At 38.8% G+C, this 72,089-nt stretch overlaps 1 protein-coding gene across 2 annotated transcripts; it reads right to left on the bottom strand.

Moving 5' to 3' along the window:
• Positions 1-27,558: 27,558 nt before the first annotated feature.
• LOC149829546 (embryogenesis-associated protein EMB8-like) lies at positions 27,559-48,332 on the bottom strand. Of its 2 annotated transcripts, XR_016433722.1 has the most exons (9): positions 47,918-48,332; positions 46,850-46,978; positions 45,780-45,911; positions 37,951-38,093; positions 37,768-37,865; positions 37,587-37,681; positions 37,442-37,495; positions 35,606-35,826; positions 27,939-28,074 (listed from the first exon to the last, which is right to left on the bottom strand). XR_016433722.1 is itself a non-coding variant. In XM_090016017.1 (8 exons), exons 1-8 carry the CDS (start codon positions 48,305-48,307, stop codon positions 27,877-27,879), a joined length of 1,239 nt encoding a protein of 412 aa, XP_089872143.1. In that variant the 5' UTR covers positions 48,308-48,332; the 3' UTR covers positions 27,559-27,876. The 2 variants fall into 2 exon arrangements, 1 of the variants encoding a protein (XP_089872143.1); XM_090016017.1 differs by lacking the exon at positions 35,606-35,826 and having other exon boundaries at positions 27,559-28,074.
• Positions 48,333-72,089: the final 23,757 nt, after the last annotated feature.

Genomic DNA, 72,089 nt, shown 5'->3' with positions numbered 1-72,089 from the left:
GTCCAGAGAGAGAGAGAGAGAGAGCAGAAAAGCGATCAACTTACTTAAAAGTGAAACTCAACAAAGCGTTGAGACCCACAAGCACAAACACAACAGCATAACATGAGAGCACCAATAACACAAAACAGAACACTCATAGAGAGAGAGAGAGAGAGATGAAAAAAAAGTTAGGGTACATGAGGATGAGAGAATGAGGATCGAGTTGGGAAAGGGGAGAGCAAGGCCCATCGCCCCCCTTTGGGTCTGTCCCTGCCCATATTCTCAGCAGGCTTCGTGTGAGGTTTTCGTGAAACAATGTGGACACTTGTCTACCCTCCTCTTAACGTGGTCCGTTACCGCTAGGAACAAACGTAACACTGCAAAATTTAGTAGCCACGCTCGACACCGTGGCCGGTGAGTTGGGCGCACGACCATAAGCAAGATGGTGGAAGGGTTGGTGTCTCTAAACAATACGTTCCATGCACAGCTGCACCGTTTGTCTGCCGAATGACACGGATACATTTCATTTCTTTCAATGGTGAAAGCTATGTTTCGTACGCGTAACAGGCGTTCGGTTTTTATTCTTTAAATTGTCCCACAGTTTCGATTGTGCTTCCCATAGAATGTCCGTTTTGTCTCCCGTTGTGTACTCACTGAAGTCATCAGATGAGCTGGCTGTCCCTCTTTTTTTATTTTTATTATTATTTTTCCTCTTTGTCCATTGTTCATCAGCATGAAGTTGGGCTTGTACAACATGTTTTACAGACTTATTGGTCCCTGGAGACCAAGTCCCAAACCCCTGTTAGGCTGTTACCTTTTAATTAAGAACCCCATTACTCAGCTCACTTTGGGGTCGGTTGTGATGGCCGGACCATTTGCAACCTGGGTCTATCCAGAGCCGGACCTGTCAAGAGGCCAATGAGACTTGGGCCTAGGGCCCATGGTCCAAAAAAAATTTAGGGACCCATTTTTAATAGGGATTTCATTTTTATTAAGGGCCCCACAAAAATTAGAGGTTCTGCCCTCGAACTCTTACTATTACTAAGAGGCTCAAAAAATTTCGAGGCGCTCCCCCGAACTCCTATTATTAATAAGGGAACTATTTTAATTAAGAAGCCCATTTATAATAGGAGCTCAAAAAATTTCGAAACCCTGCCCCTGAACTCCTACAATTAATAGGGGGCTTATTTTTTCCCTCCGCCTCAGGCCCCATAAAACACAGGTACGGCCCTGGGTCTATCTATATCAAAACAGAGGCGAGCAGGTTGTATGTTACTCCCAAACACGGGGCCGCATGTTCGGGTCTGGCACTCATTCGGCTGTTTTGGTGTGTACGAAGGAATATTGTGGATCCCAAGATCTTCCTCCGTACATAAACAGCCGAATGAGTGCCACATGGCACTCATTCAGACCCGCAAACACGCGGCCCAGTGTTCCACGGGGAACATACACCACCCTCTCAAAACAGAGGGAAGACGGGGAGAAAAGAATAATCAAAATTCTGGAAATGGTTTGCAACTTCACCGGTGGCGTGATGGTGATGGTGATGTCAGTCTAGTGTCTGCCCTCACATAAATTTGTTAGTTTGAACTTTGTAGATGAGAGAGAGAGAGAGAGGGACTAGGGCCACGGACTTTTAAATATGATTGGAGAACAGAACACTCAGCAAAAGGAACAAAGAACACCAAGCTGAAGGCCCAGGATCGAATCCCTCTGCCACATGCAGCGGCTGTTAATTCTGATAGGGGTCTGCCTAACCCCAGCTTGCCTTTCAAAAAAAACAAACACGCACCATGTCAACTGAAAAAGAGAGATGGGAGCCTCCTTCTCCCGGGAGAAGAACCCGTATCACCATTGTCATCGACGGCCAGGACAAATCACCCACCGTGCTGAACGGGCATCCCTGGCTATTTTACTGCACAAGAGGTCGTAGGGTGTACTCCCGAATATTTTCTTGTCTCCTTGCCTTCTGCTTTTATTTGTGTGAAAAGAGAGAGCAGAACAAGTGTCCAGGGTGTAACAAAGCAAATGGACGGTTAAGGTGATTTTGACAAATCACCTGATCTGCTCTCGTTTAAAGGAGATCTGCCAAATCACTTTTAGAATGACCACCGTTCACAATATAGACAAGGACCATGATGTCCTTGTCTGATGAAGCAATGGACGGTAAAGATGATCCGTCCAGATCAAGTGATCTATCACTTTTAAAAGTGATTTGACATCCTCACCGTCCACAATGTACACAAGGACCATGAGAAAAAGTGGCGAGAGACACATTTTTACCGAGTCCCGTACTCTCTACATGAGCTCGTAGGTGTGTGACCTTTTGGTTCGTCACGAAGGTGATTTACGTTTAGGCGCTTAACTTACGCCACACTTGTGATTAATTGCTTCGGACTTCACTTTTCAAGAATTGATCGGATGGCTGCCTGATTTACTTGTGTTACTCCCCTTTAAAATGACAGTTTTTACTTTTTTTCTTTGTTTCAAAATTATCCATGTACTTGGAGAGAGAGAGAGGTTTCAAACAGAAAAATTGTAATTACAATTATTTGAATTAGCAAGCTGGGGTTAAGTAGACTCCTCCTAGGGGCAAAGCAGAGCGGGACCTGTCAAGAGGCCAATGAGACTTGGGCTTCAGGGCCCTGGGCCAAAAAAAATTTTTGGGGCTCATTTTTAATAGGGATTCCATTTTTAATGAAGACCAAAAACAGCAAAAAAAAATTTATGGGCCCTAAAAAAATTGGAGGTGATGCCATTGAACTCCTACTATTAATATGGGGCTCAAAAAATTCTGAGGCGCTGCCCCCAAACTCTTACTATTAATAAGGGGCCTATTTTTAAGAAGCCCATTTTTAATAGGGGCTCAAAAAATTTCGAAGCCCTACCCTAAAACTCCTGCTATCAATAAGAAGCCCATTTTTTCCCTCCGCCTCAGGCCCCATAAAACACAAGTACGGCCCTGAGGCAAAGTAACCTAGGCGCCCATAGCCATATGAATAATTTCATAAAAATGTATCTCAAATATTTGAAACCTAGGGTAGCTAAGAGTAAACTCATCACCAGAAGCTAGAAGCTAGACACATGTTTATTAGAAATCACGTTTTGGATCCAACGAATTTGATATACAAACATAATATATATTTTTTTAATTTAGATGTTATGGTTTGTTGATTTTTAAAGAATCGTGCACATCATATACATAAGGCTTGATGAGCAAAAGTCTAGAAAATGTGAGAAAGAAGACAGTTACCACTACAATGTATAGTACGATTAAGTGTATGCAATGGAATAAAATGCTATTTTAGAAAAATTTCCTCCAAATAAACATTGATATTACCCTCTCAAATTCCACCATCTTTTCACAAATATGTTGGTGATTGTTATGTCAAGAAGACAGCAATTTTTTGTTGGTTGCTAAAAAGATGAGTTTATCGTTGCCCTTATCCATAATATCATACTATCTAATAGCCTTACTAATCTTTTTTATGGTTTCATTGAACGTTTTGCAAATTAGACTACGTAGATATGATCTTAACTATTATCATAATTATTTTTTAATGATATTCATGTATTGAGTCAATGGGTTTGGATGTTTGTATAAGTTTCTAAAAGAATATAATTAAAAAGCTATGATGCACAACACACCAAAACTTAATTAGTCTAAGCCTTGGTTTTAAAACCAAGGTTTCCAAGAACCCTGTGGTTGGGACATGACCCACCTAAGAGAGGTAGCAATAGTGGGGATAGTTCGAACCCTAAGGGGTTTGACAATGGGGCTAAAAGTTTCAAAGGAATCAATCTCTTTCTCTTGATCAGTATAACCCTTGGCGACCAACTGAGCCTTGTACCTTTTTATACTTTGCTCTCCTTTTGATTTTGTAGATCTATTTGGATCCAACAATGAGAAAGGTGGGACAAAACTCCATGTTCATTTCATAAGAGGGCATTAAATTCTTTCTCCATAAGCTTTCTCCAATGACTATTTTTCTATGCCTGAGTATAACAAGTAGGTTAAATGTGTTCATCAACTTCAATGAGTAGAGCCATAGGAATATGATAGTGGGTCATGAGGAAGATCTTGGGTTTAAGAGATCCAGTTTGGGATTTGAAAACCATAGGATGGGTTCGTTCTGCGGGTATGGATGGTGGAGATGGGGAAGGTTCAACATGGTCACTATTAGGACTAGGTTGAGTGGGAGAGGGAGTCAATCCCAAGGGGGACTTAGCAGCTATGTCAGGCTCATCAATTGGTTCAAGAGGGGAAGATGGGGTTGAGGGTTCTGCGGACGGGTCTGTTCCATCAGACATAATTGGAAGGGATATGGGTATGGTATTGTGAATAGACATCCTTTGGTTTTCCCTAAAAGTAAGGCATGATTTTGAAAGGAAAATCATTCTCATCAAAGATAACATTTCTACTCACAGTGATCTTTTTTATTTTCAGGGTTTAATTATAAATAACCTTTATGTTGCCAAATGTATCCAAACACTACTGAAAAAAGAGCTTTACTGGCTCAACTCTAGCACCAGAAGATGCACCAATAAAATCCCCGCCAGTAAAGCTTTCATTGGCGTAAACACACATTCGACGGTGAAACAGATTTCACTGATGCAAAGTTGCGCCAATGCTCTTTTCACTATCAAAGATTTGAGCCATTGATAGTTTTGATTAGCACAATTTCGTGCCAGTGAAAATGTATAAATGAAAATGTTGTCACTGGTGCCAGTGATACATTTTCACTGGCATTAAGCTGAGCTGGTGAAACTGGTTTCACTGGCAGTTTGCACCAGTGAAAAGTGCAATGGCACTAAGTTGCGCTAGTGAAACTGGTTTTACTTATGCAAATTTGCGTTAGTGAAAATAATTTTATTTCTGTCACAAATATATAGCAAAGACAAAATTAATATCTGACACTCCCAACAATTGGTTGATACAAAAATTGGTCGAACAACATGTGCAAGCTTGAATTACTTGGACAAAATGCACTCCTAACAAAATATAATGCACACAGACAAATTACCATCAACAAAATAATTTTATTCAGCCTTTTTCATATTCATAATTTACATACATAACATTAATAGAAATATATTTTATACATTTCCCAATTACACAAGCTTGAATTACTTGGTGTGGATCCTCGATTTTTAAAAGCTAAAAATAAAGGTTTTCCACTAAAACTTTTGTTTTGAAAATATATTCGAGATTCGAGCCCGAATTTGAGAAGATAATGAAAATCGTTCTTCAAGACCTCGCACTTTTCCTCCCCCACTAAGAAGAGATCAGTTAGATTAAAAACTTATGTGTGTCGTTGTTGGGAGGACTACATTGCAATGGTATGTACCTTTGGCACGATCCTACAAAAAAGATGAGTTTAGTGGCAAGAGCCACCAAAACTTAGGAAAAACACAAAGACATGCATAATATGCGAGCATTAGAATAGCTAAAACTTAGAAAAAATCACAAGAAAAATAAAATATGGATTTAGTTAACTGAATCTCACCTCCGGCTTAGTGAGTCTTTTCTACGTTTGAGCATGAATGACACTTCGGCTAGGTTTGAGCTCCAAATAACGTGAGATAAAGTGATCTGGACCCTAGGTTAGATTAGGTAGGTTAGGTTGATTAGGCTAGATAGGCTAGGTCAGGCCATGTAGAAATTTTGAGAGACTAAGGTTATTCAAACTCCATATGTTGAAATAAGAGGAGGTATAAACACCCCAAATTTTCCTCGTACATTTTCAGACACCTCCTTTCAGTAGATGTCAATCCCCTTAGGGGTCTTGCCCTAGGTCGGTCCCAGTTCAAGTACCATTTTAACCCTTTTTATCCAAAAATTTATCATTTTACCCCTAGGTCACCTTAGAATCATGTCAGTCAGAGTCAACCAAGCTCATTTTTAAGTTCAGAATAGTTAGAATGTCAATCATTTCTAGCTCATTTGAACTCACAATGAGCAAACCTTATTCATTTCTGACCATTTCGACTAAAATTGGTTCACTTCCTTATAAATGAGTTCAATTCTAGCTTGAATTGTAGCCAATTGTTCTTGAATCAGTTAATCTCAGTCGACCCTATTTTTCTGAGTCTAACCTGAACTTACCAAGCGTTCAAGTAGCCCAAATCTAGTTCAATTCTATTTTTCACAGTCTAGAAGTCCATTTTAGCCAATTTCAGCTGAAATTGAGTTGAGTCCAGTCAGTTGAGCTAGTGTTTGAGCTTTAGAATTAGTTCATCTTAGTATTACTGATCTTTATTTCAGCTCAAACTCAGTATGGTCTCATTACCCATTTCACCTCAGTGTGTATTTCTCATCATTTCTCTGAGAATTATACCATTTCTCAATTCTTCAATCGGGGAATTTGTTTGAGTCAGTGTCATTTTAGTTCACCTGAGTTCAGAAACCTTAGGATTCAGTGTAAACCAGTCGAGACCAGTTAAAACCTCATCCCTAGTGTCACTCTTTTCCCTGCAGGGGCAAAATCATTCTTCAAATCATTCTTGTACAGAACTTTATTTTATCATTCCTCCAGCTGGTACAACCACTAATCGAAGATCAGATCAGTTTCCTTCTTGAAAATTTTAGTTATATCTGAGACTCAATTCATATTTGGATCAGATCCAATGTCTGATCTGATATTCAATTATTAATTTTCATTCTCGAACAGGAGTGTTCAATTCTTTGTCTCTGTCAGGGGTTCGGGACTTCAAATCCCTCACCCAGGGTTCATATTTTGCATATCATTTCATATCATTTTATATTATTTCATGTCATTTCTTGTCATTTCTTGTCATTTCATGTCATTTTATCGCATCACACATCATTGCATGTCATTTTCAAGATCCATCACTCTGATTTTTCAAAATCTTTAAATCTAGATTCAATTTTGAAACTTTTCTTTCAAAATCAATTTGAAAAAACTGGGTTTTAGATCGATATTTGCCATTTATCAACCCCCAGGATCTTATATTCTTTTATTTCAAAATATTTTCTTTAGAAAGCAATCTGGATTCATTCTAAACTCAATTTTTTAAGAAATCTCAATTCTTGGATGGGACCCATTTAGGTAGTGTCGCATCTGGATCACTTCTTTCATTTCTCAAATTTTAGTTATTTCAGAGTTTTAGTCGGATTAGGACTCTGCCTTTTTACTTTTTAAACCTTTTTCAAAATATCATTTTGGTTTTAAATCAGAGGTAGCCTTACCACTTGCCCATTTCTTTTATTTTGGCCAAAATTTTAGAGTTTCAGTCAGACTAGGACTCTATCCCGAAGTTTCAGTCAGATTAGGACTCTATCTTTCATTTCTATTTTTACCTGTTTTCAAGAAAATCTTTCAAAAGAAATCAAAATTTTAGAGTTTTAGTCAGATCAAGACTCTATTCCAGAGTTTTAGTTGGATTAGGACTCTAACCTTGACTTTATTTTTTAGAAAATCTTTCAAAAACTTCTTCATTTATTTTTTAAAAAACCAAATTTCAAAGTTTTAGAACTTTATCCCAGAGTTTCAGTCGAATTAGGACTCTAGTCTGAAATTTCAGTTGATTCAGGACTCTGTTTAAACTTCTGATTTTCATCTGGTGATTTTAACCTTATTTCAAAAACCTTTTTTAAATCTTTATTTTAATCTTTTAAAACCCGAATGTGGAGCCCACAGTAGGTGGCACCACATTTGAGGGATTTTCAATTCATTTAGGACTATAGTTGATTTAAAACTTTGGTTTTTATCTTTTATTCAAAACCCCTTTTGAAAACCTTATTTTTAATCCCTTTATTTCCAAGTTTTAAAATCACTTTCTAAAAAACCCAAATGGGGCCCACTTAGGCTGCGCCACATTGGAGGATTTTTTAATCCATTTTGGTCTTTTAGTTATTCTAGGACTTCGATTTTTAATCTTTGATTTTATCCTTTATTTTGAACATTTTCAACCCTTGCCTTTAAAATCGTTTTTAAAACCAAATGGGGCCCATATGGGTGGTACCATATTTGAATGGTTCTATTAGAATTCTAGTTGGATTAGAGTTAATTAGGTTTAGTCAAAGCTTAGTTCAATTAGGGATCTCAAAGGACCCCCCCCCCCCCTTTTATTGCTTATCCTCTTTAATTAAAAGAGTTCTCACTTAGGTGAAACTCTAACCCTAATTAAGGATAATGAATGTCTATAAAAGTGGCTATAGGGGGTCGACCCCCTCATTAGCTCCTCTACTCCTTGCTTCCTCTCTCTCTTCCTTCAAGCTCTCCTCTTCCAGCAGCTCCTCCATTGTTGCAGCCTCCAAGGTAAGATTTCTTCTAACATTTTTCATTATTTTTATTAGTTTTTATTGCTTTGTTTAGTGTTTTATCCATTGTCGCCCCCTTAGTATTGGATTCAAGCCTTATTTTCATTCAAGAACCATTAGCATGATTCAAGAACATGATCTAATGTTGTATTAGAGTAATTTTCATGTTTTTAATCCATTGAAATAGCTTAGATTATTGCTTTTTATGTTTATGCCAAAGAAAAAATGTGATTCGATCCCCCTATGGATCAAATCCTTCTTTCAAAGTCTAAATAAAATTTCTAACTGTGCTTTCCTTATTTTTTTTCATATTCATGTTTATTTTATTCATTCAAGCATCAAATCATAATTTGTTATGTTATTTACAAGTTCTTTTTTTAGGATTTTGCATGCCTAGATTAGGGTTATTCATATGCTTTATCAGTCCTATGCATATATCGATTCTGGCCACGCAGGAACGATGTTATTTTATGTGTCTTTTTTCATTATTAAAATCTGATTTTTTTTATAGTTGAATCATATATGTGTCTATGACTTTCAGTAAATAAATCAGATTATTTTAGGTTCTGTAACCCAACTTAAAAATTCAAAAACCAAACTCTGATTCTTGCACTGTGAAAACGCTATATGGAATCAGGGACAGTTTGTTGAGGTCATATCTCCCTCATCAGATATCTGATCGATGATCTGTAAAAAGCAGTGTGTTTTTCTAGATGTCTAGCATATTTATAAAAAATTTAGATTTTTCTATGGTCATCTGATATTTTTACTTTGTTAAAAATCAGAATCAGTTTCTCAGAGACCGTTATACATTGTTTAAGCTCTGGGTCAACTTACGTGGATCGTATATCCCTAACCAAAGATAGTATCGATGATCCTTAAAAAAGAGTGTCTTTATAGGCATGTCTACTGTCCTTTGTAAAAATTGTATAAATTTTGCATATTGTTTACTATATTTTTCTGCACCCAAAACCGGATTTGTTTGTTTTACATCGTTATACATAAGCCGGAATCAAGTATGTATTGCCGAAATCATATCTCCCTAACCAGAGATGATTTTTTTGATTTGTAAAAAGAAATATTTTTGTTCATCTATTTAGTTTCTTCATGTGAAAGTTTACAGTTTTTTATTACTGTTTGACACCCGATTCGGGTCTCACACTGTGACAGGTACTTGCCCGTGGGCAAAATTGCATATTTTCCTTTCTTTATTTAATTTTCATATTTAAATAATACCAAAAATCATATTTTCTATTACATTTTAATTTTAGGGTTATTGGAAGTGTTCATATCATTTTTTTTGAATTTTATAATTCATTTGATGCATTATCTAGTTAAATTATAAAAACAGGATGCCCGCGGAGTCCTGATTCAACTGAAACACGGGCAAAATTTGATTTTTTTATAATATTTTGAATTTTTCATGAAAAGTTCTATATTTTTAGGGTTTGATCATGTTTATAATCATATTAGATTACCCTCCACCCGATTTTGCATTGTTTTGAATATGTTTGATCCCCAGATTGAGCTTTTTACAAAAATATTTTCTAAGAAACCCTCTTTTGCAATAAAGGTCAATTTTCAAGGGTATTTTGGCCATTTTTCTCAAAATTCTGAATTTCAAAGTTATTTATTTTTATTATTTATTCAATTTTAAATCATATTTTATTATGCTTATTTCAAGAAAGCATAGAAAAAGACTTATATCTGGATAAATCCCTCAATTTCAGATATTGTTGGATAAATCTTAAAAAGCTTGCATTTGTCCACTAATGAGTTTTATAATTTTGCAGAAAAGCTCAAGAGTTTTTTTTTTCTTTATTTTAATTCAATTATTGATGTAAATATTGGAATAAGAATTTTCTTTTCTGCTTAGAATAGGGTTGCATTGTATATAGTTTATTTTTCAAATAATGTTAATGTATGATGGATGATGATTCATGCATATTCAAATTCACCATGGTCTACATGAATGGCATGTGCACTCGCTTCTAAGGAGTTAATAAACTCGATTGAGTTTGTATTCGTGGTCATAGTCAGAATACGAACAATATTCAAATTTATCATCTTCTTTTAAGACACAAATGACCTACACTCTTAGGCTATCTTCAGAAATCATTGCATATTCTCAAAAGTTTCTAAGTATTTTTCCCTTTTAGAATCAAATAAACTATATTCAATACGTATTTGTGGCCATAGTCAGGGATATGTAACAGATTTATTTCATCTAAATTCTATAAGGCACCAAAAAAATCCTTTTATCAATGATTTTCTATAAACTCTTCAGACAATATTTTCTCAAAATTGCATTCATGCATCATCTAGGTCTAGATTGCATCATGAAAAGATTTCACAGGGCCACACGCCCATTCTTTTGATCAATTCAAAAATCTTATCTCAGAAAATATGATTTTCTCAGAGTCACTTGAGTTTTTCTCAAAACCCTTGGTTTTTCAAGAAATTTTCAATCTTTCTAAGTTCAACTCATGATTCTCTAAAGTTTCAATACTTCTTAATTTCAAAATTCAAGAAATCAATTTTCTCAGAGTTATTTGAATCTTCTTCAGAATTTGATTTTCTCAAAAACACCAAGATTTCTTTCTTAAAAAATTGATTTCCCTTTTCCTCAAAAGTATTTTCCAAATCCTGATTCACGATTTTCCAATCATCCTTTTTTCAAGTATTTCAAAATGTTTCAAGCAAACATCATGTTTTTAATCTGCATTTTCAAAAATTCATAGCACATGCTTGATTCTTTGTGCATTTAGAAAATAGAACATTGATTTAGATAAGTTGAGTAAAGCAAAGCACATGATTGATCCTTAGTTCGATTACCGCTGGTTATGGCGCCAGGAACGGTTAAACCTGTACCGACAGACGAGTCTCATTTTTCGATTTTTTTTCGCATTTTAAAACGAAGGTGAGTCATTTTTAAAATCTTTTTCAAAGGTCAGTTTGACTTGTAAAAGTAAAATTTTGCAATGATAACAGAAGGTAACCCCTATTTATAGTTTTTTAGGTGGATCTAGATATATTTCTTGCATATCTGGATCCAAAGAGGAATTTATGTTTGAAATCAAAAGAATTCAAACCATGGGCTTAAATTTAATCTTAGAGAGGTAATTTAAGGCTAAAATCTTGGTTTAATGAGATCATTAAGAGAATAGGTGCTCTTGGGTGGCTAAAGCACTCAAAAATAGGTATGACACTTTTTTCAAAATGCTGACATGAAAGATCATAAAAACATTTAAAGATAAATATTTTGAGATTTAACGAGAAATGGATGTGTCATTATATCTAATAATGACACATAATGATATGAGCAAAAATGGGATGTTTTGAAATGAGATATGAGGACACAAGTTTGATGACAAATCAAAAGTAATAAGGATAAAAGAATTTATTATTAGAACTCTAAAACTAGTTTTGGCCTTAACTTTTGATTTTGACATTGGTTTGACCTGATTTTTAGCTTGTTGAAAAGCTTAGAACCTCCTATTCAACTTTTCTTTTGGTAAAAAACCTTTAAGAGAGTTTTAAATGTCAAAAATTAATTTGAAGCAAACTTGGGTAGTAAAATAGAGTTTTTTTTATATAACAATATCTTGGTTTGAAATTGGGTGTCTATATAATGCCCCTCTTTATTGTCAAGTGAGCAAAGCTTGATCAATAACAAAGAAGTAGACACACTAGCTGGAAGAGAACGAAAAAGATTGACTCCACCAAAGTTTTTTCAAAAGAAATCTTAATAAAAGACAAACACACAAATGACTTGAATGTGCAAGAATGGTAGCTAAAAACATGTACGTAGCTTAACACAAGAGACTTCATATTATGCCTATCATATAGGTAGAGAGGTTTAGGCAAACGTGGTTGGATTGCAGACTAAGTTAGTACCTTGTTCCAGACACGGGTTTTTCCTTAAACTCTATGTTTTGAGCGAAAAGTCTTGTCTGAGCAAGATCAAACAAAGACGAAACAAGTTTCTTGTTGCTTGGAATCAGACAAAAGGCAACAAACAATTTTATCCAAGATAAAGACAACGATGAGTTTTTTGGGGCAAAAGCATAAACAAAGACTAAGATATTTTGGATCATTTTATAAAAACATGAAAGAGTTTTGCTTCAAAAGACACATCCTATAGGACAAAAGATTGTGTTTAGTTGTTTTTTTCTCTCATCAGGGGTTTTGAATTGTTCCATCAATCGATGGAACAACCTACATATCTAATGTCCATCTATCTACAGGATGATCATAAGATATGACATGGGTAGGTTTTTCTTAAGGGTTTCGATTGGATTCCTGTAAGAGACATGTTAGAAATATATGAAATGCATGAGATTATGCATAAGATGTATAGAATTATGCATGTGCATGTATAAAAATGCCTACATGTTACGAAAAAACATGAAAAATGTATGAAATGTATATGGAAATGCATGAATGATCTTTGAGAGAGAATTCTTAGGAAGGTAAATATAACAACACATGATTGTATCGTTAGATCTCTGCATAATGGCAATCTTGGAATGCTGATGATTAATTTTTTGACCCTGCAAGTGATGCGTTCTAGTGGGCCTAGGTTCAATGATTGAGATTGAAGTGGATTGGGTTAGGTCAAGGTCTTGGTCAAAGTCATAATTTGGGTAATAGGTGAGGTGGTGTTGGCCAGATTCAATAAACATTCAGTTCTCCAAATTTAGGAAGGGATTCTAGATAGGTTAGTATAGATTGGGTAAAAATTTTAGGATTTTATAAATTTTGGTTTTTGAGATAAAATTCTTAGAAAATTTGGGATTTTCTAAGAATAGGTTTTTGATTGGATTCTGACAGGTTCTGAAAGATTAGTTTATTCTTCTTAGAATGCCAATAAAAATATACAGGAAACTAGGAGTAGTCTTGGGATAGGTTATGATACAGGTTTGGGTATTAAAAATAGGATAATTTATGATACAGGTTTGGGTTAGGTCTATTTCAGGTCTGAGATTTGGTCAAAACAGGTTTTAGTGTTGGATTTAATTCTCTTCACTATAACGAGTTTGGATCCAATTTTTGGTGGGCAGGTTAAAGATAGATGGGGTAAACTAGAGTTAAATTTGCAGGTTTAGACTAGGTATAATTTTAGAGAAACATTATTTTTAACTTGGAATAATTTTAGCAAATCATAATAATAAAATATTCTTTTTAGATTTTGGATTTAATGGGTTTATGAGAGGCTAGGCTGGTAAGGGGATTTAGAAAAAGGGTTATGATGACTTACATGGTGTAAGGAGAGTGGCCTATAGTTAGAAAAGGGTCTGTTCCATCCGAGGCTGGCTCAGGTTTCATGTACACGACTGTATTGAGACACGTCCTCCGCTATATTGGTGCAGTTCACAAACTCTAAATACAAATGGTTATACTTAGCGCTTAGGCATTTTCAAACCTAGGAAGGGCTGGTACCACCTTACGTAACTATAGACATCCAATTTTTGACTGAGATGCTTTTTCCCATAGAAAACCCATGTCTTACCATTCTCAATCTGATTTTGTCCTTCCAAAATGGCCTCACTCAAATTTTTTTACCAACATTAAAGTTGTAGAGGACACTCTTATTTTTCTAATGCATCAAAAATTATTTTAATCTAACATTGGAGTGAAAGGTTATGACCAAAATACCATTCATTATCCTTAACGACAACCTGAGTTGTCGCCAACTCATCAAGAATTGTTTTCAGAGCTCAAGAATTATCGTCAACACTTGCTAGTTGTCACCATCGACTTTGAATTATCGTCAGAGGAGATTTCTCTTTTTGAAAGGTGATGTCATCCACCCCTAAAGACAACCTGAGTTGTTGTCAGCACCTGTTCAATTGTCACCATTGTCCACCCAAACTGTTAGCACCTATTGCTAACAACAACTTGAGTTGTTATCAGCGTTAAGTTGTCATTAACGTTAGTTGTCGTCAGTAGCTTATCGTCAGCCACCTTTTTTTTAGCATGCCTCTTGAGCAGGATTTGTCCTCTCAACCTTCCAAAACCGAAATAGAAGGTCACCCTCTCCTGTAGGACCCATAAATTTTCTGAAATTTTAATAAAAATAAAGAAGAATTTTAATGTGGAAAATCAAAGTTGTGAAAATATTGATTTAATGTTTATCTTAGCTAATTAAGGTTGTTTATATTTTATAATTTAAAAGTTTAGTATTAATTAACCAGCATAGTGTTATTGTAGACTTTGGACTTGTTGAGACTATGTTTGTTATAGGGAAAATTAAAACGTTCAACTATGTTTTTCACGATCTTAAGACTACCATATCCAAGTCTGTTGTGCTAATTATCAAGAGAAATTTTTTTTTAGCAACAATTTTTTTTTTATCAATACTAGAAAAATTCAAAGAGTAAAGACTATCTTTGGACTTCCCGCAAACTAACTTCTTTCCTGACTTGGCGTCCCTTATGCTGCAGTGAGTTAAGTAGAACTCGAATACTACCGGGTTATTTTTTATGAATCTTTGCATAGAAAGCAATTTCTTAATCATATTTGGCACATTTAAAATATCATTAATATAAAAATTTGAATTTTTGAAATGGAAGATTGAACTACCAATGTAAGAAATTTACAAACCTGCACCATTACTCACTCTGACAGTGTGGTCTTGATATTAAGAATGGGTCAATAAAGCATTAAGATCCTGAGAAACATGTTGCGAGGCACCCGAGTCAGGGTACCAAGAATCATCTCTGGAAACAGTCGGTGTAGTAAAGTATGCATCTAGAGGTGCTATCATCAAAGCCTCTGTGAAGATAAGCCTACAAATTTGGATGGTGTTACCAACTTTGTCACAAAACTGACGTACAACCTGCTGCCCGATGTCTACACCATGTCGACCAACTTGATTTGAATTGCGAGATCTACCATAAAATTGACCTCCTCTTCCATGACCTCTGAACCGACCAAACTATCCTCTTCTACCTCCTGTATAATTGACTCTATGGTAATAAGACTGAATATTCTGTTAAGCAAAATTAGCCTCATGAACACCATCATCTAACTTACTCCTATCGGTTTCTGACAAGTGAGCCTCATGGGATAATAATAGGTCATGAAGTTGAGTCATAGTGAGAAGATCACTACGGATGCTAAGAGATACCATAAGAGAATCATATTCTCTTGGAAGACAGAAGAACATGGAAGACCAAATCCTCTTGTTGCACCGGTTTATTGGTGACTGCAAGTTGATGGGCCACAAGCTTAATTTTCTAAACATACTCATGTATACTCCCTACTTCCTTTCTTAAAACTTTGTTATTCCTTGAGCTGCATCACTCTAGCCCTGGAATGAGGACTCTTTCAACGTCTTCCATACTTCATAAGACATGTCAAGGTCAACGACGAGTATGAATGACCTCTGTTAAGAAGGATATAATCCAGCTCAATAGGAGTGGGTCATGCCTGCTCTAGACAATAAAGTCTGGATTGGGGACTTGTTTTCAATTTTTGGTAATAAATTCCTCGGATTTAGGCTTAGACCCATTAATATAACCATGAAGATCATAGAATATGGTAAATCTAACTATACATATGTCTTTAGCATGGTGTATTTACTATATTTAAAAGTTTTATCATGTCTAATACGTCATAACATTATATTTTTTGAGACAATAAAAATCAACTGCTCATAATTCATGAAAATATGATTGAATTACAAGTGGTATAAAATATCATATTTGAGTCATCTTTAACACATGAAAATAACACAAGAGAGCATGTTAAACATGATTCAATGGTTAAATTTTGCTTTTGCAGAGCATGCTAAACATGATCCAATGGTTAGATTTTGCTTTTGGAAAACAGATCAATGTAAATCAAGCATGGTAAAATACCACCATAGGAGTGCACACACACACACACACACATATATATAGATGGTGGTTAATGTGGATTCTCAAAATTTTAAAAGAAAAAAATCGAGTAAATTAGAAAATGCATTTGGATTCAAAACATATCCAGATTTTGAAAACAAAGAGAGAGTTGTGGGGCTCCCTTTTCAAGATGCACACCTTTTCTCTTCCACTAAGTAGGAAATCAGTCACACCAGGGACTCAGAATCCTTGATAATTGGGTTGTTCCTTGCGAGGTGGCTTATACCTCATTTATAGATCCTAAAAAAAAGGGTGAGGTTGATGGTGGGGGAACCACCACCGCTCGAAAAAGCATGAAACAAAGACAGATATATGAAATTAGAAACAACACTCTAAATAGATAAAGTAAATTAAATTAATTAAAAATGATAAGAAAGTGAACTCACCACAGTCTTAGGTAGCCCTCCTAAGATGACTCTGATGATCGACGAATTCAACAACACCTTTGCAGGGCACATGCTGAGGGAGTTTTGGATCCAACTGAATGGATTATAGGATAGGTAATCTAGGCCTATATTTGTCTGGTAGGTCGACAGAGTGAGGACGATCATGTTGGGTTAGGCTCTCAATGTGATAGGGCTTCCTTACTCTAGTTCTAGATAGTTGGACTAGAGGAGTGGGTCCCTAATTATAAATTTTAAGACAGGTGTAGATCCTAATTCTAATAATTTGAGATCCAAAGATCTAGATCCAACTGTTGTACCACATCTTCAATTTGATTGGATGGGAATGTTGCTTGACATAATGTTATTAGTTGATGTCTATATAAGGCTAATTTCTATTAGCTTGAGTTACCATACTTAGAGACTAAGATTTTTTAGATCAGGATGAGTTTTTGACATTTTTGAATAAATAGATCCATTGAATGGTTTCTAGAGGCTTCATAGGATATGAATGGATTACCTCTAAAAGAGAAAGAGTGAAGCTTCTAAGTAAATTCTAGGGATTTTTTGTAAGATAATGATTCAAGGTCGTGGATAGGGTTTCTAGAGTCTTCCTATGAATTGAATATAGGAATTTCAGATCTCCACATTTCAAATCGGATTGTACTTTAGAACCATTTTGATAGGCTAAATTGTTTTGATTATACTTTCTATTAGAGTATCAGATTGAGACATGGTTTGATGTGTTGAAAAGATAACATCCTCTACTTTAATTCATATTTTAAGTGAAACCAAATTTCATTATTGTTGTAGTAAAAAATGCATTCAAAGTGGAGCCTACCTAAGAATTGAATTTTGGTCAGACAGGTCATCTCATATCTATCATAACTCTTTACTCTAATGTCAAATCAACTTGATTTTTATCACATTTGAAAGGTAAGACTCTCTAGTTTAATTGATTTTTTGGTCAAAACCCTTGAAGATACTTAATATTGACTTAAAAATAATCTGAAGCACTTTATTTTCAAAGAAAGATTTTTTCATAAAACTATTGGGTCAAAATTGGGGTGTCTACTGATGCCCCTCTTTGTTGTCGAGTGTGCAAAGCTCGATTGATAGCAAAAATGTAGACACACCAATTTTAAAATATAAAAGATTGACTCTGGTATTAGGTTTTTTAAAAAATTCATACGAAAGACAATAACATGATGACAAAATATATATTCCATAGCTTAAGTCATGTATGTAGCTTCATACGAGGGTCTCTCTATGATCTCTTTTTATATAGGTAGAGAGACATTGGTCGCACAAACCTAGGTTAAAGGCTAAGCTAATACTTTGTTTCACACGAGGGCTTTCCCTTGAACTTTGTGTGGTAAACGAGAAGTCTTTGTTGATCTATGTCAAATGAAAGATGAAACAAGTGCCTTGTCACGTAAGATTGCATAGTAGAAGGCTGACAAATTTTTTAAAAGATATAGACTTCTTGAAAAGACAAAGACATCATGATATGACAAAGACACTTTTGGCCCAGACATACTTGGAGATAAAGGTGGTTATGCGCTCATCAAATGGGTATTGAATTACTCTATCAATATGTGAAATAACCTATGAACCTAATGTCCATCTATCTACAAGATGATCCTAAGATAAGATTAGGTAGGTTTTTTAATGAGTCAACTCGGTTCGTACAAGTAAATAACATTGTCACATGTGAATGTAATATCAGAAAATTAATGAGAAACATGCAAACTTGGACCAATGATCTTTCAAGAACTCATCAGACCTTGAGTTGTTTTTTTTGAAATTTTTTTATGAAAAAATATGTGACTCATGTGTGCTCAAGTATGCCTCAATTATCTTGGGTTAATGCACTTATGTTCAAATTGACTTCAAAACTTGGTGATTTCAACATTTTACCTTCTTTCAAGATTATCCCAAGTTGGAAAAATTGGCTTGGCATTGACCATCACCCTCTTTATTAGATTCCAACAGTGATAAAAAGACTAGTCATAGGGACTCAAGGTTAAATATTCATACTGTGATATTGGTTCTTACAAATATTATAAATAACTCAATATGCCACCAAATAGGGAAAGTACCTTGAGGATTTTTTATGCCCTTGAGAAACAGAAAATATTGTAGATAAATTCAAGTTCACCCAAAGTCAATTCAACTTGTTATCATTTTTCCCAACTAATGACCTCCTCATTCTCTCACTTTCACATACTTTTTCTTTTCTTTTCATGCATGGCCCCTTTTGGCACTTTCTGACTTTTTTATGTGTGTGGTCGCTTTGATTCTTTTCACCTTTTGACCATCACCACATGAACTTATGATCAGGAGCAATTCTCAACAAAAAACAAGCCTAGGGGTATGACAAGGTTTTTTCTTACTTTTTTACACATTTTTCTCACATTTGGCTCTTTTCACCGCTCTTTTTGATTTGGCTATTGTTGGAGTCTACTTAAAGATAGTGATTAGGGAACCCCTGGGACCCACCAAAGGAAATTGAGAAGCAAGGCCTAACAGAAGATAACTTAAGCTCATAGAGTCAATTATCTAAGGAAATCCTATATTGTCTTACATCATTGACTCAGGATATCTATCTATAACTCTCCATTATTCACTTCTAGAAATTCCTAGTTCGGATATAATGATCTGGGCAACCCCGTTTGATCACCAGTTTTTCTTTCTTAGGATAACCTCCACATTAGGATTTTGATCTCCACGACTTCATTTTTTACTAATCTTACAAAAAGACACATTTTTAAAAGGCAATAGGGATTTTTTGCAAAAAAAACTAAAAAAAATCCAATTGAATAATAATTTTTTCTTTTCAGTGAATGGCATTTATTGGATTGGGTGATTTAATTCCATCAAAATTGTTTAGCTGATATGAATTCCTAGGTAAGACTCGCTTGACAATGTATGGTATTTCCTAATTAAGGCACCACTTTTCCAAAGGATGCAGAGCCACGTGGTGAATGAATCATAGGACCAGATCATCAACTTGAAAAAATCATTTGTTCACATGCCAAGCATAATATTGTTCAATAAAGCTATATGTCAACACTTAACTCTAGCTAAGAAGGAAGCTTTGACCTACTTAATGAATACTCAATAACTCCTAAGATATAGCAATGATTGTTGGATGCATGAGGATAGATGAGATCTATGATATTAAATTCTCACATGGAAAATGACATAATGCAATGAAGATGGGGGTGCATGAATGACATTACCATGAAAGCTTGATGATGTCCTCCCGTGACTCCTATAGCTCATGCCCCAAATTGCCTTCAAACTCATTTTAGAAAGACTCTTGAAAATAAAAAGCATTAGGTTTTTGAGTTTTTTTAAAATTTTATGATTTTGAATTTTTCTCATTTTTCTTTATTTTTGAACAAAGACAAAAGGCGCTGACAAAGAGAGGAGGATTGAAACAAATTCTTGAATTCATATCCTCAGACACAACAAAGTTCTAGAACGGGGGGAAGTTGTGGCATACCTAGACAGAAAAGTCAACATATTTTTTGGGTTTTTTAAAATTGTAAAGCTTTTTGGTTTTCTGAATGATAATGTACAAGGTCAATGTGAGAACTACTTAACTAGGGTTTTGGGTATCATTACCTAATTTTGGTTCTTGACCTAATTTTATGTTCTTGGTGCCACTCTTTGACAGATAACAGTTCTTCAACCATAAGGTTTCAAGATCTAATCCAAAGCAGAAAGACTCGTTTCACCAAGCTCAAGCATGGGGAGAAGACCCAAATGAATGGAATAAGGACTATCATAGTCATTCTCAAATACCAAAACTACAAAGAGGTAAAGAACATTATTATTCAAATCAAGATATTAAGATTGCCGCTTGTGCGAGATCCATTGATAGTGAAGGGGAAAGACCCAAGAAAGTAGTGCAAGTATCAGAGACTCTCATGTCATAACACTGAATAGTGTTTTGTTCTAAAGAACAATGTTCAAGATAACCTAGAGAAGAGTGAGATAGTTTTTAAAAGTTTAGATCAACCTTCAACCTCAAGCCAAGATCTAGGTATCTATCAAAATCCTTTTCCCAACCATCAGATTACCCAAGGTGGAAGAAGTTTATAACTGGCCTATATTTCTCAAAAGACCCTAAAGCCCTCCAAATTTTAGTCATCCAGTCTTCCACAGTAAGTTTTTCTGTAGGACCAGATGACTTTTCTCTTGAAATAATTCAAGTTGAATCTTCCCAAGAAAGTTTTCAGAATTTTCCTATAATTCCTATCTCTTCTAAAAGCATTGATAGCCCTTTCAAGGAAATTTCAACCCCAATCCAGGAAGAATGGGATTTTGATCAAGCAGTTATTCTCTCTAGAAACCCTCTTCTCATAAAACTATCAGGATTATTGTCTTGAGGATTACCTTTTAACAACACCATTATTCTCTCCACCAAAAACCCAAAGTTGGTGTGACTTAAGGGAGGTTGCTTCATCAAGATCGTCCAAAGTTGCCAACAACATTTTTTTATCATAGTAAGAGAGAAAAATAAGAGTTTGTTCGCAACAGAGAGAAAAGGGGCAGAAAGTTCCCAAGAAAAATAAGAGTTTGTTTATATGCAAGTGACTACAAAAGATTGTTGTGAATGCTAACTACGAATCAAACATTACAGACAAACTATCTTTATTTACTTATGGAAATCATTTTAGAGCTTCAATGACCTTAGCTATCTAAAGCCAGTTCACTTCTTGGTTTCTTGTTGGCTTTTTATGGAGGTTGTTGGCCTTTGGTGGCCTCAACTTGTGTCTTTAACTCTGCCTCATGACTTTTTTTTGTATGTCCTATGCATATTTTTTTCTTTTTATTAGAGAGACAGAGAGTTTTCCAATCACCATGCTTGTCGTTAAAATTGCTTGTCTAGACTATGACCATAGCGGTGGAGTTTTTGTTCTGATTTGTGCTTGGCTTCTTGGTGAAGCTCTTGTCATTAAGGCTAATATTTTCTTCAACTTTTTTATTGCTCCTCTCTTCATTATTAGCAGATCTGGTATTCTCAATATCGATATGGACAATGGAGATACCGATCCTCATGTTAGTTGTGAATGAGATCACATTACAGATCTACCTGTCCACATTTTCCATCAACAACTAGAGACTAATCGATCTCTCAAAGATATCGATAACCATATCTCAAAAGATTATTTAGGAGATTTTTATGATAATGTGGAGGAAGTTGGATAAGATAAGAAGTATATCTTATCTCATCAGCAAGCTCATCAATGTATATAACGTGTAAAACACGTTGAAAAATTCTAAGGAAGAAGACCATTTACCGTGGATGTAGGCACCATTGTCGAACCACGTATATCATGTGACTCTCTCTCTCTCTCTCTCTCTCTCTCTCTCTCTCTCTCTCTCTCTCTCTCTCTCTCTCTCTCTCTCTCTCTCTCTCTCATCGATTTTCATATTCATTTATGGTATCAAAACCGGAACCATGAGCTTATATGGTTTGATCATGGTTGTCGCTTCTTCCTCAACCAAGTTACCATATCCTGCAACCTTGAATGTTGCTAATTTTCTGCCATTAAAATTGACATACACCAACTATTTACTCTAGAAGATACAACTATTGGGGTTGATAGAAAGTCAAGACCTCCAGGGATTCAATGGCCATGAATCCCACATTCCAGAGCAATTTCTAGTTGATGACAGTGGTGTTTGTGCCAAAAATCTGAATTTCATCGCATGGAAAAAATTGGATCGACTTTTGCATGGGTGGATAACTGGCACTTTATCCGAGGATGTTCTTGGATTCATTATTGGGTTCGACACGGCTGCACAAGTTTGGTTGACCCTTGAAGAAGGTTTTTCTCTTGACTCTCAAGAGCGCGAATGCTATTTACTGTAAAAACTTTAGACATTCCGAAAAGGTGGCCTTTCTTTATCAGAATACATTATTTTTTTTTAAATACTTGTGATGAGCTTGCCGACATCGGCAAACCTGTCGATGATGGGAAAAAAGTTTTCTCTCTATTAGATGGTCTTGAACATGAGTACGAGGCATTTTTCATATTCATGATGAAGTCGTCGGTTCCTACATACAGAAAGTTAATTTCTTTACTCCAGTCTCATGAGACTTTTAAGACTCTCCAGATGCCTGATCAGGATTTCCGTCTTAATCAAAATATGGCTTTTGTAAGGCAACGACAAGATAAAAATCAAAATAATAAGAGAGAAGGTTTTCAAAACCGTTTTTTGTCCCATGGTCATGGTTTTTCTCAAATGGAAAATCAATCTCTGGGCCAAATAAATCAACAATTCTAGAACAATCAAAACCGTCAAAATAAGCAAGGAAATCGATAGATGGATAAGCATGTAGCGTGTCAAATTTGTTCAAAGCTGAATCACATTGTGTTGAAGTGTTATCACAGATTTAATCAAATGTACCAAGTGGGCGATATTTCCCAAGCTTTGGCGGTCATGACAGTTTCAGATAATCAAGGTCATGCTTGGTTCTCTCACACGGGTGCAAATTCTCATGTTACCGTTGATCCAGGTATGCTTCATAAGTTTAATCCTTACTTTGGTCATGAGAAAATTATGGTGGAAAATGGAGAGAAACTCTCGATTACCCATGTCGATTTAGTTGATCTTAAGTTTGGTCAGAAAAAACTTAGACTTGATAATGTTCTAGTTGTTTCTGACATGAAAAAAAAAAGATTTTTGTTAGTCAATTAACACATGATCAACCTTTGTTTTTTGAGTTCTATAATTATTGGTTTCTTATAAAGGACAAGGTGACCAAGAGAAAGATAGCTTCTGGACTTAGAAGCAACAACCTATACATTCTAGAACTGACCAAAAAAGAGGCATTTTTCTCGAATAGACAATGCTGCGTGAGCAAAGACAAATGGCATCATCGGTTGGGACACCCGAGTATGGAGATAGTTGATTTTTTGCAAAATAAAAGGTTGATTTCTTTTCTTGTATATAAAAATAAAGCAATTTGTGAGAGTTGCATTATGGCCAAGTCCAGTCGACTTCCATTTACCAAATCTAAAGAATCTTCTAATAAATCCTTTGAAAAGATACATTGTGATATTTGGTAGCCCGCACCCAAGGTTTCTCACAAAGGTTTCAAGTATTATGTCATTATAGTCGATGACTTCTCTAGATATGTTTGGATATATCCGTTGAAATTAAAATCTGATTTTATTCATAGATTCTATGAGTTTCATAAATTGGTTTCAAATAGATTTGATGCCATAGTTACAATTTTTCAATCTAATGGTGGCGGAGAATTCATGGGACATAAATTTCAACAATACTTAAGAGAAAATGGAATCCACCATAATGTTTCTTGTCCTCACACGCCCGAACAAAATGGATGAGCGAAAAGAAAACATTGTAGTATTGTTGAACTGAGCCTTGCCATGATGTTTCATGTTTCCTTGCCTACAAAGTTTTGGGTTGAAGTTTTTCTGGATCCCACTACCCCATAATTGTTGCCCATCATGTCTTCAAAACCCATTCCCATGGGAACCTCGGTCTCCCCCGCCTCTCATCTACCAACCTTTTCCCCTATTTCCTCTTCTTATATCGCCCCCTACTAATGCCCATCCCATGCTGACTTGCGCCAAAGCCGGTATTGTCAAGCCTAATCCCAAATATTTTTTAGCCACTCTTGACATTTCTCTTGAACCCAAAACAGTCAAAGCAACCCTCTCTCACCTCGGTTGGTGTTAGGTTATGCAGGATGAAATGACTGCTCTTTCCCATACAAAACTTGGGGACTTGTTCCTCCAACTTCGGACATGAACATTATCAGTTATAAATGGGTTTTTAAGACCAAACTTCATGGTGACGGTTCTCTAGATTGTCTCAAAGCTCGTTTGGTTGCCAAGGGGTTTACCCAACTTCTTGGTATTGATTTTCTTGAGACCTTTTCCCTAGTTATCAAACCCACCACCATTCGCATCATCCTCTCCATTGCTTTAACTTCCTCTTGGCCTATTCGTCAGCTTGATATAAAAAATGCCTTTCTTCATAGCTCTCTTGATGAACCCGTCTTCATGGACCATCTCCCGGGTTTTTGTGATCCCTCCAAACCCACCCATGTGTGTAAACTTTATCGTGCTTTATATGGGCTCTGACAATCCTCTCATACGTGGTTTGATCGTTTCAGTTCTTTTTTGCTGGGTATGGATTCCTTTTGCAGTGTGGCTGATTCCACCCTTTTTATATGTCGCCATGCCCACGGATGTATTTTCTTATTATTATATATTGATGATATCATTACCACTCGAAGCAATCCTGCCTTTCTGACTGATGTTATTAAGCGGTTGAGCACAGAATTTTCCATGACCAACCATGGCGATCTTCACTATTTTTTGGGAGTTCAGGTCCAACGGTTTAATGCTGGTCTTTTTCTTGATCGAACTCGTTATGCTTATGAGATTCTCGACAGAGCTTAAATGAAGGACTGCCACCCTATTTTCACTCCTATGGCCGACCGACCGTCCCCACCTGCTTCTTCTCCTCCATATACTGATGTTCGCTATTATCAGAGTTTAGTTGGGAGCCTCCAGTATCTCACTTTTACTCGACTGGGCATATCTTACAGTGTTAATTATGTTTATCAGTATATGCATGTCCCTATTGAGTTTTATTTTCAGCTGGTCTAGAGTATTCTTTGATACATCAAAGGCACTATCCATTATGGCATTTGCCTCCTTGCTCATAATCCTCTCGTTCTCTATGGGTTTTTGGATGCTAACTGGGCTGGATTTCCCACCACTCACCGCTCTACCTCGGGATATTGTGCCTATCTTTGTGGTAATTGCATCGCTTGGAGCGCAAAGAAGCAACCAACGGTCACCCGCTAGAGCACTGAAGCCGAATATCATACTTTAGCCTCTGCCACTGCAGAGCTCACTTGGATCACGTTTATACTTTGTGATCTTGGCATAATACATGCATGTGTTCATCTTCCAAGGGTGTCATAATAATTTTCTTTCTTTTCAAATTATGAGAAGCATTATCCACCAGCCCCACTTGAAGAGATATGGAGGTTGGATGGTGTAGCACAAAAGGACAAGCACATATGAAGCTAGCTGAAGCAAAAATTAGCATTGTTGAAGAGCTTATGAGGCTTCTGGTTAGGGACTCGGAATGATTATTTGAAATAAGCATTTCGTATTTCAGTTCTACCTTTTTTTATGTATTTTTTGTTTGTTTGCTAAAAATGATCCTTGTTAATAAAAATGGTTTTGTTAGAAATTGTTCTTGCTTTCTTAGATAATTTTATTTGTTGGCTACATATAGATCCTTGGGATGTGGTCATCTAGCACATCGAAGAAAATGGCGGAACATGCCAAGACCTGTGAGTTCAGTGGAAATATTGTGCATTTTACGATGAAAGCAGAGGTTTCATTATCATTCTCAACAATATCTAACAAAATCATTTTTATTAATATGGATCATTTTTAGCAAACAAACAGAAAATAAAATTAGGGTGTCATAATAATTTTCATTCTTTTCAGATTATGTGAATCATTATCCACCAGCCCCACATTATGAGATTTGAAGGTTGGATGGTGTAGCACAAAAAGGCCAAATAAATATGAAGTTAGCTGAAGCAAAAATTAGCACTGTTGAAGAGCTTATGAGGCTTCTGGATAGGGACTCAAAAGATTATTTGAAGTAGGCATTTCTTATTTCAGTTCTACCTTTTTCTTTTATTTTTATGTATTTTTTGTTTGTTTGCTAAAAATGATCCTTGTTAATAAAAACGGTTTTGTTAGAAATAGTTCTTGCTTCCTTAGATAATTTTATTTGTTGGCTACATATAGATTCTTGGGATGGGGTCTTCTAGCACATCAAAGAAGATGGTAGAGCATGCCAAGATCTGTGAGTTTAGTGGAAAGTATTACGCATTTTACGATGAAAGCGGAGGTTTCATTGTCATTCTCAACAATATCTATGAATGCTAGCAGCCTTGTAGATAATCAGTGCAACCATGCAAAGTTGCTTTCTCAACATCTAAAGGTTCAACCAGAACACCCTAATCCTTCCTTCGCCTAACACATGTACCAAACATAATTAAGAACTTGCTAACATTCAGTCTTGTAATGGGGATTCTGTTGCAAGCCGCTGGAAACCTTTCCAGAAAGGTGTGGAATAAGATATACTCAGGAATTTTATGCAAGGAAATCTTCCCTATGACTCAATGCAGCCTTTCTGGACTTAAATTTTCATCATTATGTATTTGGCATTATAATTGTAATGGGTTTCTTGATGTTGGACGCACAATACCTAGTGATCATTACGTGTTCTCCCATTTAAGCAAAAGGTAAGGGTGATCTACTTTCCAATAGCATGTAAATTCCCCACTTTCTAGTTTTAAGATAGAGTGAGAAGGTTTTTTTTTTTTTGAAAGGCAAGATGGGGTTAGGCAGACCCGTACCAGATCTCTTAAGCCCCATGCGGCAGAGGGATTCGAACCTGGGCCTTCAGCTTGGCACAGGACCCTGCTTACCACATGGGATACCACCTAGGTGGTGAAGATAGAGTGAGAAGTTACATGTCCAATAAACCAAAAAACATGATTAAAGATAAAATTGTAAAATATGTAGTACAGTGGCTTTTGAGAAAGTGAAGTTAGAGATTGAGGTTAAATTCAAAATTGATGTTATGTATATTGGGACCCAATTAAGTAGAGTGAAAAATTGTTTCTCCATAACATGGGTTATACGTGTGGAAAGTGAGATCCAAAAAAAGGTGTTAAATTCGAGGTAAAATCATAGATAGTGGCAAGTGGAATTCATGGCTGGACATGGGGCTTTTGAGAATGGAACCCCCTTAAAAAATGTCACATTAAGTCTACTAAGCAAAGTTACAAAAAATAAGTTTGAACACCGAAAAATAAGTGGCAAGTGTGTTTATGAACGACAAGGTTTTTTTTCGGCGATGGAACCAACTTGATTTGAAGTGAGAAAAACACCTAGTAAGAGCATTATCAAAGACATACCAATAAATGAAGGGTGTTCGTTATGTTGCAGTGTTCCTTTAACATTGAGTCTCATGTAGTTCTCCAATAAATAAATTACAAGAAAATGCTGTTGAATAATCTGTTTTTCATGTCACATAATGAAAATGATACAACACTGGAGACTTATGTGGGAAATCTGCTCACAAAGAAACTACAAAATATTTAGGGATTGAATGTAAGGCGCTCAATATAGGCCAACATGCATCACTAAAAAACAATCAGCCAGTACTGAAAGTTGGATGGTGCTCAGATGAATCAGCATTCAGTGTCAATGGTGTATGGAAAACAACCGACTCAAGCCATCAATTCTGAAGAAGCCTTTTGTTCTGATTTAGGAAGGGAGCTTGCCTCACTTTTATTCTTCTGAAGATGATCAAAGAACTCCATAACAACATGATCTGCCCAGGGACATCCAAAGGGAGCTTCATCTCCAGCAACCCAACCTAGATGCCCACCTTTTGGAGTAACTATCAATAAGCAGTGAGGGTTATCCTGGGATAAGTTTTAGCTTTCTAAATTAGCATTTGATATATCTCATTTGTACAAGTAAAAATCATAAAATAGAAAGAAAGATGAAAATCAATAGATTGTATCTAGATAAAGGAAAAGAAAATTAAAGGCAGTCAAAGAGCAAGAAACAGGGTTCAGTCCTGAAAACAAGAAACCAACCATCAAACCAAAGACCAGCATCGTACATCTAGTAAATCAACCAGTGAGATATCAAGCAATCATCTTCTTTAGTATTTTGTTTTTAAAAACGTTTCCAAATTGTAGATCAGAGTCTCAGACACAAGAATACTTCAGATTGCAGGTAAACTAAGCAGAGTTCCACCATCTTCAACTGAGGACTCCTGGGGTTTGAATCCAATTACTGTTATCCCTAGATTAGCTATCAAAAAAGACAAAAAAGAGCAAAAGCCTAGTTAACTTTCTCTTACCTCTCTGAATACAAGAGAGTGTTATAGGAATTGTTAACATGTCGTTCTCACGCAGCAAAATTCAAAGATAAAGTATTAAACAAAGAATATTGCCACTTATAAGTGAACAGTTTAAGAGTGTGCATTACAAATCTCCAAAACCAGTTAGCAGTTATCTTTTTGAGACTTTGGACATGCAGCAGAAAAGGTTGAAATAACATATTAGTAAACCACATAAAAATTATACAAAATGTGTTTTGCAACTCCAAGATCAATAGGAATAGTAGAGACATTAAAACAGAATAAATTGGACTATATCATTCTCATTGGGTACAGTGCCCATCGGAATGATATCTAAAGATATGGACAATTAACAGTATGGTTCTGATGGCAGTACTTTAGAACCGAAGAAAGTATAATATGTCATTCCCACTTAATTACAATTAATGGCTGCTGGAATACAATTATACAGTATTATCTTGTAGCTCCGAGTTACATGACTAAGATTCCATGCAGAGATAGTCAAATAAAGAGATAATGAGAGAAGTTCATGTTGCCAACAAGTTTACTAGATCATGCAAACTCCAGCTTATAGTAGCTAGAAGAATATTTGGAGCAGATTAAGGAGCATCAGATTATTAGTTGTTTTATGCATAGAACATGATCTAAAAAAGGGAGCCACTAAACCCCTGGTCTTAATGGACTACAAAATCGAAGAGGAACTTCACGTTTGATTGATTCCAGAACCCCAACCAAATGTTTTTCATTGTCAGCATAATAAAACATAAGATTAGCAGTACAGCCTCTAACAGGGAACCTTTTGCGTACACAAAATTTGTCCTCTACTGAGGTCATGGATTCCTAGTGTTCTTTTTTTCGTTTTTGGATAGGAAAGCAGGGGTTACGCAGGCCTCTATCAGTTCATTAACCAAAAAACAAAATTACACCATCTTCCTAGAAGGAAGCTAATCCAGAGAATACAAAGGACTATTCTCAAGAGATAACCACCAACCTGAGCATTGAATCATGCCCCGTAAAAGACATGGATCCATAACCCGAATAAAAAGAAAATTACCTTTTATATGGACAATTCCACTAGTGTGATCTTCCGTAGTGATAGCATTACATCCTATGGAATACTTAGAGGAAGGCCCATGGATACCAAAAATAGAGATGATGCTCAAATAAAGTTCCCATGATTGCCATAACATTATATTGCTGTGTCAATGCATTCATTATATTCTCCTATATGATAGTTATATTATCTTCGATCACACAATTTCAATCATCCCAAAAATATAATATAGAGAACTTCCAAGCAGCTATGCAATAATTTAAATTGTTCCTTTATCAAGGCTAAGTTATCAACCTATTGCTCCCTCTCATGAATTACTTAATGTTAGTAACTATGACAAGCTTCATCTGCTCATTATTAAATCCTCCCACCCAAAGGAAACTGTAAAAAGGCAGGCCAAGCAATAACACCAGAGCTTGGGGCCACATATTTCAAACAACACCATTGTTCCACTTGTCAGAAACCAAAATATCTGAGATAATCTTATCAGATTTTATATCTGGTACAGCATCTACAGGAAACAGGGCGAGAGAGAGAGAGAGAGAAAGAGAGAACAATGGCTGGGGCGGCTTACTATAGCTCGACCTCCAAGCCCTAACCATTTTATATATGAAGCAGCTATACAACTATCCTTGTAATATCAGAGATATTACAAGGATGCCATTAATGAGAGAAATACAGCATGTGTTTCATTAACATACCATGCGTATGGATCTGGATCCAGATCCATACGCAAGCTATATTTTAACACCCTCCCTCAAGTTGTACGTGATTTTGGATCATGTACAACTTGCTCTTCAATAGCCAAAATTGACGTCTCGTTAACCCCTTGGTAAACAAGTCTCTCACTTGATCTTCTGTTCGAACATGACGTAGTTCTATCTCCTTCATCTCGACTTTCTGCCGTATGAAATGTTGATCAATCTCAATGTGCTTCGTTCTACTATGTTGGATAGGATTACATGCAATGTTTATTGCGCTTTGATTGTCACATAGAAGAAAAGATCGAATAATTGTCTCCCCAAGATCACTCAATAAGTGTCTAATCCATGTGGCTTCTACCGTGCCTGCAACCATCGATCTGTATTCAGCCTCTGTACTCGATCGTGCCACTGCCTTTTGTTTTCTGCTGCTCCAGGACACTAAATTGTGTCCAATATATGCACAATATCCAGAGACAGATCGTCTCTCATCTGGATCCCCTGGCCAATCTGCGTATGTATAAGTGATGAGTTCATGTCCTCTATGCAAATTATCGTTCTTGCGATACACAAGTCTGTCTCCTATAGTTCCTTTTAAATAGCGTAGAATGCGCTTCACAGCTTCCATATGACCCTCCGTTGGAGCATGCATAAACTAGGATACCTGATTGACAGCATAAACTATATCAGGTCTGGTAAAGGTCAAGTACTGTAACATTCCCACGAGACTTCTATACATTGTAGGGTTGACACAAAGATGGTCATCTTCAGAGCTCAGCCTTTGATGTAATACACTAGGAGTACTGACTGGTTTGCAATTCGTCATCCCGGCTCTTTCTAGAAGGTCAAGAGTGTATTTTTGTTGCATGAGTGTCAATGTGTCTTGTTGTCTGTCAACTTCCACACCAAGAAAGTACCTCAACTCCCCTAAATCTTTCATTTTGAAAGTTTTCATTAAAAACTGTTTCACGTCTTGCACATGATTATCTGAACTCTCAGTGATCACAATGTCATCAACATATATAAGAAGAAGTATAACAATGTCTGCCTTTTGGAAAATAAACAGTGAGTGATCCAAAAAGCATCTTCTAAAACCATAACTTTGAATTTGCATAGAGAAACTTTCAAATCAGGAACGGGACGCCTGTTTCAACCCATACAGAGATTTCCTTAGTTTGCACACCCAGGCAGTAGGATCCTTCTCGGCATAACCAGGAGGTTGCTCCATATACACTTCTTCCTTTAAAGTTCCATGCAAAAATGCATTTTTAACATCCATCTGGCTAAGGCTCCAACCTCGATCGACTGCTAGGGATATGATGACACGAATAGTACCCATTTTGACTACCGGACTAAAAGTTTCATCGTAGTCTTCACCATATTGTTGTGTGAATCCTCAAGCAACAAGTCGTGCCTTATATCTGTCAATGCTTCCTTCAGGCTTATACTTTGTTTTATAAACCCATTTTTAGCCAACTACATTCTTTCCTTCTGGCCGAGGGACTATTTCTCAAGTCTGGCATTCATGTAGAGCTTCCATTTCTTCATTCATAGCTTCAGTTCAATGACGGGATTGAATAGCTTGATTAAAACAAGTGGGTTCAACCTGTTTTGTGAGCTGAGACATAAACAGCTGGAAATCAAGAGAGAAGGTCTCATAACTCACCCATCGTTGAATAGGATGCTTAATGCGTGACGGCCTTTGAGCCGGATCATTGGCGATGCTTTCCACATTTCTCGGCTCTGTATTTTTGTCTCGTCTAGTGTATATTTGCCCAGAGAAGCGTTCTACTGGGGGTGGCTCAACTGGAGACTCAACTGAAGATGATTCAACATGTATTTGTGAGTCATTCAACTCCATACTCAAGCCGAAGGAAGGACAATTTGTCTGACAAGTTTCTCCTGTATTAGCAAAAAGATTTGAGCTCATCCATGGATCATATACTTCTAATTCTCGAGATGGCAACGCTGTAGAGTCATTGACCTGAAAATTTTGTTCGTCAAAAACAACATTTTTGGAGGTCCTAATACGTTTTGTAGTAGGATCATAGCATCGATAACCTTTGTATTCATCTGCATACCCAACAAATCTGCACTTGACAGCCTTGTCCTGAAACTTATTTCGCAGATGAATCAACATGTACATAACATACACAACCAAAAACACGCAGCTCATCGTAAGAGGGATGATGCCCGAATAAAGTATAATAGGGAGATTTCCGATCCAAAAGTGCCATAGAAAGATGATTTATGATATGAACAGATGTGTGAAAAACTTCTGTTCAGAGACTAACAGGCACATTGCTATCATGTAACATGCTCATCGCGCTCTCAACAATATGCCTGTGTTTCCTCTTTGCAACCCCATTTTGTTAAGGAGTATGAGGGCAAAAAACCTGTCAACTTATTCCTTTATCCCGAAGAAAGGCAATAAACTCGTTCGATGAATACTCTCCTCCACCATCACATTGTAAATGCACAATATCACAAGCAAACTTTGTTTTGACAATCGAATGGAATTCTCGAAATATTTGAAAAACTTCATGCTTGTGTTTTAAGAAATATATCCAAGTATAACGGGAATAGGAATCAATAAGGATAACATAGTAACGACTGCCAGAAAGAGAAGGAATAGGTGCGGGTCCCCAAACATCAGAACAAATAATCTCAAATGGCTTTGAAGCTCTTTTATTTATAATATGAAAAGGAAGAACATGACTTTTGCAGAGTTCGCATGAAGAACATTTATTATTATTATCAGAAAATGAACATAAACTAGACTCTGGAAGGAGACCATCAGATACAAGATTTTCAACGAAACCTCGACTACAATGTCCCAAACGACTATGCCAAATATCTGGCTTATTACAATGAGATGAATTAAAAACTTCCAATAAAGGAAAAAACAAAGACTCTGAAGGCGAAGACACTGAAGAATGCTTGGACGACTTCAACTGGAGGACTGGGACTGAAGACGAAGACACTGAAGGAATCTCCTTGAAGACGTACATGTTTCCTTGTCGCTCCCCCTTAACGAACGTCTCCTTCGTTCGTAGATCCTTAACATAAACAGAAGAGGGAGTAAATTCGACGGAAGAATTCATATCATCAACAAGTTTAGCTACAGAAACAATGTTCTTTTTAATATTAGGAGCAAGAAGGACATTGGACAAGTGAAGTGAGGACTTTGACATAGGGATATGTGCATTGCCAGTATGACTAATGGAGTGATAAGTTCCATTTCCCGTAACTATACTACCTTTTTCAAAGTAAGGCAATAAGTGAGATAACTTACCTGCATTACTCGTAACATATGTGGCGGCACCTGAATCAACATACCATTCGCCTTGTTCATTTTGCTTGATCGTCATCTGTGACAATGCTGATAACAAAAGTTGTTGCACATCTGTGGATGGCCCTTTGTGTCCACAGCAGTAGCAGATTTATTTTCAATTTTGTTTATTTTTCCTCTATTCTGTAGATTAAACCAATAATCAGCTTTCACATGTCCTCTTTTGTTGCATAAGAAACAAGTGGGCACTCTCCTCTGATTCCCTGTATTAAAACCCCCTGAAATATTAGGTGTAGGCAAGATACCACGTCCTCCTTGCCCAAAACGTTCGCGGCCTCTGCCTCCTTGAGGCCCTCCATTCCATCGTCCAAAACCTACAGAAGTGTCCATGGCCAAAACTGAATGAGGACGAGCTGATTCATTTCCTTCTGCCCTTTGCTTCATAATCATCTCATGCTGGAGAAGTTTCGCTTGGAGGTCGTCAAAAGTGGGCAAGTGAGGAAGGCATGATAAAGCTGTGGTAAACATGTCAAAGTCAGGACCCAATCCATTGAGAAGTTGTTGAACTTTATCTTTATCTGCAATAGCACTTCCAACAACAGCCAATTGATCAGTAATACTCTTCAAGCGGCCTATGTATTCCATGACTGTCATGGAGCCTTTCTTCAAACTTTGAAATTCATTTTTCAAGAACATAACTCGGGATTCTGATATCTGAGAGTAAGTCTGTGACAGCTTACTCCACAGATCCGCCGCAGTGCAATCATCTAAAAGAGTAACCAACACTTCTTGAGAGAGTGTTGACGTAATATAAGCAACCAAAGACTGATCCCGCTTCCTCCAAACTGTATACTCTGGATTCTTAATGGAAATGGTAATTGTGTCACCTTTCTCATCCTTGGTTTCCTGCAAAATAAGCCGTGGTGGTATAGGAACTAAATCATCCAAATGTTCATCGAGATCCTGACTCCGTATAAAAGGAAGGATTTGCCTTTTCCAGGTCAAAAAATTAGAATGAGTAAGTTTTTCTGTAACAAGCTGACTCAAGAAATTGGCAGAGGGACTGGATGGTGAAGACGAAGAGTAATCCATATCAGTGGAATAATGAATAAGCAAACAAGATGAATGAAAAGAAATAAACAGATTTGAGATCACTTAATCAATCAGTAAAACTGTAATAAGGCATATACCTGTACGACCAAAAGTGCTGCACAAAGAACACTAAAACAGCAATGAAGGAAAGGAATGGAAACTTGTGGAATCAACACTGGTTTGAAATAAAAAGAGAAACAGCAGTCGGTGATGTTTTAAAAAAAATTGGAACCAACACAGACGATAGAGTAACAAAAAAGAGAGAACTTGGGATGAACACAGTCGATGAGCTGCTGTTCACGATCTGCGTTCTCGATGAACACAGTCGATGAGCACGCTGTTCACGCTGAAAGGAAAAGAAAAGTACCAACTTTCAGAAGGGGAGATTTCAGAGGATGAGATTTTAAAGGCTGTTGTTCTCGATTTATTGTTCCAGAGCTTCTTCACGCACAGGATGGCCTGTGCTCTGATACCATATCAGATTTTATATTTGGTACAGCATCTACAGGAAACAGGGCGCGCGCGCGCGCGAGAGAGAGAGAGAGAGAGAGAAAGAGAGAACAATGGCTGGGGCGGCTTACGATAGCTCGACCTCCAAGCCCTAACCATTTTATATATGAAGCAGCTATACAACTATCCTTGTAATATCAGAGATATTACAAGGATGCCATTAATGAGAGAAATACAGCATGTGTTTCATTAACATACCATGTGTATGGATCTGGATCCAGATCCATACGCAAGCTATATTTTAACAAATCTGACTTCAAATCCCTCAAAAAAGAAAATCTCCTCTGCTTTTACAGATCTACTAGCTGCAACAATCGTCTCACACCTTTAAGCAAGCTTCATCTGATGACTATTAAATCCTTCCACCCAAGAGGAACTAAAAAAGAGCCAGACCAAACAATAAAAACAAAGCTTGGTGCCACATCAGGCACCATACCTCTATTTCTCAAGCAACACCACTGTTCCACTTCTCAGAAACAAAAGTATATGAGATAATCCGACTTCAAGTCCATCCAAAAAGATACCATATTCTGCTTTTACAGATCTACCAGCTGCAACAATCATCCCACACCTTTAAGCAAGTATAATTCAAGCATGAAAAGGACTCCTATGATCCACTTGCAACTGTTTCCTTCTAAGAATACTGGAAATGTAATCCTGCAGCATAAAAAACCTTACAAGAGAACTTGATGTATAGTCTTAACTGCAAAAGTTTCATATTTAATCAACAAAATAAAATATGCATATGTGTGTCCATGCGTATATGTAGGATAAATAAATAATATTTTGTAGCAAAAAATATCTATTTCAATAAAGAAAAACACCTACCCAATCAGCAGGGCTGGTAGACGAGCATAATGAACCGAACAGAGGATGTTCAAGCTTGGCTCATTCTGGTGGCAAACCAAGCAAGCTTAAGCTCATGGCAAAGCCACATTAGATGAGCCGAGCTCAAGCTGGCTTGTCAACAAAATAATATTATTTTAAGTCTAAAACTAATAGAAAATTAGAAATTGAACTCTAAACTTACTAAGCCAAGCTCAAACTAGTTCATATACAACTAAATGCATTGTTTCAAAGCTGTAAGCAATAGAAATTGAACCCTAAACTTATTTCTTGCAAGCCAAACACTTCAACCAGATACACTTTATGACATAAAATATATGTAAAATAATATATTAACAGTTAAAGAGTCTATACAAGCCAAACATTTGTTGTTCATGTTCGACTTGCCGAGCCTAATTCACAAGTTCCAACAAGATCTTTAAGAGATGAGCCACAAGCAGCTCATCTCGTTTCCCAGCCCTACCGATCAGTACCCAGATGATCTATTTGAATTCATGAAGAGGGAAGAAAGACTGTAATAGGCTTGTTCTAAGTATCCACATACTCACATTGGTGTGCGAGTCTGAACACACACCAACACTGTGTGTGTCTGCATGTCTGTGCAAACATACCCATGTGTGCTTGTGCATATAGTGTCCCAAATCAATCTCACAATATTATCAACAATGGTTTTTTATTGGAAAATTCCATGTCTTTTTAAATAAAAATGATAATTTTATGTTTCGAAAAATGAATTTCTTAAAAAAAAATACAAGAATAACATTATTTTGTAATAATTCAATTTACTACAAAATTTTGATCATTTTGTTTTCGAAACAATCCTCCACAAATGTGATTAATGTAAAATAACACCAACATTTGTGACTAAACAATTGTGCACACAAAAGAGAGAGAGAGAGAGAAATAGAGAGTTGGGTACAAAATCTAGTATTAAACTATGGCCCAATAGCTCCATCTCCAATGAATTTTTCAACCAGAGCCAGGACCAGGTGGTGGATATTCTAAACAAACATCTGCCAAGTTTTGTCGTTCAAGCTGGCATCAGACATACTGCAAAGTGCATGTATTTCCAATGCCGCTAAAAACAATGTTAAGTTTACTTAGGTTCTGAGCACCTAAAGTGCAATGTCACAGGTTTCTGGCACAATTCAGACCAAAACTTGGTAGATTGTATGAAGCATTGCCTAGGAAATGCAGTCTCCTCGAGACCAAAAAATTGTTAGGAGATTAGTCTCTCTCTCTCTCTCTCTCTCTCTCTCTCTCTCTCTCTCTCTCTCTCTCTCTCTCTCTCTCTCTCTCTCTCTCTCTCTCCATATATGTGTCTGTGCGTAGTGCAAAGACAGTGATCACATCAGAGTTTATCCAAAAATTAGTCATTAATAAACCAATAGGTTTCAGGCTACATGACAAAAGGTAAATAGCATACTTGTATTTCCTCACGAGGTATGCCCCTAGAAGGTGCAATTGGATCATTAGCAGCCTGCATTCACAGATGAAAGGAAGCTAGTAACGATGTTGTGCATAAGAACTGTGATACAGTGCATCCAATCTTGATGAAACATAAGAACTACCTGGATGCACAACAAAGGTGTGCGGACATGTATTATGGAATGTGAGCTGCTTGCATCAAAATAATAATCATCCACAGACTTGTAACCAAAAGAAACTGCAAGTGACTGAAAGCACTCTCAGAATTCAGATAAAATATATTTTTGTAAAAGAAAAAGGAATTAGCTTAGAGATGAAACAAACCACGTGTTAATCCTTCATCAAACTCCCTAACAGACATAGCATTAGATGCTAATTGAATATTATACTCCCCTCCTATGCCTTCAAATAACAGGGCATGCCTGATAAGACAAAGCCCGTTAAAAAAAATTACTCATGATCTTTTTAGAATTCATATCAAGGTCAAAATCTTCTCATGAGAATTACTTCTTGAAATTTCTGCAGAGTGCTCTTGCAAGAGCTTTGTCATATATCACATTAAATCCCTTGTGAAAATCTTCATCAGCAATAACCAAGTCAAAAGGATTGCACAAAGATGCTGCTCCAGCAAGAGAACAGTTATGAGCTTCCTGCAACTCAGTCAGAGAAAGAGCTCAGAAAAGGACAGATAAAATAATAGCAAGCAGATAGGAATAAGCAATGATGCAGACTCCAGCAAATTCAATTACTAGTACAGCTGTGGAAGAAAACCCAAGTGCACATGGTGAAATTAAATCATGAGAGAGAGAGCACAATCACAAGGCCACTAATGGGCTGAGCACCAGCCACAATGGGAAAACACAAGAGCTCAATAGAGTGCACACGTACAAGCCTCTAAGGGCTGAACACAATATAAAAAATATAATTTTATTAACACAAAATACTTAAGAAAAGCATATCTTACATGAGGGGGAAGATCCCCTATATATACACAAAAAGAGGGAAAGAGGGAGCTCAACTAGCTGTTGGGCTAGTCCAATGGCAAGCAGCCCAATGGCTAGAAATAGAAGGACAAAAATGCCCTTGATGGCATTTTTATCTTAAAATACATAAAACATAAAATAAAAGAAAATAAGAAAGAAAAAAATACATATATGATCCTAAAATACATTCTAAAAGAGAAATATATATATATGAAAATGAAGAATAAATATATAACAACATATATTTAACACCTCCCCCCAACGCGGCGAAGGTAATGCTTTGGTAAAGAAGTCAACAAGTCAGAATTTTGATGTCACATATTAGAGCTCTATGGTTCCTTTAAGGAATTCCTCATGAATGTAGTGATAATCAATCTTTATATTCTTTGTGCGCTCGTGAAATGCGTGATTACTCGCAATCTATGTCACATGAGTGTGGGTACGGGTATGGGTGCGACATGGGTGCGGAGCAATTTCAAAAATTTTGGACACGGGGACATGGCTATATATATATATAATAAGATCTGACTCTGATACCGTCTTGGATCTGGGTCGGGTCCGGATCCGAACCCGACCCAAGTCCAAATTAATTTTAATAAATGGACAAAAATACATTCGGTCAAAGTTGACCGAGTCCAAAATGTGGACGGACTCAGCCCCGGTGCGTTGACCGAGTCCAACACTTACTTGACTGTGTCCTCCCCGTGTTCGAAGTCGCACCCGTGTCGGGGCGTGTCGACGCGGGTGCGTTGACCTTTTAGCCGAGTCCGTGTGATTTAGCTCGCAATATAAATCATATTTCTGTTGTCACAAAACATCTTTGATGGAGTAGTGATGTTGACATATATCCTTCAATAGGCTTCTTAGCCAAACAATCTCCGTGATAGTGGTTGTCATTGCTCGATACTTTGCTTCGGTGGAAGAAAGTCACACCTTTTATTGCTTCTTGTACCTCTAAGAGATGAACGAATCGCCAAGAAAAATACAATAACCTTTAGTAGAAATATGATCATTAGGATTGTCTCCCCAATTTGAATCAATATAAGCAATTAAATTTAAAGATGATGAAGAAGATAAGAAAAAACCTTTAGTTATGGTGCCCTTCAAATATCTGATGATTCTCATACCAGCAGCCATATGAACCGAGGTGGGGCATGTTGGAACTAGCTCGCATTATAGACTGCATATGCTATGTCAGGTCGAGTGATAGACAAATATGTAAGAAATCCAATTAGTTGCCTAAAAGACGTGAAATCCTTTAAGAGAGTTCCATCATTTGTCCTCATTTTATCATTGATGACTTCGAGAGTATCGACAACCTTTTCATCTGTCAACCTAATCTTAGCAACAATCGCGGATGCCAATTTCATTTGAGACAAAACATATCCACGAAGGGAGTACGCAATCCCAATATTTAAAAAATACCTTAAAAACCAAGATCAAACATATAAAAAAAATTTAAGAATATTTTTAATAAATTTACCTTATTTTTTATTACTACAAGTAATAATCATATCATCTACATATAAAAGTAGGATAACGATTCATGTTCCTGCATTCTTGACAAAGAGAGCAATGTTAGTATAACAAGATATAAAGCCAAGATCAATCATGACTTTGCTAAAACGGTCATACCAGGCCATAAGAGTTTGTTTAAGACCATGTCAAGCTTTACCTTCCTCAACATCAAGCCTGGGTGGAGGGAGGATTCATGTACACTTCTTCACTAAGATCTCCATTAAGAAAAACATTATTGGTATCTAATTGGTAAATCGACTATTTTTTAATAGAGGCTATGGCTACGAGAGTCCTAACACTTGTCATTCTAGTCAATGTTATAAGTATCGTAATGTATTATAAAACACGGTAAGATACATATCATAACTATGGGCAAATTGATACGTTACACACTTGTATTGTGATACGAGTATATCATAGCCGAATTGAGTGTATCATACGATACACTTTCTGTAAAACCCCAAAAAAAAAAAGAATTTGGTTTGGATCCGGATCCAGACCCGAAGACCCCCCCCCCCCCGGTGCCTTTATAAACACCCCCGCAGGGGGGGTTCTTTAAAGTGGAAACGCAGAGCCCCCTGTGCAAACCCGAGCGACACCGACCCCCGAACCTCGTCGGTGCACCGACATGCCTCACCGAAGCCCCTCCTCACGCCAACGGTAGCCTTCCCCTTCTCCCTGCATTGCTCTCCCCTATGCATAGCTCCCCTTGAGTCCTGACCCTCGCCTGAGTTGCATCGCCAACCCGAGCCCTCTTTACGCCGGCCACCCTCCCGCCTCCCTGCTCACCTTTGTCGGAGGTCCTGCTCGACACCACAACCCCTCCCACCGGGATACCTGTGCTCTCTCTCTCTTTTCGCAGCCCCCTGCAAAACCCTCTTTGACTCCTCTCCTTGAGCACCTCCGAACCCCGACCCTCTAGCCGGCAGGACCTGACCCGCCCCCGTCGCCAAAGGCCGTGCTCTGTGCTCTCCCCCTGCGCGACCTTTCGCCTTTCCCATGGGTTCCCCTCCGATCGTCGAGCTCCCCTTTTGCTGGAGTTGTCACCGAAGGTACTCCCTCCCTCAAGTACGCAGCTCCAACCCTCTCTCTCTCTCTCTTTATCTCTCTCTTTCGCTCGAGTCGGCCGGCAGGAGGCGTTGCCCCTCCTGCCATCGTCGGTCTTTTCGACCAACTGGCAGGGGGCGACGCCCCCTACCTTTCCCCATTCTCTCTGTTTGCTCGGGCAGGAGCATTGACGCTGCTGCCCTCCCCCTCATCTCTCAAGAGGCTTGTGCAGGAGCGCCAATGCTCCTGCCCTCCCCCTGGTCTCTCTAGTTTTGCCAGGAGGGAGGGTGCCGAGCACCCCCTTCTTTCCCTCTCTCAATCTGCTCTTTTCGACAGGGGAGGGGTGTCTCCCTGTTATAGTAGGGGAGGGCGGTGCCCTCCCTGCCCTCTCCTTTCGATAGGGGAGGGGTGTAGCCCTTCCCTACCTCCCTGTTGCGGCAGAGGAGGGCGATGGCCTCTCTTTTCGACAGGGGAGTTATCTCCCTGTTTCAGCAAGGGAGGGTGAGGCCCTCCCCGCTCTCTCTCTCTCTATTTGGGTGGGGCTGGGCTCGGCCGAGCCCAACCCACTATACTTCTCTCTCTCTGTTTGGGGGATGGGGTCGGGCTCGACCTGGTTGTCGAGCCCACCCCAGCCCCTTGTGCATACCGGGTGGGACCGGGCTCGGCCTGGTTGTCGAGCCCACCCCATCCCTTGTGTTTTCAGGTTGAGGTCGGGCTCGGCCTGGTGGCCGACCCCACCCCCGCCCCCTTTACGTTTCAAGGTTGGGGCCTAGCAAGCTCACTCGTCCGAGTGAGTTCAGTCCCCTCCTTCTCCCTGTTCAGCGCAGCCCTGCCCTATTCGGGGTCTCGACCCCCTGTTTGTTCCGAGCATGTGTATGTGGATTAAATTCTCACCTTTTACTTTCCGCAGCTAGCGCAATGGATCCCACTCACGCCCCAAGGCCTGAGTCCTTCGTCACACTCGGAGGCGTTCGAAACCCTGAGACTCCTCAAGGTAGGGGAAAGTTGAGCAAAAGGACAATGGACGAACTAAATTAAGCAATTAATACTAAAATGGAAAAATAACAAAAATATATGTATGTATGCTTTTAACTCAAGGATGTGGTTTCGCGATCCTTGTCCTTTCCTTTCTATCATTTACTACTTTCTGTCTTTACTTTGCCACCGCGCTTTAGTACACAGGCTCTTTGCTTTCGCATTTACTGTTTTTTGTCTTTATTTTGTCGTCGCACTTTAGTGCACAGGTTCTTTGATTTCGTATTTATTGCTTTTGTCTTTACTTTGCCGGCGTGTTTTAGTGCAAAGGCTTTTCGCATTTACTGCTTTTGTCTTTACTTTGCCGCCACGCTTTAGTGCACAGGCTTTTGATTTCCCGTTTACTGCTTTTGTCTTTACTTTGCCGCCACACTTTATTGCACAGGCTTTTACTTTCGCATTTATTGCTTCTGTCTTTACCTTGTCGCCCCACTAAGTGCACAGGCTTGCAATTTGATACATATGATTACATAAATGCAACCTCGCAGGGCGCGCAAGAGCGTATACCATTTTCGCTTTTCTTGAAAAGATGCGAATTTGCATAAGGACGCTACAATGTCGAGAAGAGGATTCCTTGCACGGATTTCAGCTTCTCGAGTACGCAATCTTGCAAAGCAAAGCTTGAAAGTAATATTTGCAACTAGATTTTCCCAAGTCGGTGCATTTGAGAGAAGTATTTCAAATCCATGGCTATCTTATATCATGCAAGTGTATTTCTGTTTCGAAAGACTAAACATGTCAAATGTAAACTAAAATGATTACATCATTTCTTTCACAACACATTAAAGTTAGGGTTTCTTTCCGAGAAACCTATACCCCTCTCATTGTAGCCGTACTTTTAGACAAGCACGGCATGTTAGCATTACGATGATTAGATGAGAGGTTTATGGTAACCTCGCAACGTGTAAAGGCACAATGATGAAATGGAAATCACATAAATGTTATGTTTCGCCTTCACAGGCAAAATGCTTAAGTAGGTTTGAAAGATCAAAGCATGCAGAATGGGTCTTTCGTTAAATAAAACCTGACGCACCCATTTGCCCCGTTGTTTTCTGTCAAGGGAGAGGATGGCATGGTACAAAAACTCTGATGGAAAGGTTGTTAACAACCACCCCTCGGTCAAATGACTTGGTGTCCCCCGTCATCGGAGTTAGGGGATGAGACTACCGAAAATTATCCTAGGTGGTAGATCCCATAGACTTCTGCAGAAGTTAGATGCATCCCTTGCTACATATGCCTTTGAAAAATTCCCTCTCGGTCACTGGTCGTCCCCTTAGAAGCGGACTCAGCGAACTACCCGGGATATCTAAAATACATGGCATAATAAACCCCCGGATTAGTCTCTGTTATTTCTACGATTCTCGTCTGTGCGTACCTGCAGGTCAGCAAATATCGAAACAAAGTTATCATGTTCACAATACTTGTTGATTCTGTATTTTGAGTTAATTAACTGTTTATCACGTGTGTTAATTTACTATTTATTACTGGTGTTAATCAACTACTCATACTAGATATAGCTTATTACTTGTGTAAATCAATTGATCATGCTAGATTTAACTTATTACTTGTTAAAACTGCCTGTCATGTAAGAATAAAATGCATATACTTAATTTTGATCTTTATTGTCTTACCTATGCACCAACCAGATTTTCATGAAACTGACCTATCTTATGGGTACAGGTGATGTTTAGGTCGATACAACAAGCGATGGCACAATGACGTGATGATATCAAGATAAGACATTTTCCCTAACGTTTCGCTCCCGAGGACATTTTTGTAATTTTGCATAAGGGTTTCCTTGAAAAACTCTCTTTTGTATTAACTCTAAATTATTAAAACTGCATTTCTCTTTAATCTATTTGATTTTGAATGTACGGAGTTTTCAAATCCGTTGTATACCGTAAAGGTTTCGCAAGTAATGCGCTCAAGGCCTGTTGACTTGTTATTTCAAAAATATCATTTTCCGTTGAATTACTATTTAAAACTCTGATAAAGGAATGATTACAAGGTTTTCAAAATTTTCCTAAAAGTTACAAGTTTGGGATTTTTGAGGCGTTACACTTTCGACACACTTTGAAATGGGCCGAATCATATTTTTATTTTTTTGGTTTGAAAGACCTCTTGAGGGACTTTCTCATTTGTGTAGAGGTTATTAAAGGAGTATTCAAGCATCCTAAGAGTCATGAGAGCTATTTGGAGACTGATTTGTGCGCAAGGAAGAGGATTTTTGCTATTTGCTCAAGTAAAAGTGCATTTCCACCATTTTTTCACTCACGGAAGTGGGTTAAGGTAAAAAAATCCATATTTTTTGCTTATTGGGTTTTTTTTTAAGATGGCATCAGATGATCTGGCATGGCAATAGAGCACTCAAGTAGTGAGTAAAAATTGATCAAAAATCGAGTGCAACTATTGCCATCATATTATTTCGGGTGGTATCTCTCGGTTTAAGCATCATTTAACTGAGACACATCGCAATGTTGCAGCCTGCTTATCAAGGGATTTGTTGAATGTCGTGAAATGATAATGCCAATAATTACTCATTGATCTGAGAGAAAAAAGACAAAAAAAAGAGATAGTCAAGCAAAAATGGAGTATGTGCATCCCTGGGAAGATGTTTATGACGAAGATGAGCTCTCTACTTTTGATCCTATAGCCCCTAACATAGCATCAAAAGTAGAAAGTTCTTTAGCGAAGGAAAAATGAGTGGTTGGTGCTAGTAGTAGTAGTGTCACAGGTAAAAAAAGAAGAGAATAAGAGAAATAAGAAGAGGTAGAGCTAGAGGCTCTATCAGAAGCTTTTTCCCTCCTAGGAATGCCCCTAGGGTGCAACCCAACATTCGTACTACTATAACTCTTCAACATTTAGTCAAACAGGCGAAAGTCACGATTGATAGATAGTTCTATGATGTATGCATTCCTTTCAATGCAAAAAATTTCTTTCATTTTCAGGCCACGATAGATGCCATAACTAATGTCGGATCATTCAACCTATAGATATGGAGAATAAATATATAACAACATATATTTAACACATTAAACATAAGCCTATAAATATGGAGAAAATATGCATCCAGACAAACACACGTACGCAAAACACATGTGCATGCATATACGGTCACATGCATGCACATGGATGTAAGCAGCGACTTCCATTTCTTTTTCTAGGAAGCTTTGTCGCATGGAAGTAGTATTGGTGCAGCTGGTACGACATGTTTTTCATAAATAGGGACTTTTGAGTACAACTGTGCATGTGTATAGAATTTCACAGAAGATGATGAGAAGAACATAGAAATATAAAACATATATGAAAGTACAAATATAATACAAGATATAAAAAAATCTGTAATGTACATACATGCAGTAATTTAGCATATGTATGTATATGTGACAGAATGGAGTACCCACACCCTGAAGTACTAGTGCTGACACTGGTATGCCAGGAATTTTGAATTACGAATATTACAAAGCAGGAAAGCTACAAAACAATTGGTCACTTCAATGCTTTAGCTTTATAGGCAAGATATATGATCATGCACGCCAAAACCAAGAATCATATATATCACAGCTACAAAATTTCTCAATCGATATCAATAAGAGAAAGTTAGAAAAAAATGGATAATCATAATAGTTGAACATCAAAAAGTTAAGATGCTGAAGTAAAGACTTTGCCAGAAAAAAGAAATCAGCTCGCATGATTTATTTATCAGGTTATCAAAAAGAAAAATAGCCTGAATCTGCCTTAAGGACATGGTACCTGGCCAAGATAACGAACAAGAATATTTGCTCCAAGAGACCAACCAATTGCATACAATTTTGAATATGGAAAACAACAGCCAACATGGTGCACCACTTGACGCAGATCTTCTGTAAATGAAGCTGAATATAACTACATACCAAAAAATAGAAGAAAATACAACTTCAGATAATAATCTGAGGTGCAACTACAACTAACAGCACATCCTCTTATACAGCAAATAGAGAGAAGAAAAGAGTGGCAATGCCAGAAGAAAGCAATTTTCAGATGCTTTATGACTTTAAAGAATATGATATAACAAAAGGGCAAATAATCAAAATACTGCAGTACACTTAAAGCAGTGTACTAGCCCACAATAGAATGACAAAGAAAACCAAATGATTATGACAATGGTTGGTGGTAAGTGAGTGGAAAGGAAAGCTAAGAATGATGGTGGTGGTCAAGGTTGAACCGTTGTGAACGGTGGTTGATGATAATGGTAGTAGTCATCATGAAGGCGATCGTCCGTAATCATGTTATTGTTGATGGTGAGTTGACTTCTTATATAGTGTTGATGAATGATGACAATGCTACAAAGAAGAAAGTATGTGATTCTATAATGATGATATGAGTGGAGCGGGTGATTATAAAGACAATGACGACTATGATTGTGATGATAATCATGAAGAAATTGATGATAATGATGACGGTAATGGTGTAATTGATGTTAATTGCCAATTAATGATGATGGTATGAGCAAAAAGGAGATTATTAATGCTCATGACCATGAAAACAATTGATCACTATGAAGATGGTGGTGTGGATGATAACAATAAGGATAACAAGAAAAGGTAGAAATGATGCTGATGACAAAAGAGTGGGAAAGATTGTTAACTAAAAAATTACAAAGCAATGTTTTAAAAGCAAATTGCATCCATATGCTATTTAATCAATTATATACACAAATAAGTTTCAGAAAATTGATTATGATAAAATTGATCAAAACTAATCTTATAAAACTTCATCCATGCAGAACCTATTTTAGAAAAGCAAGCTCCTTTTTCAATGAAATCTTTCGATCGTTACCACACCTGAGGTGTTGTGACAGGGCTATCCGCACACCCACGGCTATTAAACACCACAACTCGCCATCCATTCTTTCTTGCTCGTACAAGCATGTGCCTAACATACGTGTCTCCACTTCCTCCTGTCAGACCTGGCTGCAAATTTCAGCATTAGATACCACCATGTACATACAACATAAATCCCGAAAGTGGGATAACCAAGGGTAGGATAAGTTGGTTAACGTCATTTTAACCGAAAATACAATTTCCCAACTAATCAAGGTTTCTGTACAAGAGGGTACAGCTGACTCCCTTAAGTCTCAGTTTAGGAGCCGTTGTTGGGAGCGGTGATGACAGGGGTAATGAAATAGGCGGATTTGGCAACAACGTCCTCATGAGGACGTTGTTGTAATCCGCCCATTTATAAGGTCATCGCCCCTCCCAATGCCACTCCGATCTCGGTCTTCCCACCTAAAAACGTGATTCCAATCGATGGAGACAACTGGGATTCCATGAATGCCCAGTCTCCGCTCCCAATGACGGCTCCCAAACAGAGCCTAAATGGTTAGTTATGATGGATAAACACTGACAAAGCTAGAAATAACTAGATCAGATATAAAAGTTTGGCCGTGTTCTTCCAATTTCATTGAGAATCCATGCCGGATGAAGAAGAACACTCACAATTCCAGATTCTGTAGCGATGTTGAAAAATGGTAACATAACAAGTTTTTCCTGATTCTTAGTTTCTTGTCTCTCCGAGACCATGAGAACTTCACAAACACAAAGAAACCATACACCAATCAGACTTGTATAGCTACAACGCAAAGGAAACTACTTCAAATTGCAAGGGCAGAGCAGGGAATTCACTAATTAACAAATTATCCCAAAATCGAGAAGCGACCCAGACTTTCCCGGTTGTACCAAAAAACAGTCAGTTCATACTCCACTTACAAGAAGAAAAATCCATCTCAATTTGCAAAATTTACGTGAAACTGCACAAATGAAAAAACAAATGCAGGAAGCGAAACTACTTAAACAAGAAGAAAAAAGAAAAGGCAAAAGGAAGAGAAACGGAAAAGGATGAAAGCTAATCACCAGAAGAATGATGAGGGGAGCATCGTACGGAAGGCGTTGTTCGTCAGCACCACCCACCGGCCAATCGAGCGCCACGGCGCCGCCGTCGGCCATCCTGAGGCACTCTCTCCGGTACCTGACATTCGGAAGGGACCGGAAGAAGGAGGCGAAAATGGTCTCGACGTGCCGGTTGCTGGTGATCAAGGGGAAGGTCCGGTACGGTTGCCTGAGGGTCTGGAGCGACGGGAGCCGATCTCCGCCGATGATCTCCAGGGTCGGATGGGCCCCCGGCGACGAGGACTCCGAGGGGACGCTAGCCTCGACGCCGGCGGAGGCGTGGGGAAGTAGCCGCGAGAGGAGTTGCCCCGAAGAACGCCTGGGCGCCAGGGAGACACCCGATGGCGCTGACATCTCTCTCTCTCTCGCTCGCTGCGAGACACGCGTTCGACGCCATCTGGGTGTGGTTTTATTGGCGGGAAGGTGTGATTCGCGGCTTTTCCACTCAGCCCACCATTTTAGTTGACTTTACTATCCAATATCTGGGTGTGGTTTTAATAATTTTTAAATAAAAAAAATTTATCAACTCGGTTCGAATCTGAATCGGACGATTTTCTAAACCGATTTGAAAACCAATTTAAGTAAAGTCGATTCAGGTCCAAAACCGATATTGACAACATTGATCCACACCCACAACGAGTAGGTTTATCATTTTTTTCATGGCAATGAACCTGCCAAGGAACGAGGCCCTTAAACCCTTCCTCAAGAGTAAACATCGGGTGGCAGTATAGCCCAATGTTGTTATCCAAAAGCTATTAAGGCGAATCAGAAAAATTTGGATTTGAAGCTGTGTTTTCTTATCTTTTTTTATAGTAAAGCTAGGTTTAGGTAGATCCCTACCCGCTCATTGACAATAAGAGAAAACATTACAAGCCTTGCAATTAGGGATGGCAATTGGGTAGGGTTGGCGGGTTGTCGTGTCAGCATACCTCAACCCGAACCCGACCCGTTTAGTAAACGGGTCCGCTGTGGCAAACACAAACCTGGCCCGTTTAATAAACGGGTAACCCGATACGACCCAGGGTTGCTGGCGGGTCGGGTTGGCAGACGAGTTGGCGGGTTGGAGGGTCGGGTTGGCGGGTTGACCCACCCGCCTAACCCGTTTATTAAACAGGTGAGACGGGTTGGCATACCCCTAACACGAACCCGACCTGTTTAATAAACGGGTTAGGCGGGTCGACCCGTTTATTAAACGGGTTCATTTTTTCCAAACCCGAACCCGCCTAAGAGTCGGGTTGGTGGGTCGTGTCAGGTTTTGAGAGGTTTGTCTTTCCAACATGGATCATCTTCAAGAACAGTCATCCCCACATAAAAGTCTCGAAATACAGTTTTATTCTTTGGGGACACGCAATTTTGAAATATGTAGACCGATACAAAGAGTTGAGGAGTGTTTCATCCTAACCAAATTGCAGCTTAAGCTTTCAATTATAACTTGGTGACTATCATTCAGCTGATCTAAAATTCTGGGCCAAGGATTCCATTCTCTGTTCTCCAGAGGATGAGCATCCGAGTCCGGATCAGGTGCCATATATGGCAGGGGGGGGGGGGGGGGGGATTGCTTACAAAAAAGAGCACATTGACTACTAGGTATGGAAAATCCGAGTTGCTTTAATCGCTCATGTGTGCGTAGTCAATTCTCAACCGCAAGTCAAAGCACTGTGGCAGGACGAGGGGAAAAAAAATTGCACCATATAAACGGAGGCGCAGGAAAAATTTTGTCCTTTATTCTGATTGAAAAGGCGCTGGAAAAAGTCCTTAATCAGATTTTTGTGGTCCCAGGTGTTATGCTAAGTGATTTGTGTAACTGCAGAAGGCAAGCATGTGAACTGAAGAATTGAGGAGCTTGAGGCTTGCATAAGCTGCAGAACTAAGCCGTTCATATATATAAACATAGAGGTTGGTGAATTGCCCATGGGTCACACCAAAAGGTGGTAGACTTGCCATCACCAACTTCCCATTTAGCACCATTCATAATTAGTGGTGAGCAATGGGCTGGGCTCTTAAATTTGGCCTTGATTGGGCCTCTAGCCCGTGTGTATATATATATATATATATGAGAACTGAACATAATAGGCCTCATTTCTTGGCATGCTCGATTTAGTGGGAATCTACTCTTGGATCATGTTTTTTTGACAAAAAAAATATATTTTTATGAGTTGAGAAAAACTAGTACCTTCATAGCAATTGATTTTGGATCAATGAAAAAACATGTATACAAGTCAAATTTGGGGAATCCAAAAGTCGGTTTCTACTAAACAAAACCTATATATCACATTTACGGTATTAAACCTGAGAAAAAAAACTTAAAACTACAATTTTTGAAGGGACCTAACAAAAAAGGAGGCCTAAGGAATGCATCTCTCTCTCTCTCTCTCTCTCTCTCTCTCTCTCTCTCTCTCTCTCTCTCTCTCTCTCTCTATATATATATATATATATATATATATATATAGTAAAATCCGTCGAACAGGTTTTCCTTTGAACATGCTCAAACACACGGCATAATGCCATGCATTCTTCTTGTTTTTGAAAAGAAGATATTTCGGTGGTTTTGAACGGTTGCTAAATGTCATTTTTCTGCCAAAAAATTTAACAGCGGTCAAGACCACCACTAAATCTCTGGAACTTACAAAAAAATGATGAATTGTCATTGTTTGATTGCATGCGATCAACAGCGACTAATATATCTTCAAACACTTTATATATATAGAGAGAGACAGAGAGAGAAATGAGTAGGTGCCTGATCAATTCCAGCCTGACGAGAGCCTAACAAAGCTAGTTGTTGGATCTAGCGTAAAGGGATATTTAAAACCATGTTTACCTACCATGACCCCCTTTCACCATTTTTGTTAAGCTCTCTCCCAACCAAACCCCACTCTACCCCCGACTCTCTCTCACACAGGAAGTAGAGACGTCAGAGACGAACGAAGCTCCCCAAAACCCCAATAGGTTGACACATCTCTCTCTCTCTCTAAAATTCTAATAGGTCAACACATCTTACTGGCGACGTTCCTTCCATGCCCTTCGCTCTAGATCTCAGTTAAGCCTTGCCAGGCCAGGGGAATGGTGGTGTGTTGCTTGTTTCTCCCTGAATTTTCATAAGCGCCTTCACTGCCACAAGTGTGATTCATTTTTTTTATCTCGGTGTCACCCGATTTGGATGCACAGGTGTTTTGCCTTCTCTCCTCTGCTCTCGATGGGGCTGTCTCTTCCTTCCCAAGCCCCCGGGTCGGGGCATTTTCATGCTCGTTGGAGTCATCCTCGACCAATCAGACACCTATCTTTCTCGTCGTGGGTGCAAATCGATGATCTTCAGCGGCCAATGGATCCCTTCCTCGTGGTCAAGATTGGGTTTATCTAGGTCCCGATCCGACCGCCACCCATTGCTAAGGTTGCTCAGTCATCATCTTTGGCTACCCCTGTCTCTTCTTTGATGAAGGATACCCTCATTCTGGCTCGGCTTCTCGATACGTGTGTCTCTCAATCGTCGATTGTTTCATACAGGTTTGGCTTTTTTGACGCTCTTTTCCGAGTCTCTTTGGCGGCTCCTCCAGGTATGCTTGAATGTAGTGAGAAATCAGACCTTCATCATTCAGCGTCGTTGCTCGTGTTTCCTGGTATGGGCTCGCATGCCTATGCCTAGGCCTGCATTGATTTCTCTGATGTAGCTCATAGGGTCAATTTGTCTCCTTGGGACCTGGCACCTTTTTCATCCCTCTCCAGGATGTCGGTCGTTCTGCATGGGGAAGGCCCCATGCAGTCTGACCATTTCAATGATTTCTCTTTTCGAGAGCTGGCGCTTGTTTCTCCTCCTGTGCGGGGCCCTCAGCATGCTTATTCTTATGTGCCTTCATAAGTCTCGTTGGTGACGCCTTCAGGTTTGCTTGCTCGAGGTCAGTCGATCATTTCTTTGCATCCTTGGGAACTAGCATTTTCTTCGACCTTCTCCCTTTCCAGTTGCTGCTCGGTGGCGCAGGTGGACGGTCTTGCTCATGGTGGCCTTAGTTCAATATCTTCCTTCATTATCTTTCTATCCCAGAATTTTGCTTACCCTATTATCCATATTATGGCGATTCATGTTATCTCCAACTAGGCCAGCAACTGCATGGTGATTGACTTTTCGGTTCCTCATCCTCGCCCTTTTTTCCCTCGTGCTTCGGAGGTTATCTCATATTCCTCATGTTCAGTTTTTTCTATTATCATTGGCCCCGGTGGCGGTCTGCCAGGGGGTGTGTCAACTCACTTGCCTTCCTCTCAGATATATCTGCATCCCAGTTCGCACCCCCTGGGTATTGAGATCGGCGACGCTGCTCGACTACTGATATCTCTCTCTTTGCATCTCAGTTGCTAGCTCTATCGGCTGTCATGGATTTAACTATTTTTGCTCTCCATTCTGTTCCCATGGATATCCTTTGCTCGCCACCTTCTGTTTTGTTCGGTTCTTCGTAGGATGACTCTCCCATCGGGAATGTTCAGTGTTCCCTCATTGGCTATCGTAGACGAAGGAGGGTTATCTTTTCAGATTTGGTTTCTCCTGGTTGGTGTCCTCGTAGATCACCCAGGTTGCGGCAGCTATGAGTCTTTTCAGAATTTATGCCATGAAGCTTATTTGTTGGAATATTAGAGGCCTCAATTCTGCCTCCAAGCGCTTATTTTTGGCGAGTTGGATTAGACAGGCTAATCCTGACCTGTTTGTCATTTGTGAAACTAAAATGGATGACATTCCGCTTGCAGTCGCTTCTTCCATTTGGCGAGGTGCGAATTTTTTCTTTAAGCTAGCGGTCAACCATGCTAGTGGTATCCACCTCTTCGGTAAGAAGTCTTTAAATTTATCGCAGCTGGACATGGGTATCTACTCTTTGTCTGTTGCCTTCACCATACAGTTGATTGGTCGGAGAGCAGTGGTGTATGTGGTTTATGGACCCAACCTCGCTAACAGGAGGCCCACGTTTTGAGATAACCTTGATAGGGTGGTTACTTCTAATGATTTGTGTCACCTTATTATGGGTAATTTTAATTGTATGCTTTCTCCTAATGATTTCAATTTTATCGTCCTTCATAATCCCTCTATTCGAGGCTTCCAAGACTTTGTTCACCGACATCTCCTTTATCCTCTTCCTCTTATCGGCGAGCGCTTCTCTTGGTCAAATAGGTGATCGTGCCCATGTTGTCGGGTTCTGGATAGGGTATTTGTCACCCCCCACTTTGTTGGACCTCATCCCTGACATTAAATGTGTCTTGCTTGTGCCTTCTATATCTGACCATGGTCAGCTCATCACTATTTGGGGGGATGGATTCTCTTTCTCCAAGCATTTTTTTTTTTAGCAATAGTGGCTTTAGGAGCCAGATTTCAATTCGGTTATTTCGACATCTTGGTCTAAACCTTCTGTCGAGCACTGGGCTGCTCTTCGGCTTATCAGCAAGCTTTCACGTCTTGCTAAGGATATCACGGCCTAGATCCATAATTGTGATGTTGTGAAATTTCAACATTTAGATGCCTAGGAGCATGAGCTTTCTGAATTGTACCAGTCTATGTCTTCCCCTAACGCTTTTTCTGAACCTCAACTTTTGAGTCTCCAGGCTAGGTCCATTGAGCTATCTATGTTGTTGAATAATTGGATAGTCAGGGATGAAATCCGTTGGAAGCAGCGATCCTAGGTGAATTGGCTCAAAGTCGGTGATGGTAACACTAAATTTTTCACTCCTATGCATCTCACCGCCATCGGAGGAAGGTCATCCCTTCTATCTCCATTGAGGGCATCTCTTTCTCTGATTAGCTTGTCAACTAGGCCATCACGCATTATTTCAAGTCTATTTATGCCTCTTCAGTGGTTGCGGAGGGGAATATTGGGTTTGTCATGCTACGGGTGATCTCTCATGACCAAGCATGTGCTTTATAAAGAAGATTCTCAGATGTTGACATCCTTCGTGCTATCAAGGATCTGTCTGGTTGAAAAGCGCCCAACTTTGATGGGTTTCATGTTGACCTTTTCAAGATTTTCTGGGATTCTGTCAAACCGAACGTGGTTAGCCTCTTCGATGACTTTTATCGCAATTTCAGGCTGCCATACCCTTTTCTTTTAACCATTATTTCGCTTATTCTTAAAGACGTCGACGCTTCAGATATCTCTCGGTTCTGCCTGATCTCGATGACGAGTGCTCTTTACCGTATGATTGCCAAGGTTTTGGCAAACAGGCTGAAATCGGTAGCTCAGCAGATCTTCTCAGACTCTGAGTTTGCCTTCATCCATCATAAGAGAGTTCATCATTCTTTTCTAATGGCAACCGAGGTTGTACACTCTTTGCATCTTTGTGGTCAACCTTCTTTCATTCTTAAATTATATTTTCATAAGACCTTTGATTTTGTTCAATGGCCATTTTTATTTCAAATGTTATCAAACTTCAGGTTTGGTCGTCGATTCTCTGGTTGGGTTAGGGAACTAGTCTCGAATGCCCAGGCTATGTTGAATATCAACAACACTTTTGGGGAACGGTTCAAGCTGGAGCGGGGTCTGCATCAAGGTTGCCCTCTTTCGCCTTTATTGTTCAATGCGGTCGTCGAGGGTCTTGTTGTGCTGCTTAAGTGGGCCACTACCTGTAGTTTCATTGATCCCTTACCGGTCCAGGACTTTCATGCTCATGCGCTTATTTATGTTGATGATATGATCATTTTCGATCGTGCTAGTGTTCAGCAGATGCTTCAGTTCAAGCTCATTCTTCAATTTTTTCTCTCTCTTTCTGGCATTTCTCTCAATGAGCAAAGGTGTTCTCTTTCTATGTTCCATGTCTAGCCCTCTATGTTAGCTGCTGGGATGAAGATTTTTAATTGTGTTATATCTGAGTTGCCTATGTTGTACTTGGGTTTACCATTACAAGTTAAGCATCTTTCCTCTGTAGCCTGGGCTCCGACGCTTCTTAAAGTTAAGCGCAAATTACTCTTGTGGCAAGCTTCTTGTCTCTCGTATGTTGGCCGCCTAACTTTAGTGAAGCATGTTCCCTCGACCATTTCAGAATTCTTCATTTCCATGTTTCTGATGCCTGTGGGTGTGGAGGAGGAGCTGACGCATCTGCTGGCAAGATTCCTTTGGTCTGAGTGTCATCTCAAGGGTAAGCACCACCTGGTTGGCTGGCGTTCGGTGGTCTTGCCGCGTTCTATGGCCAGTTTAGGTGTTCCTGCACCCAGACTCGGGAGTATTGCCCTGGTCTCTAAGCAATGTTGGCTTGCTCACCAACCGAATAATCCTTGTGTTGCCTTTCTTCTCTCTAAGTATGGGCCTCTTTCTCTCCTTCTAGTTTTCCTACGCTCGCGGCGTGGAGCGTTTTCCCATCTGCGTAAGTCTTGGTTGTCAGCTTTAGTGTTCTTCAACGACAATTTTGAGGATCCCACCGATATTGGTAATTGGGTGCATTGGGCTATTGCTCCTACCGGAAAGTTTTTGTCCAGCAAAGGCTATAGATCGTTGCTTCCCCTGGGGCGGCCTGGTTGCCTGAATCTGCGCTCTGGGCGAAGGGCCCTTCACCCCGTTCTCGAGTCCTGGCTTGGTTAATCTTGCACGATAAGGTCCAAACTCACTCCATCTTAAAGAGGTGGGGCTTCCAGCTTCTGAGCTGGTGTGTGCTTTGTCATGTTGCTGAAGAATCCTCGTTCCACCTCTTCTGGTCTTGCCCTACCTTTATGGAGATCTTTTGTAGGACTTGGAAGCACCTGGAGGTCCTGGTTATGGAGGAGTCCTTTGTGCTAGACCTCATCTTGGGTCTGGTCTACCTTCGACGTAGTAAGCGGTGGCGATTAATCTGGAGGTCATGGTTGTTTATCACTTGGTGGTTTGTTTGGATGGCGTGCAACGATGCCCTTTTTCAAAAATCTTCGATCGACATTAATCATCTTGCTCAGAAAATCCTAGTGGACGTTTACGCGATTCTGCATATTCATCTTCCAAATCTAACGTTTCCTCCTGTTGTCACTTCGCTACCTCTCGATTTTATTGGTTTTGTGGTTCCTGCGTGAGCAATTTTTTTGGCTCGTTTGGCTCCTGCTAGTTTCTGTTTTGTTTTTGTTTTTCTGCTTTTGTTTTCTTTGGGTTCAACACTGTTGACCCTTTCTCTGGATATGTTGAAATCCTCTCTCTCTCTCTCTCTCTCTGGGTTCCCTAGTCATCAAAGCCTAACTCTCTCACCGGGGTTCCCTAGTCATCAAAACCTACTCACAAAACCCTCATTCTCACCAGACCTTGTCTCCCACAATGGCACTGCCCACCGGATCTGGCCTCTCTCTCTTCATAGAACCCTAATTTTTTTTTTCTGGTTTTGTGTTGTGTAGCTCTTACTGCCCAGGATCGGGTGGGACTTGTGAGGGCTCTCAAGATTGCAACACCTTGTTGGACAACATTTGGACTTGGTTGAGTAGCAGGAGATTTAGGCTTGCATAGCCTTGATGTCCCGCCCCAAGTATTTACCAAGCTTTCTTTTTTTTAAACCTTGGTACTTTTTAGCTTTATAAAGGTTTTTTAAAACCATATTAATCAAACTATGATCACTAATGTAAATGGGTTCTGGACAAGGGTTATCATATTTCATTTATTTACAAAAATAAGAAAGTTTTTACATCACACTTCTCAAAATTTAAATCATAACCCAAAATCTCAAAAGGTTCCCCAAAAAGGAAGTCTCATAATTTGTTTATTAAGGTCCACAAGCCAATTTGTCTTAGTAGAGTTTCACCACTCACACAATCACTGGGTAAGTATGATCCAAAATAAAAGTTCATTTTCCAAAATTTGAATGTTCTCAAATACGAATAGTCGACCCTTCCCATTTAACTCACTCTTAAGAGAATAACTCAAAGGGAGTTGATTCATCCCACACCGGGGTCGACTTGCAGACCAAAAGAACACATAAAAAAAGAATTCAAGAGGAGTCGACACTGCTAAACCAAAGGTCGACCCTAAACTGAAGCCAATACATTTTGATCAGCAAGGAGAAATCGACCCTACAATCCCAAGAGTCGACCCTCAAAACATATCATACATACCACATAAGAAGAGTAGACCCTTCCAACATAGGGATCGACCCTCAACCCAACAGACCTACTAATGAAACACAGAAGAGTCGAGTTACCCATCTCAGGGGTCAACTCTTAACTAATACAAACAAGGAGTCGATCCACCCAACTCAGGGGTCGACCCTCAGTCCTATTGAACCCCTAACTAAAACAAGGAAGGTTCAACTCACCAACTTAGGGGTCGACCCTCAGCGCAACTGAATCATAAATTGAAACAAACAAGGGTCCACCCTCAGTGCAACTGAACTAAAAATTGAAACAAACAAGGGTCGACCCTTAGTCTAACTGAACCACAAACTGAAACAACAAGAGTCGACTCTCTCCACGCAGGGGGTCGATCCTTAGTGCCCAAGGCACCTACTTATCGACTCATGTCATGACTACTTTCAATCCTGCTTATCCAAAGGGGCACTACTCCACTGGCCCACTTGGGCAACCTATGCCCCACCCAGGAGGTTTATTCATCAATTTTATTGTATATTTTAACTCTGGAGGATATCGCGGTACTTGCACTGACAGGAGCATGCCACTCCACTCCCACGAGACAGTGTAGTGCACTACAAAAGGCATACTGCATCAACTCCACCTCTCCCTCGAGTGTCCATGATAGGAGACAAATACCTTAGATCCAAATTACAAAAGCTCGCTCAACTGTCCCAAAAATTCTCCCACGAAGTTGGTGCTCATGCTCATCCACCTTTGACAAGCTTACCCCAGTTACACACTTTGGCGAGCTCAAACCAATCTTTTAGTGTAGCTTGTTCTTAATTAATAATCAACTCACCCAAAGGAGTGGACTATCAATGATTCTTTTAGCTCAAACCCTAATTAATAACCAATCTTTTAGTGTAGCTTGTACCAAAGACATTCTCAATGAAGCATGAAGAAATAACAATTGCATTCACGCAGGCAATGGAAGGAGAGCTTACAGAACAACAGAGTATAAACGCAAGATTAAGCACATGTCAAACTGATGGTTAAGGTTTTCGATCTATAGCGGACATCCACAAAAATTCCCCAAAGCCAACAGCCTGAGAACGAGGACGTGCGGACTGCAACTAGGACCCTTCCCAAACTCATATCCCAAAGATACCAAACTTGAGCTTGAGATGGATGCATATTCTGCTACAAGCACACTGTTTGCCATAAGGAACTAGCATGTCTGTTTCATGAACAATTCCTGTTAGATACCATAAAGATTTATTTCAAGTAGGGGAAGTAGAAAGGATATGGTAGGCCTGCACCATCAGTCCATCAATCTTTTCTTAAAAGAGAACCATATGCAAATCTTCTCATTGAAGTAGTAACTACAGGCAAAAGAAGAGCACACCGAAGAGTAAATCTCCTCATTAAAGCAGTAACCACTTAGTTTGAAATATCCAACATAAACATGATGCCTACTACCAAAAGAAGAAGATAGAAAAAAAAGGAAGAACAACCACACCCATGATTTTGCTTCAAATATGTTGTTTATATACATTGAATACCCAAGAAAGGAAAGCAACATTCCATATTCAACCACTACCAATTTCCTCTATCAAGTCTATATACAAAACCTGTTACAGCAAAACTATTTAAAGCAAAAGAAAATTATACTTTATAAGATGGGGCAAAGAAAAATAGGTACAACAGCAAGATAGTTCTCCATCCACTAACCATGCCTGTTTGAGAATAGGCTGCAGGAATAGGGATTTCCTGTGTTAAGAAAGGAGAGGTATTAGATAGTTATGGGGTTGAAAGGGAAGTGCCTCGTTTGCTGGAATTGGTGCTAGCCCACTTACTGTCCATGGCTGAGATAGTGTAGGTGGCATTCCGTCCTTTTGTCTGGAACTAAAATTAAATGGTTATTAACCAAAGCCTAACATTAAGTACAACAAAAAGTGGCCAACATTGCAGCTTCATTAATTTCTATTATCAACATGACTTCAAATAAGACTTTCACATCTTATATTAGCCCTGGATTTTGACTAAAATAAAACTAAGTTTTCCTATCATCATATCGATGGGTTTTACCAAAAGTAAGGTTCAAAAGAACTGCTTTTGGCAATATCCACTAGGCTCTGCCATGGGGTTAAGATAGTACAACCCAAAGAAAATGTTCCCAGAGTTTTTGACATGTAGGTAGGATTTTGCAAGGATCTAAAAAACAATGTTTTTAAAATTTCTGAAATATTCTACATTATAAAATCCTACTAGCTACACGTCAAAAACTAAGTACATAGAGGCAAACAGAGGCAAACAAATACCTTCTCAGTGTGAATCCCAAAATCATTGTAGGCTTCAGAATCTTTATCAAAGTGCATCTGCCACAACAAGGTGTTTCAACATCTTGATCAAGCTGCTGTTTCCAATCCATAAGAAGAGTTCCGTCCTACAAAATATTTAATGATTCTTTGAGATATTCACAACACATCTATGCAGGAAGGTTGAGAAGAAAGACAATACAAAATTAAGCACCTGTTGGTGATTTTGTTGTGGAAAAGCTTTGACAACAGCTTCATTAATGACAACTGTATGGTGATTTAAAACCATAAAGCTACACATCTAAAACTTTTCTAATAACTGTTATATATCTATCATAGAAGCCTGCCAATAACCACCAGCAAAACACACATTGATGAAAGATCCAACCCAATGATTGAACAGTTCTCAGCCTAATATTTGACAGTTTGACTACAAAATCTAAAACAACAGAAAAATCAACAGCAAGAAAAGAGCCACATAGATCAAAGTTGAGCATGAACACATGAATGCGAATATGAGCTTGATTGGATATTTACTATTAAACTTAGATAGCAATAACCAAAAGAGCAGAATAACTTTTTTTGTATACTGATGTGGTCATATCAGAATAGTTGGCTACCCTAAATATCCTTAAATCCTCAAGGAAAGTGTTTAAGTGTTGAAAATAAGGATGGACAAGAAAAGACGAAAAACTATCCCTATGATATGTCCTGTAGTAATCCTAGGGTCAGGAGCAAATCAGGAAACTGAGGACGAATGGACCAAGGAGGTCAACTGACTGAGAATAGCAAAGCCTAGTCACACTTTTCTTAAGGCATTTCTTAGTCCTTTGTCACCCAATGTCTTGTTCTCTTTACATCCATCTTCTTCTCTTATTGATTTTATATAAAAATAAAATTCCTTTAGAAAAAAAGACATTATACAAGCCATGAGATGAAATCTGAAAAATGGAGCAAAAAATAAAATCTAAAACGTTATTTACTCTTGTAAGTCTGCTCAAGAGCATGACATATTCAATGAAAGTACGACATGGCATATAAGCTCCCAGTTTGATTTTTTCATTTGGTTTTCATTGTGTCATTGATTAAAAAAAGTGTTTTAAATGTAGTTTTGCCAATCATGGTCAGGCTGCACAAACCGAACCCATCATATAGGAGAAAGATTCAAAAAATGGGCTATATTACCTTGCCTACAATTGTCGGTGCATCTTTTACAACAAGATTTTGTGCTTGTACAAGGGTTACTGTTAAAGGAGATGCTTCCAACCCAAGCACTCTCGTTAAAGGAGGTGCTACCACCCTAGGGTCTTTCTTTCTTAATATGCTACTGACATCACCAAGGGACACCAAAACATTGCAATATAGATTCTAAAGAAGAACAAAACAACTGATCCAATGAGAATTCTAGCGCAATCACAGAATAAAGTAGAGAATGGATAAATAATCACTGAATAAAGCCTCAAAATTCAGGTTTAGTACAAGAAAGTAGCAATATAAGATAGGAAAAAAATGAAGATTAATCTGAAAATGAAGAATTATGAACTTCACTGATCTCACACTGTGCCTAAAATCATAATAGTTCCCACCTTTCTCCATTTGCTTGTATTCCTACAGCAATAAAAAGCAACCCACCAAAACGTATTACAACAATTTCATTTCACCAACAACCCCATCAAATAATGCACTCAAGAAGAATATGAAGAGCGGAACACTAAAAAAGGAAGAAAAATACCAACCTTCTCCTTGACATCGCCAGATTCCGGGACGTTCTCATAGTTCCTGTATTGTGCAAGTCTTGGTCCGTCTATAACCCTCCCTCGATATGTTCAACCTCACCCATGGAATCCCTTGGATATCCTTCCCCTTCCTTGCTTGAGCCGCAGACGAATCCGTCACTCTAATGAGCTACTCAAGGTTCAATTTTTTCCCACAAATTAGAGGCTCGCAGCAATCCAACATGGACTCGAGGAACCACCTCCAAGGCCCTGAATCCTCACCAAAAGCACTACCGTTGTAGCACTCACATCCATTGTTAATGACAAAAACCCTCAAAAATGTGAAAACAAAAATGAAAAAAGAAGAGAGAACAAAGAAAACCCAAAGTGAGGCACAAATCCTGAGGCTCACCTTTCCATTTTCTGTCGGGATCGATCCCGAGGGCATTCAGGACGACCACAAGGGTTGCGAGACCGCAGCGGGCTCAGACTGCGTCTGGAAGTAAGAAATCAGTTTGAAAAACCCCTCCATCGTTCCATCGGCCGAGGGCGTCACCGGTTCCTCTCCGGATTCTGGCGTCTGTGTCTCACAGAAGACACTAAGAACGAGAGAGAGAGACCACCGACAAGAATAACAGGGGAAAACCCTCGCTGGGTTGGGTTGAGGGAAAAACAAAAATAAATGAAACACGGCGGGAGGAATCCTTTTTGGGCTTTACTGGCGCAGGTACACATGCGCCCACGAAACTCGGTTTTCGCTGGCTCTCTAATTTCCATGCGCCGCCTTAGTTATACACTGCCGAACAAAGGAGGAGGGCTACAGTAGGCCTGTGACTGCCCGCATAAAAACTTAATCATACCTTATAAATATGAACCAATATGAGAATTTCGTTGGGGGCGTTCCCTATTGAGCGACACGTTGTACTCTATAGGTTCGGAGACAGTGATAAATGGGCAAGGGTTGCTAGGTCGTCGCCCGAAAGCGACGCGTCACACCGACGCCCGGGTGTGGTGTCAAATAGGCAAGGGTTCTCAAACTTTGTTGGACGGGTGGGGGTAAAGAAGTTAGTCCGAGACCATAAAATTAGGTTAGCCACTTGGAACATAGGGTCTTTAACTGGTAAGTTGGTAGAGTTAGTAGATGTTATGCGTAGGAGAAAGATTGATATTTTATGTCTACAAGAGACCAAATGAGTAAGTGAGAAAGCAAAAGTGATAGAATCTTGGGGATGTAAGATTTGATATACAAGAATAAATAGGAATAAGAATGGAGTAGGGATTGTTATGAGTCGTGAGTTTATAGATAATGTAGTTGAGGTTCGTAGGAAGGGTGATAGGATTTTACTTATTAAATTAGTATTAGGTACGGATATTATTAATATTATTAGTGTTTATGCACCTCAAGTAGGTTTCGATGATTCCATTAAGCGTCAATTTTAGGAAGATTTAGATGGAGTAGTACAAGGGATATCTTATGGAGAAAGGCTTTTCATCTGCGGTGACCTTAATGGGCATGTAGGCATTAGTAGGGATGGATTTGAGAGTATTCATGGAGGCTATAGTATAGGAGAAAGAAATGAAAGTGGAGAAAGGATTTTAGATTTTGGTTTGTCCTATGATATGATCTTAGCAAACACTTGGTTTAGGAAGAGGGAGTATCACCTAGTAACATTTAAAAGTGGGGTTAATACGAGTCAGATAGATTTTTTCCTACTTAGAAAGAGAAATAGGGGTTGTTGCATCGATTGTAAGGTTATACCGGGAAAAAGTGTAGCTACACAGCATAGAGTCTTAATTTTAGATCTTAAAATTAGACAATGCTGCAAAAGGGATAGACATAGGATAGATCCTAGAATTAAGTGGTGGGCACTGAAAGGAGCTAAACAAGGAATGTTTGTAGAGCAGGTAGTTAAGGAAGTTGATTGGTGTCTCGAGGAGGATTCAGAATCAATGTGGAATAAGATAGCGGGTGACATGAGAAAGGTGGCTAAGGAGGTATTGGGTGAGTCTAAAGGCGGTGCACCGCTAGGTAAGGATACATCATGGTGGAACGAGGATGTCAAATTAGCTATTAAGGTTAAAAGATAGTGTTATTGAAATCTAAATAAGAGTCGTGATAATGAGAATTTGGAGAAGTATATGATAGCAAAGAAGGAAGCTAAAAAAGTAGTTCGGAACGCGAGGGATAAGGTATATAAGGAGATTTATGACAAGTTGGATACCAAAGAGGGCGAGAAGGATATTTATAGGCTTGCAAAGATGAGAGATAGGAAATCGATGGATCTAGGTATGGTTAGATGTATCAAAGATGAAATGCAAAGGGTTTTAGTCAAAGATGAGGAGATTAAGGAGAGATGGAAAGATTATTTTGATAAGCTATTTAATGAAAGTCATGCTCAGGATCTTGGAGACTTCTTCATTCCTTTTCATGAGATGAATCGTGACTTCATGCGCAAGATTCAAAAGAAAGAAATTGCAGAGGCTTTAAAGAAAATGAAATCAAGAAGGGCAGTTGGCCCAGATGGTATACCTATCGAGGCTTGGAAGTGCTTGGGAGAGAAAGGTTTAGAATGATTGACAAATCTTTTTAACAAAATTTGGCGGACAAATAAGATGCCTAATGAGTGGAGGAAGAGTACTTTGGTGCCTCTATATAAGAATAAGGGTGATATACAAGATTGCACAAACTATCGTGGTATAAAACTCATGAGTCATACTCTGAAACTTTGGGAGAGGGTGATTGAGTCTAGGTTGAGGAAGATTGTCATGATATCGGAGAATCAATTTGGTTTTATGCCTGAAAGATCAACTATGGAAGCTATGCATCTTCTTAGACAACTTATTGAGAGAAATAGAGAGAGGAACAAATATTTGCATATGGTTTTTATTGATTTGGAGAAGGCATACGATAGAGTACCTAGGGACATTCTTTGGTGGACAATGATGAAGAAAGGTGTTTCTCTCAAGTACATTAGTATAATTAAAGATATGTATGAAGGAGTAGTAACCAATGTCCGCACTTGTGAAGGGGTGACAACCAATTTTCCTATAACGGTTGGGTTACATCAAGGATCTGCTTTAAGCCCTTTCTTATTTGCTATAGTGATGGATGAGCTTACAAGATCAATTCAAGAAAATGTGCCATGGTATATGTTGTTTGCTGATGATATTGTTTTGATTGATGAGTCTAGAGCTGGGGTTAATGCTAAGTTAGAATTATGGAGACATACATTGGATGCAAGTGGTTTTAAGTTGAGTAAGAGCAAGACAGAATATATGGAATGTCGGTTTAGTAAGCAACGAAGTAGTGATGGGAGTGTAGTGAAGCTTGGTGAGCAAGAAATACCGGTGCATGATTGTTTCAAATATTTGGGATCTATCATTCAAAAGTATGGAGAAATTGATGGAGATGTAAATTATAGGATAAAGGTTGGGTGGATGAAATGGAAAAGTGCAACTGGAGTGTTGTGCGATCGTAGAATGCCATTGCGGTTGAAGGGAAAGTTTTATAGGATGACTATTAGGCCCGCTTTACTATATGGTACAAAATGTTGGGCTGCCAAGAGACATCATATTCAAAAAATGAGTGTAGCTGAGATGCGTATGCTGAGATGGATGTGTGAAAATACAATAAAAGATAAGATTCAGAACGAGGAGATACGAAAGAAGGTAGGCGTTGCACCCATTGAAAATAAGATGAGAGAGAATCGTTTACGGTGGTTTGGACATATTCGGCGAAGGCCTAATGATGCTCCAGTTAGAAGGATGGAGAAATGGGAAAATATATTAGTTAAAAGAGGTTGGGGTAGGCCTAGGAAGACATGGATGGAGGTGATAGGAAAGGATATGAATGCTTTGAACCTCACCGAGGACATGGCATTGGATAGAAATGATTGGAGGATAAGGATTCATGTGGGAGACCCAGATTGATTTTCTTTTTTGGTTCATATCGCCGACCCCAATTGTTTTGGGATGAAGGCGTAGTTGTTTTGTTGTTGTTGTTGAAAACTTTTTATATTGTGCGCTTCATTCTTGGGCCAGTAAAAGCTGTTTTAGAGTGACGCTACCGTTGGGGTTTGAACTAATTCACATTAACATACCATGCAGATTACCACAACAATAATAAGTATACATCTAATACATTGGTAATCAAGATCGTGACACAGCATAACTTATGTATACTAACATATGCATGAAATCGAAACATGCATGAAATGCATAAACACCTATGCTAACATTAACATTGAAACATTTATGCATTTGCGAACTTCATTTAATGCATTATGACATTGTTAGAATATAACTTCAATTCAACAATGACACAAGGTGTTTATTATGTTATATATTTTAATTTTCTTATAGATTTGAAGAGTCTACAAACACATACTATTGTGGTATATGATGAAAAGAACTTATAGTAGTCTGGTACGAAATCGATTTTTACTCCGTAGAAATTCTTAACTTGTCTACTTAAGCCTCTTTGGTTGTTCGGTCCCCTTATGACCAACAACAAGAGACTAAAGAGGTGCATTTGCCCTCCAAAAACATATAACTGGGTCATTCAATCGTATGCACCTCTTACCCTCTTTAAGGTATGCATGAGTTCAAATGAGCTAAGAGGTGTTATTAAACTGGGTACACTTAACATTAGGCTCCTTCACTCCATGCTCCACTTTGGGTAGCTTAACACATTTTCTCACAAGGCATGAATCCATTCATAAAGTAAGATTAACTCACTAGTTATAGCTCATTCGAACAACTCAAGGTACATATTCCCCTATTCAGGAGCACCTTAGAGCACTGCCTCTTTGAGGCTAAAGTGTGTGTATCAACATGTTTTACATTATACATAACCAGTGATGCATTCACACTCAAATGGTTTCACCAAATTAGGGCTCACCCGTGAGCCAATGTATAAATGTCTTACATGACTTACAACACGCTTGGTCCACTAACATGATGCATGAAACCCATTTAAACATAACATAAATCATAAAAATATATAATCAACACATATATGTCAATGCACAATAACATGGCCCATCTAACATGTCAATCACATAAGCTAACATGCAATCTATCATGCCATCATGTATATACCATAACCATGCTTGTATAAAATATATTATACATCCATACATGTTGATAACCACGTGTACAATATTGCAAAAATACAAGCAAAATCAATTAATACAAGTTCACAAGTAAATAACAAGTCCCAACTGGGGATTGTGCACAACAAAAAATTATCTACTGGTCCTGACACTATAGACATTCACACTGAGCTTATCCAGACCTAAAAAAATTCAAGGTCACACCAACCAGGTGTTACCTTTCGAGTCCAAGTGATAGCTCATAAAAACCTGTTTTCATTTAGTCGTAATAAATCATGGACTAAAAGTTGTTTTTCTGCTTTATCAACACAAGGCATAATTCAGTTGCTCAAAGAAACAGTCACTGACCTTAATTCATGAGGAGTTTCAGTATCTCATTTTTTTTTTATAATGGCTACATGTCTTAGCTTTCATAATAATCAATTTTCATTGAAAAATTCTTTATCGATATTTTTTTAAATATTCTACACCAGACCCTATCTGAGATAGTCTAGATCCAAATTTCTTATAGAATTGAGAAATTTGCCCAAATTAAGAGAGATTTCGAGGTTCACAGGTTAGTGATCTGATTTTTTAATTATTTTTCTAGATTTGCACACATGTCAACCACGACATATCCTAAAATCAAACAATAAATATCAGGTTTATTGGATGTTTTGCTTCTTAGGTTATCTGACACAGCTTTGCACCCACAACAGATTTTTTCTTCGGCTTTGCGGCAGCCATAGCTCTCAAACCATGATGTTTCTTACCAAGCCCTAATTATTGGAACATCCCGTACATGTCTACACGGTCCCTGTAAAAGGGTTTCCTTAAAACCCATACCGTTTGAACGGTACAAATTTTCTTTTGAGACCGTTCGGTTAAAGAACATCCAAACAACATGCAGATTGAAATGAAAATCACATAAAAAATGCATAGTTCACATAAAACACATGCAACAACATATCCATCCGAGTTTCAGACATGCATAAGCATTAAAAACAAACAAGAGTCATACAAGCATGATACACAAACACAACACTAGATCCAACAACATTTTCATCAAAACTTTGTTTAATCAAACTTTTTACCGTAAAACACTATTAAGCAAATTCCATATCTCAAAAATCATATCACACAACATGCACAATAGTAATAACCTATTTAAACATGCTGAAAATATAGAGATCTACCTAAACATTAATCTAATATGGCACAGGGTTTCAAAACTATGTGATTTACAATACCCGAAATCCAAACTAAGGCATTTGGACATAGTTTTGCCAAAAATGTATTTTTCAAAACCTTTAAAAGCATGGTTTGAATTTAAAATCATTATTAAAACTCTTTTCAAAGGGTTTTTTATCTGATTCAGCCATGGATCAGACCGTATAATCAACAACATGCAGGATTTATGTGTTTGCACTCGATCTACGACTATGTGCAACATTGATCCTACCTGAGTTGCTCTCCTGGTGTGACTAAGGTCTTCATCTCCGCTCCTTGCGGCTATGCACAAGGTGCGACTGGGGTTCACCCCCACCTAGTGTCGGGTGATCTCATTGACTCCTGCCATCGACAAGCATCTGCCGATAAAGGCTAGACGGGAAGGCCACCCTGCTCCTTGTGGATGCCACCCCGATAGTGGTGCACAGAGCATGGGTGCCCTAGCTACAAGGCACCCCAACTGTTCGCACCAGCAAACTCGGTCATGAACCAATTCTCTTTGCTTGTAACAGTTCAAGCTGATTTTGGGGTCCCAAGACCATTTTGCAGGGTTTGGGACCTAATTCCAATCTGAAACCCACCTTTTTTTTCCATGCTTGATCTGGTTTTCAGTCAAAATGTTTTCCATTCTGGTTATTCTAGTCTGAGTGCATTAAATCCAACCCAAACCAGACCTTATGAAACCCAGACTCAACTCTATTCATATTTTGGGCTGGGTCATAACTAGATCCATGTACCCCAAGATCCAATCCAGGGTCCAAAGACTAATTTGATTCCCAATTCAGTCGTGATCCAACCAAATTTTCTCCAAACTTAGAATTATCTAGACGCGAACCCAAACCCAAACTATGATCTAATTCCCACCTTAATCTAGACCCGAACAAACCTCAATCCAAATGAGTCCTACATAGACTATACCTTGCCTTTACCCCCATCATGACCCACTTAGGCCTACCTATTTTTTCCCAAACCTCAAATTTGGACTAGTTCGAGCATTTGAGTTTGATGTACTTGAGTTTGTGGGTAGATTTGATGTAAAGATTCTTTTGAGTTGGATCTACTCAATGGAGTCATCTTTTGAGTTGTGTGGTGAGATCAGTTGGTGACAAACCCTAAAAACCAGGGACATGGGTGGATCCAAGATTGGAGCAAGATGAAATAATTGATACAAGCTAGGTTTGGGAAGCAACAATCTTTTGATCCTAGAACTTTTACTCAAACCCAAGTGAAATCAAAACTTCTACCCAAACCCAAGTAAGTGAAACAAAACTTCTACCCAAACCAAAGTAGGTGAAACCAAATTATGATCTAATTTAGATAATTATTCCATAAAGCCCATCCAAGACACTCCTAAAGACCTAAATCCAATTAAAAAAAATTGAACCCAAATTCATATCCTAAATCAAAATATCTTATATTGGATCTTTTTAAACCCATTTTGGATCCATATATCTCAACATCTGAAAACCTTAACTCGAGCCTAAACCTAAGTGCATGTGATCGAATCCCAAGTAGACCTCTCCAAGACTTACTGTAAGACCCACGACTTTTCTGAGAAAAAATCAATTCATGATAGAATTATATATATATTTTTGAGGGCATACATATATATGTATATAAGTATATGCATGTGTACATATCCGTATGTATATACATATATATATACAAATATATATATGAAACCTTAAAATGAATACCGCGTAACGATATTATACAAAATCCCTAAGCCTTATTCAAAATGCATAAAATTAATTAAATTGCACATCAAAATTTTTAAAGGCTTAAACCCATTACATTATAGAAATTATTACATCAAATGAGGTTTTAGAAATGTTTAAGTGTTGTAGGTTTTTTTTAAATAAAATAAATTTGGAATTTTAGTTATGCTTGGGCTTGACTTAGAAAAATTCGGACTGAGTCAACGCTAACACCTAGCTAGGCGTGTTTAGGCCAGCTGGGCGGTGGCCCAGTGGCATTTTTGCAAGTCTTTCAGGGTGCTAGATGTTCATTGGCCACAAAGAGCGGTAGCCTTATGGCATTTGTGAAAAATCTCTCAACTCATAAGGGCATGTAGGGCCTTAGGGAGTGGCATTTTTTAAAGTATGTTAAAAAAAATTCAAACATTATAAGCCTATTGGGCATGTGGGAGGTTAGATTGAAAAATCACTAGTATACCCTTACCTAGATGGGTGTGAAACACACCCTAACTGTTTGAATCAAGGGACTAAATTTCAGTCATCCATTGTCAACCCTAGCATATAAATGTTTTTTGAGAAGAGGAAGAAAGAGAATGCTAGATGTTTTTGGGCTCTCTCTCTCTCCTTCTCTCCCAACTGTGAGTTCATCCCCTTGTGTTGTTGTGTAGGGGTGGGTACCAAGCTAGAGACTCCCCTCTACACTCTAAGCAAAGGGGAGCCGCTAGTTCCTCAATCCTTCGAAAGAAGAATTCCACATGGCTAGGTGAGAACTTCTTTCCCCAACTTCCATCTTTGTAAAAGCGTGAACTCTAGCAATGAAGCCATACTCTCCCATATGCATTTTTCTGAAATGCGTGGGAGATAGGCTGAGTAGAGCCCTAAAAAGGGGTATTCTTTTTCTTCCTTATTGCTCTCAATGTTTGTTCACACATAGTATAAAATTTTTGTGGTTGTTGTGCATTGCGGTTTATGATGTCCCTCTTTCCATTTTGTTCAAACTCAGCACGGTTTTTGGGCTGTTAGAATGTGCACGATGGGACAACGGTTTGGGGGTCTAGCTGAATTGCTTTGAGGCCTCTCTTTTGCTGTGCTGAATGCAAGGGAAGTCTTCCCCGACACCCCCAGCTAGTTGCTATTATGCTATATCTTTCCCTCTAACCGCACTCCCCTTTTAATTTTTTTTTTCGTACTCCTTTTCCTCATCTGCTGGTAGGGCTTGAGCCGGTTGGTCCCAGGCTGTCCATGCATAGGTTCTGCTCTGCTGTGGCAACAACCCAGCTGCACTTGGACCAGCTGGGCCCAGCTTGCAACCGAGGTGGCCTAGGCCATCAGCGCACTTTGCACTGGGTGCCCTTCTAGTAGGGCTGCAGTCGGCTGCAACTGGATTAGCCCAGTCCAGACCAGGCTGCACCATGCCTCAACCATGTTGTTCAACATGGAAGCATGGCTGGTCTGGTTCAGTCCAGACTCGTCCTTGCCTGGTTCAGACTTGAATCCCTTTTTCTCTTTTTTTTTCTTCCCTGTCGCACCATGCCAAGTTTTATTTTTTTATTCTTTTCTTTCGAAGCTGAACCGCAGCCTGCTGCAGCTGAGGTGAGGTGGCTGCAAGCTGCTGCGAGTCCCAGACCAAGTCTAAGCTGCAGGCCATGCCAGACCAGGCACTTTCTCCTTTCCCCTTGTTTGGTCTCCTTTGCCTTATAAACTGGCTTGGCCAGCACCGTTGCACCCTATAGCTGGAGTATCTCGCTCGTTGTAGGCAGCGCCAGTCTGCTGCAACCAGGTTAGGCCAGACTAGGCCCTGCTGTCATGGGTGTTGTCTCAGGTGTTGTACTCACTCTCAGCAGCCCTGCCCTGTAGGGGCAGCAGCCCAAGTTTTTGTCCAATAGTTTTTCGAACCCCACCTAGGTGAAACAGTCCGATGTCGGTGTGCTCCTTAGCCTCTCTAATCAGACCCTATCCAGTGCATTGTTTAGCTGCATGTGGTTGCAGCCAATCCCATGTTCATGCTGATCGTCTTGCTTCAGTCCACCGTGGCATAGCCTGGTGTCCCGCAAGGCTGCACTTCGAAACCCCGTCAAGACCCTATCTTTTTTTCCTTGTGCAGATTCAACCTTATGGTAGCAATCTTCTTGCTACATTGTTTTCCGGCGTGAGTGAGACATTAGGCAGCACATGGTAGGTTGCAAAATAACCATGCATGCGTCACAATGTGGTAGCATCTTTCATTGCTGCCATAGTGAACTTCGTAACAAGACTGCTTTTCCACAAACACTCACATTTTGGCAGCCTTGTTGGCTGCAAATTCTGCAAGAACACCTCAGGTGGCAGCCCCTTGTTTGGTGCCTCTTCCTGCAGAAAATCGTGCTTTATGGCAACACCTTTCCTTGTAATTTCCCATAGTTTGACGCGCTCACAATAGCATTTTTTTCTCACTGCTTTTGTTTGACGTTGTGGGCTCGTTTGCAGCAACCTTCTTACTGCAACTTTTTCCTGCAGCATTGGTGTTGCTGGCAGCACCTCACTTGCGGCCATCCTTCTGTAGAAACGAAGTTCTAAGACACTGCATTGGTTGCTGCAAATTCCAGCGATGTCAGGTTCTGTAATAGCACCTTACTCATGACATCGAACCTACGGTTTTGGCATACATGGTGGCAGCCCATTGGTTGCAGTGTGATGCCTGGGATACTGCATGTTTACACCAATGACAATTTATATACATCGATGAAATTGCCTATATTTGAGCTTGAAAAGGATACTACATCATGATAAGTGAATGACCACAGGACACATGCACTCTTGCACATCCTGACACAACTAATTTATGAGTTATGAGCATTCTTGGTTCAAATGTCATGAAAGCATGATTTTGCCATAAAATGCTTGGAGTGTTTCACACAAAATCTCCTTTATGAATCATGCGTTGTGTTGTGTATTTACACTTGTTGCGTCCCAAAAAGAAAGGGAGCCTGAATCGCACAACAGAGGAAATAATGGGTTATTAACATGCTTGACACATTTTGGAAATCCACATGCACTTTGGCACATCAAGTCACTGAGCTAAAATATGAAGCATGCTTTATTTATCAAGTGTCTTAAATTT

Source organism: Nuphar pumila, chromosome 8 (assembly GCF_984573655.1).
Source record: "Nuphar pumila chromosome 8, dmNupPumi1.hap1.1, whole genome shotgun sequence".
NCBI lineage: Eukaryota > Viridiplantae > Streptophyta > Magnoliopsida > Nymphaeales > Nymphaeaceae > Nuphar > Nuphar pumila.
Note: the sequence above shows the minus strand (reverse complement) of the source record. Positions and strands in the feature narration are given on the sequence as shown.

Coding starts and splice junctions, on each gene's coding strand:
- LOC149829546 (XM_090016017.1), bottom strand. CDS start 48,307: ATGTCAGCGCCATCGGGTGTCTCCCTGGCGCCCAGGCGTTCTTCGGGG. Junction 37,682..37,767: donor TGATGAAGGATTAACACGTG/GTTTGTTTCATC, acceptor AGTCACTTGCAG/TTTCTTTTGGTTACAAGTCT. Junction 37,496..37,586: donor CACCTTTGTTGTGCATCCAG/GTAGTTCTTATG, acceptor CTGTGAATGCAG/GCTGCTAATGATCCAATTGC.